Here is a 72089-nt window from a genome sequence, read left to right as displayed (position 1 = left end):
AGCCAAGTTGAAACAAAACCCTAAGTTTGTTCAGCCAATCGCTCTCATCTCATATAGTATAAAGTGTCTTACATGATGTCTGCACTCATGTTTTATGACATTTATGAATAATGAAACTCTTGTGCAAAAAGCATTATAAAAGATAAAGTAATTTTATTTAAAAATAAGATGTTCACTGGATTTATAAAAAAAAATACATTAAAGTGGCATCACAGAATTTGACATTTAAACAGATACCTACGGTGATAAAAATGGAAAGTGCAGTTTAATTTCGATTAACTATGAATTAAGCATGTTTTATTTTATTTACTTAAAACCTTTCCTTTCTTGGCATATTTTCATACATGTTAACAATTTGAAAATGACCTTTTTTCAATAAATACATTAATAAGGAGTGCTGACATTTCTCTGGACTTTGCTTAAACTGCTAGAGATTTTTGGCACTTTGCAAAATGTCTAATTGCAGTGCATGTGGATGCCAAGGAATGAACTTCTTAGCTTTAAAAGAAGTATCTGTGACTGCTAAAGTGACATGTAAAAATATGCTATTGCCTAGCTAGGAGGCCTGAGAAATATTTCCAAGGTCTCACAATATAGCCAATAGATTTTCTTCAGTATCGTGAGCTTTCTCAAGATCCCCTTTTCTCTTCTAATTAAATGAAGTACCACATGTAAAATGCCTACACACAATAGTCTTTCATATATATTAGTTCTCTTCCCCCTACATATGTCTGGAGGCAGGCAGAAGGACAGAGTGGAAGTTAAAAAGAGTGTTAGATAATCATGGGTCTTAATTTTTGGTAACCACATTCACATCCAAACTTGATTGACATTTGTTTGTGTCATACTATTTTTCTTTCCTGCCTATCAGTTTTCCCAGAACAAATTTTATAACTATTCATGAAAATAAACAACACAAATCATACACACACACATACTTATGTATATATAAGTTTTTAAGCATGGAATAAATATTCCATCAAAGAGACTTTTATGTTCAATAGCGACAGTTCTCAAATGACTTTCATGGTATCATGTTAAAAACCAGAACACAGTTCATTTTTACAGTAGATTTATTCAATCACAGTTACTAATCAGATTAGCACGGCTTTTATGGCCAACAAATTTTAAAAGTTGGGGGATCATTATAGAAGCTACATATTATGAGCCTGTAACTTGCATTGTGTTTTACTTCTTACCCTTTTTTTTAAATGGCCTTCAAAAAATAGTTTAAAGGAGTTCTTTTCCTTTTTTTTAATATATTTTATTGCTTTTTCATAGAGAGGAAGAGAAAGGGATAGAGAGTTAAAAACATTGATGAGAGAGAATCATCAATCAGCTGCCTCTTGCACACTCCCCACTGGGGATGTGCCCTCAACCAACGTACATGCCCTTGACCAGAATCGAACCCAGGACCTTTCAGTCCACAAGCCGATGCTCTATCCACTGAGCCAAACCAGTTTCGGCTCTTTTTCCTTTTAAACTACACTTAGAATAGGATGCAAATATATAACTACAAATTTATTCATTTTAATGTTATAATGTGAGCATTTTTATTTCAAAAGAAGTTAATCCTTTACCATATCAACAGCTAAGCTCCACTTCTACATACACAATATTTGAGACTAATACAGCAATGTTACCTGAAGAGTTTCTCAGATTAGCTCTAACAGAAAAAGATCTTCTATATATGGGCAGTAGAAAACCTGCAAAATCAACTAGGTAGAGCTATTATAATTCTTAAAGGAAGCAACATAAATCAATGTTGCTTTATGTGGGTAGAAGAAAGCAAGTTTTCATGCCTCAAAATTTCTTATAATCCTATACAATAAAAGCCTAATATGCTAAGTGTCCAACTGTTCCACTATTGGGCCAGTCGCTATGATGCACACTGACCACCAAGGAGTAGACACTCCAACTGGCAGGTTAGCTTGCTGCTGTGGTCCAGCCAATTAGGACTGGGCAAGAGGGGCCTGACATGCCCTAGAGCTGTCCCAAGATCCCTCTCTGGCCCTGATCGTGCACCAGTGCAGTCCCTCAGCCTGGCCTGAGCCCTCTCACAATTTAGGGCCCCCCAGGGGATGTTGGAGAGCTGGTTTTGGCCCTATCCCACAGGCCAGGCCAAGGGATCCCACCATTACATGAATAAATGCACCGGGCCTCTAGTTTAAATATAAGACCTATTTAATCCATTTTGTCTCACTTAAATTGGACTAAACTGATGACTTCTATTTTAAAAAGGCAAAATTTGCTGAGACCGGTTTGGCTCAATGGATAGAGCATCGGCTTGGGGACTGAAGGGTCCTGGGTTCGATTCCGGTCAAGGGCATGTACCTTGGTTGTGGGCAAATCCCCAGTAGGGGGTGTGCAAGAGGCAGCTGATTGATGACACTCTCTCATTGATGTTTCTAACTCTCTATCTCTCTCCCTTCCTCTCTGTACAAAATCAATAAAATATATTAAAAATAATAATAATAAAAATTTTAAAAAATAAAAAAATAAAAAGGCAAAATTTACATTATCTAATTATGTAATTGGGTGAAGGATATTCAACAATGAAAAAAAAATAGAAAAACCAAAAAACTTAGTATTTGATTTTGCTAGTAATAGAAGACAGTCTAATAGACTTTTTACTAACCTTCTGACACAATTCAAAACTGACTAGTTCAAATTTCATCTAATTTCTGAACTCCATACTTTGGATAATATACTGATGCCTACTCAAAAGTTGGCAAGTCAGAGTAAAAATTCAACATCTGAGAATTTACTATACAAATGCCTTGGCCCAACACACAGCTAATATAGTTTTTCCTTAGAAAACAAAGACTCAGAATAAACCATAATAGTACTTCACTTTTATCGGCATACATTTATCTATATTCTGAGGTCTCTGACTCTAATTTTTCCTAATGAATTATATATTTTGCTACATCCCTTAATTATACAATTTGGTTCAAAAGAACAAATTGAACCTTCTGAAGGAAATATAATTCATTTTTAAATCTCCTTGCAGCAAATTCTACTTTCCAGCTTGGTCATTGCAGGGATGGAGGAAAGAGGAAGGAAGTTGGATACTTAATAGAGCGTGTCCATAGGTCCCGCAAATGAATGATCAATTTTCAAAGGATCCTTAAGTTTCCAGGTGTCTAGTAGATTTCCCCATGGTTTATCTATTAAAATTCTAGATGACAACAATGACATCCACAGACATGGCTGTGCAATTTGGGAGACATAGAAGTGACTGGATCCTTGTCAAAAGCAGTTCTTTCAGGGTGGTCCCAGGAAAGAAATACAGGAACTTGGAGCTACTTAAGTAAATATTCAAGAAAATATCCTTCTTACTGAAACATGAAGATAATTTTTTTCAAGATAAGATAACTTAGGATACTGTAAGAGAACTAAGTTTAAAACATTCTATTATACCCAGAAAAACTTTGAGGGAAGACATAAAAGAGGAAACTAAACCATTCAGGCAATGGGATTCAGAAAAGAATTCAGGCTAACAAATTTTCAAGATATCTATGCAGACCACTCAACTGAGAACTCCAGTGGTAAAAGGAACTAGCCTGAGGATCTGATCCATAGGAGAGCGGGGCAGGGTGGGGGTAAGGATAACTACAGATTACAAGTTATCATTCATCAAATAACTTAAACAGAGAAAAGGACTTCTAGAAAAACTTCAAAGATCAGACTTCCATGTTCCAAGAGTCCACACAAAGAAGAAACCAGAGAATTATGATGAATGGGTACTTGATTCTGCTCAAAATAAAATACTCTTGCCACTAAACTACATTGAACACTTTTTTGTTGTTGTTAATCCTCACCTGAGGATATTTTTCATTGATTTTTAGAGAGAGTAGAAGGGAAGAGGAGAGACACAGAGAGAGAGAAACATTGATGTGAGAGAAACACATCAATTGGGTACTTCCTACACACCCCAGGGTGCAGGATCGAGCGTGTGCAACCAAGGTATGTGCCTTTGACCAGAATCAAACCCAGGACCATTCCATCTGAGGGCCAACACTCTATCTACTGAGCCAAACTGGCTTTGGCTATACAGAACATTCTAACAATCTTACTTTGAGGATTGAGAAAGCATCAAAATCTTGCAGAACTCTACAATATTATTATTATTATTAACATCTTTATTAATACTAATTAGTACTCATTGCCCTAATGAGTCCTTGTATCTGAGTTAGATCTCTCAGGAAGTGCTTCCATTCAAATTAAGCCTTTCAAAATCTAAAATCATATACCACAATTCGAGAAACTATAAAATAGTTCATTGATATTCACCACACGTTGTTTGTCCTTCATAATATTCTAAGGTATACATGTCTGTCCATGGTGCCTATATATAATTTCAGAGAGATAAAATATAACTTTTTATTCAATTATAGTTAACATTCAACATTATTTTATATTAGCTTCAGCTGTAGAGCATAGTATTTAGGCATTTATATCATTTATTACGTGATCCCCAAATAAGGCTAGTACCCACCTGGCACCATACACAGTTATTACAATATTATTAACTACATTCCCTATGCTGTACTTTATATCCCCATGGTTATGTTGTAACTACCAATTTATAGACTTGGTGCTTAATATCTTTTAGGTCCTTGGTATATAGTTGGCAAGAGGCTATGACCTCCTTAACAGATTTTCAAATCTACATAGTCCTTGCTTGATCTTTTATATAAAGTATAAACTGATGTATTTTAGGGGGGTCTACCTGAATTCCTGATGCAGTGAAAGGCACAAGGGAGTTATTATGAGCTGAATTGTGTCTTCTCAAAATTCATATGTTGAAATCCTACCTCCTAGTACCTCAGACTGTATTTGGAGATAAGGCCTTTAAAGAGATAGCTAAGGTAAAACGAGGTCATATGAGTGGGCCCTAATACAATATGACTAATATTGTCATAAGGGCAGATTAGGACACAGAGAACACACACAGAGAGACCAAAGGATAACCATATGAAGACACAGCAAGAAGGTGGCTGTCTGCAAGGCCAGGAAACAGGCCTCAGAAGAACCATACATGCTCACACCTTGACCATTGACTTCTAGCCTCCAGAACTGTCAGAAAATAAATGTCCATGCTTAAGCACCCAATCTGTGGTATTGTGTTATACCAGCCATAACAAACTAATACTGTGGTAATTTTAAAATCTAAGAGTAAATAAGGCTAGGAAGTATAGAGCTAAATAAGAAGGGTCAGTCATGAATTTAAAAACAGAGCTATAAAACCTAATGAATGAGTAGTGACTTTGAGCATGTTTTCATGTCTCTGGGCCTTCCTTATGTCCTCTTTCAAAAAGTATCTATTTATATCCATTGCCCATTTTTTTATTGGGTTGTTTATTTTCCTTTTGTTAAATTGTATGAGTTCCCTGTATATGTTAGAGATTAAACGCTTATCAGAGATAACATTGGCAAATATGTTCTCCCATGCAGTGGGCTTTCTTGTTGTTGTTTTGATGGTTTCTTTTGCTGTGCAGAGGCTTTTTATTTTGATGTAGTCCCATTTGTTTATTTTCTTCAGTTTCCATTGCCCTAGGAACTGTATCAGTACCATTGCTTCGACATATGTCACTAATCATCCAAGAGATGCAAATCAAAACAACAATGAGGTACCAATCTCACACCTGTCAGAATGACTATCAACAAATCAACAAATAACAAGTGCTGGCAAGGATGCAGAGAAAAAGGAACCCTCATGCACTGCTGGTGGGAATGCAGACTGGTGCATCCACTGTGGAAAACAGTATGGAGTTTCCTCAAAAACTAAAAATAGAACTCCCATTTGACCCAGTGATCCCACTTCTAGGAATATATCCCAAGACACTAGAAACACCAATCAGAAAGGATATATGCATCCCTATGTTCATAGAAGCACAATTTATAATAGCTAAGATTTGGAAACAGCCTAAGTGCCCATCAGCAGATGAATGGATTAAAAAACTGTGGTACATCTACACGATGGAATACTATGCTGCTATAAAAAGGAAGGAACTACTACCATTTGCAACAGCATGGACATACCTGGAGAGCATTATGCTAAGTAAAATAAATCAGTCATAGAAAGATAAATATCAGATGATCTCACTCATTTTTGGAATATAATGAACAACATAAAGTGATAAACAAAAACAGATTCAGAGACAAAGCATCAATCAGACCATCAAACCTCAGAGGGAAGGTAGGGGAGAGGAGGGCTAAGGGTGAATGATCAACCAAATGACTTGTATGCATGCATATAACCATAACCAATGGACACAGACACCAGAGGAGTGAGGGCATAAGCGGGGCAGGGCATGGCTGAAACTGAACTTTTTTTCCCTAAGTAAAATGGTCTGTTTTGTATTTTCTTATTCACCATCACAGAATCATAGTTATCTAGCTCATTTTTTTTCTAGTACTATTTGCACAGAATTATACCTATCCAGCCCTAAAAGTATTATGATCTATTTTTTTCATTAAAAATGCTCAAAAGAAGTTGGCAGATGTTGCTTAGTTGTTGAGCATCAACCGATACACCAGGAAATCACCAGGTCAATTCCTTGTCAGGGCACATGCCCGGGTTGTGAGCTCCACCCACAACCAGGGACATGCAGGAGGCAGCCGATCAGTGTTGATGTTTCTCATCAATGTTTCTATCTCTCTCTCCTCTCTTCCTCTCTCAAATCAATTTTTAAAATGCTAAAAAGACTATTAATTATTTTAAAATATATTTCATTGATTTTTTTACAGAGAGGAAAGGATTTTTTACAGATAGAGAGTTAGAAACATCGATGAGAGAGATACATCGATCAGCTGCCTGTTGCACACCCCTCCCTGGGGATGTGCTTACAACCAAGGTACATGCCCTTGACTAGAATCGAACCCAGGACCTTTCAGTCCATAGGCTGACACTCTAACCACTGAGCCAAATCGGTTTGGGCCACTACTAATTATTTTAATAATATATTTCAGTGATTCACAATTCCATAGCAAGAAATTGTTGCTACTAAAACTAGATTTCAATTTCTTTAAGAATGAAAACTATATTTCTACTTTAGGCAAAACAGAGCCCTTCTTTCAGCATCACTCCCAATTCCTTTGATTAAATCCCTGTCTACCTGATCAAGAATTCAGGAGTGCTTATTCTCCTTTATCCCCAAACCTCACCCTCACACCATCCACATTCAAGACCTTTCAGGGAGGGCAATCTCCTAAACCCACTTGATAGATATATGAAAATATTTTTAAATACAAAATAAAAATATCTTATTTTTTTCCCAACAGTATTTCTCTCCTACCAGAAATTTGTTTCCTATATACCTTTTTAACAACCATAGAATTTGAGTTCCTGAATACAGAAATTATGAGTCATTCCAATTAGAGATAAGTAGAAAAAAGAAGGGACTAGTGATGGGGAAAAGAAAAGAGAGTGGATGCCTGTGCAGCAATAGAAATTTTTGCATTGGCCCCTCTCCAGAAATAAAGGAAACTAAGGAAAAGTAACCTTGGGCCTTAGAATTACACTTCTACCTCTTGGAATTGCACTTCTACTTCTATAAGGAGGGAAGAAGTTGAGTTACACATAAGAACTGGTGGGATGTTTTTATGCAAATTGCAGTGATCAGAACTAAGGATATAGGATCTTGGGTTCAGGACATAATTTAGGAAATATCTATTTAGTTACATCAAATATATAAAATAAAGGCTACCCAAAGCTTGATAAATTTCAGGGTCTAGTTATGTTGTATTTCTGGGACCACAGTGAAACCTGGACATTATAGTCAACAATTCTTGATCATAAAGTCCAAATGTTATTCAGACAAGGTATATCAGACAAAAGGAATAGTGACTTCATATGTGTTTTATCTCCCATAAGGCGAACATTTTTTTTACATTATTAAAACTCTACAGAGATCCTGAAATTTTTCTAAGAAGCAAGCAGTTATTGATGAAAATTAATTATAAAGTAGCCATTATTATTAGTATAGGGGTTGAAATGTTACTGACTGTTCTCCTTATTTCATATCCTATATTCGTTATTTTATATACTTGACTTTATAGATTATTTATAAGAACTTTTATAGGATCCTAAAATCTTGAATTTCTCTAACTCTATTTTTCTGATAATGTTTTATAAATTTTAACTATGAATTTTCCTACCAAAGAGTTTTTCAGAAACTTGGCCCTCTCAAAGAGAGAGAGTATTGGTGTGGTAGAGGGTTTTTTTCCTGTTTGTATTTTCAGAGTGGGTAAAGTCTAAATATGGGGTGGAAAACAGGAATGGAAGGAAACAAATCACATTTTTTACTAAAGCACCTTACTACTCAAAACCAACTTTTGCTGAGCACTGTGTTCATTTCACCACCTTAGGCAATCATTAAGTTAACTTGATTATCTAAACTACTGCCAGAAGATTAACCTATTCCCCTTTTCTTAAATTATATTATTTATTATGAAATTAATTATTATAAAATATAATCAGTAAGTTATATTTATATGTTTTGAGGCAAATTCAAGTAGTATAATAGTTTAGGGGGAAATTATCTCATTGAAATATAAAGAAAAGAATCCTTCATGTCTACTGGTATAACTCATGACCACAAATATTCCTGTACTTCCCAAATGACCTGAAATAGTTTTGACAAGATCTTCTTCTATGACAAATGATAAATGAACAAAATCTGTAATTAAACCAATAATATCTGTCCTGATAAAATTTATAGAAGAAAAATAAGATTGCCTTTATTATTATTTTTTTTTTTAATCCTCACCTCAGGATATTTTTTCCATTGATTTTTTAGAGAGTGGAAGGGAGGCAGGGGGGGAAGAGAGAGAAACATCAATGTGAGAGAGGCACATCGATTTGCCTCCCTCATGATCTGAACCAGGCTGGAGAGCAAACCTGCAACTGAGTTACATGCCCTTCTCCTGGAATCAAATTTGTGACCCTTCAGTCTGCAGGCCAGCACTTTAACCACTAAGCAAAACTGGCCAGGACAATATTGTTTTTCATCAAAATACTATTGTTTAGGAGAAAACATTTTAAAATGTTATGCAAAACAAGGAATTAAAATGATTCTGATTTTCTTTACAATGTGTTAAGTCTTGCCCTAACTGATTTGGCTCAGTGGATAAAGTGTTGACCTGTGGACTGAGGGGTCCCAGGTTCGATTCCGGTCAAGGGCATGTACCTTGGTTGTGGGCACATCTCCAGGAGGGGTTTTGCAGGAGGCAGGTGATGGATGTTTCTCTCTCATCGATGTTCCTAACTCTATCCCTCACCCTTCCTCTCTGTAAAAAATCAATAAAATGTATTTTAAAAAAAAACAAAAAAACAATGTGCTAAGTTTTTAAATTAAGGCATGTATAGCCCCCTAAATACATACTAACAATATTTATCCAGGCATTCAAAAAAGGTATATCAGACAAAAGAAATAGTGACTTCGTATACGTTTTTTCTCCCATAAGGCCTTCGAATGTCTCCAGTGACATTTCCCTAGAGCAATTTAGTGAAAACCTAAGTCCCAGATGATCCAACTACATGCTATCAGAAGCTTGTACTTCCAAAGGAGCCTTGTTACAAAGAGATGTGACAAGGAATAGAGTTTTATATGAGCCAACCTGTCTTTGAAGGTTAGCAGGCTAGAAGGTCACTTAAAAGATGCTAGGGTTTCTTTTCCACTTTCCTCCAAATCTCATCACACAGCCTGACACCTGTTCTGTCCACAAAATAAAAACTGGGCCCTAGAGAAATGGTTAACTAATGATTGGAGAATGTCAACATTTTCTTTAAAGAAAAGTGGGGGGGGGGGGGGGGGGGCAGGCGGAAACTTGGCAAGAACAATAGTACTTTACATTTGCAAAGAGCTTCATGGTATACAAAACACCTTCACATCCAGTATTTTACTCGCTTCTTCAAACAGCCCTATAAGCTAGGTAGAACAGCTGTTATTTCTATTTTACATAAGGAAATTGAGGCTCAGAAATATTAAGTGACTTTCCTAAAGTCCTCAAGTTGTTAAGCAACAATCATAATTTGAACCCTTCTTTAAATTCCAGGAGCACTATGCATGCTCACCATTCAGGAAAGACTGAATACCATGACCAATGGACAACTTCCTGTAAATATAGTCCAGTGTCTCAAAAAGAAAAGAATGACAACTCTTTATATGTTAATGTCATACTGAAGTCTTCTAAGAGGTATAATTCTTTTTCTCAATTTTCTTAAGATTTCACTAAATATTTTCTTTCAAGAAAGCAATGGAAAAACAGGGTTAACTCAACTTTGAAAGTCAAAGTGGAAAACTCTGCGGCATCTATAGGCATCTTATCAATAAGTCAGACACAGAGAGAAAGCTGGAGGTGTAAGAGACAAACCAGGAAACATGTTTCCATGCAGAGCCGAACAAACAGTTCTAGGGAGTGAGGAACAGATCCAGGCTGCCGTTCCTGGGCAGCCAGCTCTCTTTCTTCACAGCTTCCTGGTGTACGTCTCTGCCTGTAAGCAGTGTTATGAAATAGTGTGATTTTAATCAGCTTTGACTGTACCTTGCTCTAAAGGTTTATTCAGTGCAGTCCTTAGAGGCACATTACCATTCGGCCCTATTCCAGGGAAGAAGTCTGTTCTTCATCAGCTGTAGAAAGACAGGAGTGCTTTTGTCTCACCATTCCAGAGCAAGAGAAGGACCTAGGACACAGGCCTTGCCAAACTACAACCACACTGTAAATAGGCCAGTGTGTAACCCAATTCTCTAGTAATGACTTAGCAAAAGTATGTCAAAATGACACAGTCTCTAAGACCACTCAATCCCCAGTGACATTTCCCTATAGCAATTTAGTGAAAACAAAAGTCTCAGACTATCAAATATATTCTGCACAACCCAACACAAATGTTATCTAATGCTAACAATTGGTTTAGCCACTTGCTCCCAGATGTTATTTATTTTTTTAAATATATTTTATTCATTTTCTTACAGAGAGGAAGAGAGAGGGATAGAGAGTTAGAAACATGATGAGAGAGAAACATCAATCAGCTGCCTCCCACACACCCCCTACTGGGGAAGTGCCCACAACCAAGGTACAGGCCCTTGACTGGAATTGAACCCGGGACCTTTCAGTCCGCAGGTTTACACTCTATCCACTGAGCCAAGCTGGTTTCATCTTACTTCCAGATTTTATAGATATCTCCAGAATATCTGAGGACCTTTAGATATATTCATTCACTCATTCAATAAATAGTGCTAGACACTATTATATGGTCAAAAACACTCATAGTTTGTTGGTTATATTATAATAAATGAAAGTCATATCTCTACACCCGTAAAGGTCATAGTCTAGGTAAGAGATAGTCAATAAACAATTAAGTTAGTAAATAAACAGATTGTAATTACAAAGTAAGAAAAGTGATATAAAAAATTTTAAATAAGTAAGACACTGTAATAGGAAGTAACAGTGCCTGGATGGAAAATGATTTTTAGAAAGGATGACTAAGGAAAGATGTTCTGAGAACTTACACTGAATTTTGAAGGATAAAAAAGAACTAATTACCTGGGGGAAATCACATTAAAAAGTACTCCAAGCAAATGACCTGAACAAAAATGCTAAAGCATAAAAGAACATGATATCTAAATACAGTATTTTTCGGACCATAAGACGCTCCGGACCATAAGACGCACCAGTTTTTAGAGAAGGGAAATGAAGAAAAAAAGATTCTGAAACAAATAGTGTCCTAAAATATTTTATGTGCATTAAAACCCAACATCACAGTCATAAACACATGTGATCAACCCTGTAAAGTAAACAGCAGCATTTAGAACCATTTTAGAGCCGGGCAAGCACACAGAGACCACACAGAGCCGGGAAAGTAAAAAAACTTTTTTTTTTAAGTATATGTGTAGGCTATATTTGGACCATAAGATGCAGGGACTTTTTCCCCCCACTTCTGGGGGAAAAAAGGTGCGTCTTATGGTCCGAAAAATATGGTACATGAGAGTAAATCATGGTGGATGAATTATAACAAGCAAAGACAAGAACATTGAGATTAGTAAGGCAAGTATCATAGTGTAAAATATGTAAAGCCTTATAGTCCATGACACAAAGTTTTAATTTTATTTATAAAGACAGTGGGAAATCTGTCAAGTATTTAAAGCTGAGAATTAACATAAACCTAACTATATTTTTAAAAGACCATTCACTCTCACCGATATTTGGAAATGGATTGGAAGAAGATAAGACTAGAAGAAAAATACCAGTTTGATGCCACTGTTGCAGTTTATGCAAAAAAAAAATTATGGCAGATTGATTAAGATAATGTCAGCAAAGATAGAGAAATGCAAACAAGTTCAAAATATATTTTAGAAATAAACTTTGAAAGTCTTATTGATGGACTAAAGGAATGGAGTGAAAGTTGAGGGAGAGGAAAAAAAAAACAGATGACTCCTAGGTTTCTGGCTTGAATGACGTAAATTACTTAGAATTACTTAGAAGAAGATTAAAGGTAGAACAAGTATTAGCAAGAATGATCAAATGGGGATGCAGATTAAAACTTATGTTTGGAGCATATTAACTTGGCAATACCTGTGAAACATTCAAGAAGAGATATCTATTAGGCAGCTATTTGTGTAAGAGAAGAAACTATGCTAAAGACATAAATCTCAGAATTATCAACATATAGCATAGATAAAGTTATGGGACTAGATGATATTACCCAGGAAGAAAATATCTAGACATAGAATTGGACCTATGACCAAAACCTGAGGAACCCAAACACTTAGAATCCTACCTAATAAAAGATTAATATGCAAATTAACCATCACTCCATTACACCCACCAGCCAATCAGAGCGAGGTAGGGGCAATCAGTCCAGCAGGGGGTAAAGGTAGGGATGATCAGGCCAGCAAGGAGGCAAGGTAAGGGTTATCAGGCTAGTAGGGGGTCAAGGTAGGGGCAATCAGGCTGGCAAGGGGCAGTTAGGGGTGACCAGGTAGGCAGGCAGGCATACAGAGGGGTTAAGAACGATCAAGTAGGCAGGCAGGCAGGCAGGCAGGAAGAGGAGTTAGGGGAGATCAGGCAGGCAGACAGAGGGCTAGGGGTGATCGGGCAGAGGGGTTAGGGGCAATTGGGCAGGCAGGCAGGTGAGTGATTAGGAGGCAGTGATCCTGAATTGTGAGGGATGTCCCACTGCTGTCACAGGGATCGGGTCTAAACCAGCAGTCAGACATCCTCTGAGGAGTCCCAGATTGGAGTGGGTACAGACTGGGCTGAGGGACCCCCCTCCTGTGCACTAATTTCATGCACTGGGCCTCTAGTCAGTAGATGATAAAGAAAAAAATAATTTTTTTCTTCAAAAATGAGTGCTAGATCTGAGTTTTTTAATTTGAATATTTTCATTTAGCATAAAAAGTTCAAACACCTATAAACTGAATATACACGTTATAAAATATATACTTATGAAAATTATATGTTATATGTAGAAGGGAAATATTAGTGAGATCTCTCAAGAGCCAGAGCAGCCAGCCATGAATTCTCAAATTCTATTTCAAGTGAGGCCTGTAGGGGGATTCTGATTTCATACCTAACTCTGTAGAGATGCTTGAAATACAAACTGACAAAATATCCATAGGTTATCTTACAGAACTTTAGCTGGATGATCCCTGCTCTACCTTGCAAAAAGCCTCAAAAGGTCCCATGATCAAGAGGACTAAGTAAGGAAGACCACTGCCTCTCAACCTTTTTCAAAATTAATTACCATTTTTCTGAAGTAATGGTGAACCTTGTTTACCCCTTCATTTATTATGCTTTCACTCAAATTCTAGGCAGAGAATATACAGTAAGAATCCCTCAGACCACTTCAGAGTAATTATCCCTCTCTAATCTATTTTTCATAGACCCCAGGCTGAGATTCTTTCTTATTCAGATCATGTAAATAGTAGAAATTAATATACAATTATAATCCCCTTTTAAATCTTAAATTACAAAATTATTCAAGGTCTGATCACAAAATTATTCAATCTTTATTAAAAATCTACCACATATACTTCATAATTTCAATAGTGATTTCTATAGGGTTTTTTTGTTGTTGTTGTTAAAGGCTAATAAAACTATAAAATAAAATAAAAACTTATTTCTGCTTCTTAACTCAAATAAGAAAAGCTCACCAAGTTTTACAGCAGACTTGAGTCTATCATGAGTGACTAAATTTTCCTAAGACTTGGAGACTATAAGGGTCCTTTAAAAAAAAAAAAGGTTTTTTTTTTTAATTTTTAATTTCAGAGAGGAAGGGAAAGGGGGAGAGAGATAGAAACATCAATGGTAAAAGAGTCATTCATCAATTGCCTCCTGCACACCTCCAACTAGGGATCCAGCAGGCAATACGGAAATGTACCCTTGACCGAAATCGAACCTGGGACCCTTCAGTCCGCACCAATGCTCTATCCACTGAACCAAACCAACTAGGACGAGAAGCCTTACCATTTTACAAACTAGTTTGAGGTCAGTATACATTTTGCTCTTAATTAGAAGTAAATGAAATAAGAATGGATGAAAAATATGTTGTCATGAGAATTTAAAAATAGCTTCAGAATGACAGCTGCTTGTTATGCTAGTTTCATAATTAAAATTGTTTAAAGTCACTAGAGTCATTCTGTAACAAGTACCTTAACAAGTTAATATTAAAATACGCATCATTTGAATGTAAAATATAAATGAATAAGGTGAAAACAAGCAAGTTAGAACACTGTGTACTCCAAAGAGTTAAAACAAGCTGTAGTCTTTGAGTGGTCACCCTCTAGAATCGTGTCTTCATAAATTTGATTCATTTATAGAGTGTTTTTGATGATAGGCAATTCTTTGTTGAAAGTTAAGTGCTCTTTTATATGAATAAATAAAAACGGCTTTGGTTTGAACTAATATATTATTTTGACAAATGTTTATTGGAAACCCAATTATGGGTTCATAAATCAGGGTTCTTTGTGGTACATCAGTTGAGCTCACCAGTGTCACCAGATGTCAGGGTGCATACCGATAGGGTAATTAAAACAACTCCGTGGAATGCTGTCCCTCTTTTATACAGTGACAGTAGACAAAAAGGAGGAAAAAATGGCTTATGTTTAACTCACTGAAAATGCTATTGTAAGGTGTGCTGACCATTCCCTCAAGAAAAAGATATTGTTTTCTATTTAGTTGAATTAGAATGGCAAGTTCAAGAATGATGCATGATATGTCAGACAGATGATCTTCATACATTCCTCACAATACAAAAAAGGGGGCTAAAAGAGGAAATGCATATTCATATATCCCATGATTGAATTATGTCTTAGAAGAATTATTCCTTTTTCTTTACCTCCTTCCTTCCATTACCTTTCTTCTCTTCCACTCTGCTTTTTAAATAGCTATTATTTCCTGAAGAAGCAAGTCCTATTATTTTTTAAAAATATATTTTATTGATTTTTTTTACAGAGAGGAAAAGAGAGGGATAGAAAGTTAGAAACATCGATGAGAGAGAATCCTTGATCAGCTGCCTCTTGCACACCCCCTACTGGGGATGTGCCCACAACCAAGGTACATGCCCTTGACCGGAATCGAACCTGGGACCTTTCAGTCTGCAGGCCGACGCTCTATTCATTGAGCCAAACCGGTTTCGGCCAAGTCCTATTATTAATGGCTAGTGTATCTGGGCCAGTACACATTCAGCTGAGTATTGCATGGACTAAGTTGTAAGAAAAATTACATCATAAAAGCTTACATTACAAAAAGAAAACAATTGGCAAGATATTTCTTAAACTTTACATTGGAAACACTTTTTATTCTTTGGATCTTTGGAAGTCCCTATTTAACCCAAATGTACTGACCCAAAAGGGAGGAGGATGAACACCCTGGCGATGGGCAAGAAGAGACACCTGATGGGTGGTATTGCTCTTATATCAATCAGGGGCAAAACAGATGTACAGTCCTTAGTTCATCCTAGCTTGATGCCTGTGTCAGTGGCCAGAGCTATTTCATGCCTGAGGCACATTTTAAAAAAATAAAAATAAAAGGAGGGGAATGAGGTATTAAATGAAGGCATATATTTGCATATTATAGCCAAAAGTGAAAATTTTCCTTGACATTTGATTGTCTGAACCACAGTGGAAGACGTAAAAAGAAAATCAGATCTGAGTGATTAGCATGATACATAAAATAAAACCTAAGAATTCTGTCTCATCAATATTGCCTAATTTGTTATAACTATTTTCAATCTTGTAAAATATCTCTTCCTTTATGGAGAGAATGATATGTATGACTTAAGATATTTAAGTATATTCTTTGGGCAATAAAAAATTTATGCTTTCTTGTACTACATAGCTAAAAGGGGCTTCTTACCCTCTTTGTTTATGCATCACTATTTAGCAGTGGAAACTGAAGGATCTCTGCCTGTCCCAGATTGCTAGACAGACTTCTGCATAATTCATCCCAAACAATTGCAAGTAACACGGGCCAGAACTTAAGAGATTTGCCTCCAGACCAGCCAGGCAGCTCCACGTGAAGTGCCAGTAGGGTAAGGCCACACATGCAGAGCTCTGCTATTGCTCTATAACTGCATTGCCCAAGCCTTCTGGCTTGGCTATTGGTGACAATGTAAACAAGAGGTGAATGACAGCTTAAAATGCTAGCTGTTGATCTACTTTAATCTTAACCCATGAAATCATGTCATCAAGACTGACTTAAAAAGGATAGTGTCTAAGTACAGCTGTTATTTGGGAAAGACAAAAAAAAAATGTTAGCATTGTATCAGAGAAAAGTGTTTAGAAAGAACTGAACTGGGAACTGAGTCTCCTAGAGCGTCTTTGATTTGGGACTATCTGGGCAGCCTCAGATAAAGAAGAGTTCTGTTTAAATGGGTACTTGAAGAACCCATTTCTATTTAATGAATCAAGAGACTCTCTTGCTGGGCTGAGTTGTATGAATCTGCATAATGTCAGCTTAGTGGACAGTTGTCAAGAACAACAGACTGCTATGAATATTGGCACAGCAGCAGGAAGAGTCCCACAGACTCACTCCCTCGTGAAACTGGTGAGAATTGTTAAAAAGCAAGCAATTAAAGCCTTTGGGGATGGTCCTAAGTATAAACAGCAAATGAAGAAACATCTAGTCAAGGAAACCTAAGAAATTTTCTATAACTTGAAAGTCTGTGGTATTTGAATCAAGACTACTCCCCTACCCCACACCCAGCACAGCGAGTCTGACACTGCACTGGAGACTGCTGCAGCCAGAAACACAGGGCTCCCTGTTCCCCAGTTCCTAGAGGGAGGGCTTTCTTCCTGGGAGTCAACGGGATTTCAGTGTTTCTCATCTAGCCCCTAGCTGCTTGTTTCTGGGAATATGTCTCAGGCAAGTGCAGTCAAGAAGTGGGGGCTCCCTTCTCTCTCCCAACTCTTACAGAGGCTCCCACTGTGGAGTGTCACCCAGAGAGAAGCTTGCCATTGTCCCTACCTCCAGCTCCTGAGATTTTTGCCTGGGGGAGGAGCAGTCATAAAACAGATAGGTCCTAACCTCTTCCAAAAAAAAAACTGGTTTTATTTGCAAAAGAGCTTGGAAAAGTTTAACCTAAGAGCACTCTCAAGTGGTTGGAGGTTGTGGTCAAAGGCAATTGAGAGGCGATTTGTGGACCTAATAAAGAAAAAGCCTAGCCTGTGGCTGGCTAGTTTACAGGAGAGAACTGGGAATAAGACAGCTGGGAGGAGCCTTCCTGGGGCCAAAACAAATATCAAACACTGATTTCAGAAAGTTTGGATTCATATGTAGAAGAATTTATGCCCCGGGGCTTTTTTATAAAAATAGAAAAATAAACCAATCGTCCAGCAATTAGGAAAATTTTAACAGCTGAGAGAGGTCAGAATGAAAGAGCCCTACCAAGTGTTGCTGTCATCTCAAAGTGACTGTGGGCACACCTAAAGCTGTGCCTCCCTGAAGAGCAACATCAGAAGCTTAACACTGGGGGAGTTGGGGGGAAGAGTGGATAAGGGGTTGGGAGAATAGAGACTTCACTAAAATAATTCAGACAATCACTAAACACATATGTAAAAAGGGGACCAGTGCCCAGAATAATTACAATATATTACCTAAAATGTTCAATTACAAAAAAAAAATTTTTATAAAGCATGCAAAGAAACAGGGAACCATGACCCATACTTCAGAAAACAAATAAAAGCAGGCAACAGAAATTTCCTGTGAGAGTAACCAGATGTCTAATTTAACAGGAGAAAGAAAAAAAAAATACTTCGAGAGAGGAACCAAGATGGTGGCATAGATAAATGTTGGTGCTCGCCACCTCCCAAAACCACAACTAAAATACAGAACAACCATCATTCAGAAAGCTGGCTGAATGAAAGTCCTATAGCTAAAGAAGTAAAGAAAAAAGCACACCAAGATTGACAGAAGGGACAGAGGTGGGCTGGTCTGACACACACGTGCAGCATGTTTTTAATCAGGAGAGATATGTAGGCTGCAGAGTCCTCCCATGATGAGCAAGGGGTCCCAGCCCCACACCAGACCCCTCAGCCCAGGGTTCCAGTGCTGGGAAGAAAAGTCTCCATAACTTCAGGCAGTAAAAACCAGTAAAGATTGTGGCTGAATATCACAGAGGCTGCTGGAGACCCAGGCAATCTCTCTTAAAGGGACAGAGTACAAACTTACTCACTCCCTCTGAGCTCCAGCAACATTGTTGGGGGATCCAGAAACATATGGGAAGGAACCAGATTGTCTGGCACTGAAGCAAGAACTCAGGGGCAGCTTTCTCTCAGACAGGGGTGTTCACAGGGGTAACTTTTCCTATGCCAAGACCTCCCCTGACACAGAGCTGACATGCAACCATATCTGAGTTTCCATAAGCCTGGCTCACACTGTTTATTCCACTCTAGTGATTCCCTGAGACCCCATCCCACCCAATTTGCAGCTCCACCCCAGCTTTTTGCAGCAGCTTTTCCATATAAATGGCCTTTACTGGCTCAGGCTTCAGAGATTTCCTAAAATCTCTCAAATAAGCAGCAGATGGCATCAGCATGCCCCATATCTATCAATAAGAGGCCCAAGACAGCCTGGCCTTACCTATGCATTTCCAAGCCCAACACAAGTAGCAGTCATCTGCAGATCGCTCTATAGCTCTCATCAGGTGGCCCCAGGCAATTGCTGACATTGCATCTCCCAGGAGGCTCCAGAGCCAGTGCACCCTATAAACAGCTTTAGACCATACCAGATTACAACTGTATACATCCATCATCAATACACTCAAGGGAAAGACTCAGTGAGCACCAAAGCCCCACTGAAGCAAGTCCTGCTCCACTGAAATGTCTCCTGCACAGCAGCTCTTCCACAGCCAATTTACCTGAAGGTCAACTCCTCTCGGTGACACCAACATCAATCAAGGCTCAACTACAACAAGACTGTGCACACAGCCCACACAGGAGCACAACTAGAGTGCCAAGCTCAGGTGACTGGGGAGGCTGAGTCCCTGGGCCCTACAGGACACCTATTACACAAGACCAGTCTACCAATTCCAGAAGATATAGCAACTCTACCTAATACATAGAAACAAACACAGGGCAGAAATTGGTTTGGCTCAATGGATAGAGCATCAGCCTGCGGACTAAAAGGTCCCAGGTTTGATTCCGGTCAAGGGCATGTACCTTGGTTGCAGGCACATCCCCAGTAGGGGTGTGCAAGAGGCAGCTGATCGATGATTCTCTCTCATTGATGTTTCTGACTCTCTAACCTTCCTCTCTGCAAAAAATCAATAAAATGTGTTTTTTTTTTAAAAAAGAAACAAACAAACAAACAAACACAGGGAAGTAGCCAAAATGCAGAGACAAAGAAACATGTCATAATGAAAGAACAGGAGAAATCTCCAGGAAAAGATCTAAATGAAATGGAAGCAAGCAAACAAATAGATACAGAGTTCCAAACAATGATTATACGGTTGCTCAATGATCTTAATGAGAGCTTCAAGAGACTTAGTGAGAATTTCAAGGATCTTAGTGAAAATTTCAAGAACCTTAATGAGAACATCAAAGACATTAAAAAGCATACACTAACTAAAATAAAGAATAATTTACAGGTACTCAAAAGTAAAGTAGAGGATTCTGAGGATCAAATCCACAATTTGGAATATATGAGGAAGCAAAAACACGCAAAAAGAAAAAGGAATCCAAAAATATGACGATAGTGTATGGAGCCTTTGGGACAACTTCAAGGGTACCAACATTCACATTATAGGGGTACCAAAGGAGAAGAGAGGGAGCAAGATATTGAAAACCTATTTGAATAAAAAAATGACAGAAAACTTCCACTTCCTGGTAAAAGAAGTAGATTTAAAAGTGCATGAAACACATAGAGTCCAAAGCAAGAGGAACCCAAAGGGGCCCACATCAGGATACATCATAATTAAAATGCGAAAGGTTAAAGACAAAGAAAGAATCTTAAAAGTAGCAAGAGAAAAGCAGTTAGTTACCTACAAGGGAGTGCCATAGTTACTCAATAGAAACTTTGCAGGCCAAAATAAAAAGACAAAGAAACTTTGCAGGGCAGAAGGGAGTAGCAAGAAATATTCCAAAAAAAAAATGAATAGCAAGGACCTACAACCAAGATTATTCTACCTAACAAAGCTATCAAGAAAAACCTAAAGGAGTTCATCACCACTAAAGCAATATTACATGAAATGTTGAATGGTATTATTTAAGAAGAAGAAGTAGAAAAAGAAGGAGGAGGAAGAGGAGAAATAGAAGAATATGAACAATAAAATGGCAATGAATAAATATCTACCAAGAATTGAATCTAAAAATCAAAATAAACGAACAAGGAATTTCATGAACAAAATAAACAAATAAATAAAATAGAACAGAGGTATGGAAACATGGAACAGACTGACAAATCTCAGAGGGAAGTGGGTAGGGAGGACGGGAAGAGATTAACCAAAGAAGTTAAATGCATTTATGCATTACCTATGTACACAAGCAATAGGGTGGTGAAGACATGAGGCAGGATAAGAACTGTGTGAACTGAGACATGGGCTGGGAGGGAGCGGGGGGTGGGGGGGTGATCATCTGTAATACTCTCAACAATAAAGATTTTTTTTTTAAAGCTCCATACAAGTCAGTAATAAAAGGACAAGTAAACTCAATTAAAAAATGAACAAAGGATCTGAATAGACATTTCCCCAAAGAAGATAATACAAATGGCCATTAGTGAGTATATAAACTGATGCCTAACATCATTAATCATCAGGTAAATACAAATCAACATTACAATAAGATACCATTTCTTACCCACTAGGGTGGATAGAATCAAAAAGTCAGATAATAAACAGTATTGGTGAAGATGTAGATCAATTGGAACCCTCATACACTACTGATAGGAATGTAAAATGATGCAGATGCTTTGGAAAACAGTCTGGCAGTTCTTCAAATGATTAAATGCAGAGTTACCATATGGCCCAGCAATTCTATTCCTGGCTATTTATTTACCCAAGTGAAATGAAAACGTAAGTCTATACAGAAACTTGCATCAAATGTTTATTTTATATCAGCATTATTCATATTAGCCAAATAGGGAAAACACTCAAATGGCTATTAACAGACAACTAGTGGCTTATTCATAAAATGGAATATCGTTCTACATAAATAGAAATGAGTACCAAAACATGCTACAGCATAAAGGGACTTTGAAAACATTATCTCAAGAAGCCAGTCACAAAAGATGACATCCTATATAACTCCATTAATATGAAAGTCCAAATAGGGAAATATATAAGCTTACGTCACATGTGTCAAACACAAGGCCCGCGGGCCAAATCCGTCCCGCCAGGCCTTGCAATGTGGCCCGCACCGCGCTGTCATCACTGCACTCCGCTGCGTTTCCATCACAATGACAGTTGTAAATGACTGTTCAGTAAACCATTCGGCCCGCGATTTAGGCTGGATTTTAGATTTTGGCCCCTTCTCTGATTGAGTTCGACACCCCTAGCTTACATAGTTAGAAAGAGTATTAGAGATTGCTTAGAGCTGAGAGTAGTGGAAGGGAAGATTGGGGGTTGTATTAGTGTTTTGCAGAGAATCAGAACCAATAAGATGTGTATATAGTTTCACACACACAAAAAAAAATAATAATAAAATAAAATAAAATAAAAAGACTTAAGGAATTGATACACAATTATGGAGGCTGGTAAGTAAAAAATTTACAGTATCGGCAGGCAGATTAAAGACCCATGATAACCTGATGTTTCTGATCAAGACCAAGGGCCAGAATCTCTGCTTGCTCAGGAGACATAAGTATTTTGTTCAAGTCTTTAACGGATTGGGTGAGGTCCACCCATGTTATGGAGGACAATCTGTTTTACTCAAAGTTCACCTATCTAAATGTTAATCTCATCTAAAAACACCTTCATAGAAACACTCAGATAGTGTTTGACCCCATATCTGCCAACTTGACACACAAGTTAACCAAAGTGATAAAAGTACAAGGGTTTCTTTCTCTTTGTCTTTTTTTTAATACTAGAAGCTCACTGCACAGAAATTCATGCACTTGGGAGGGTCCCTCAGCCTGGCCTGTACCCTCTCACAGTCCGGGAGCCCTCGGGGGATGTCTGACTGACAGCTTAGGCCTGCTTTTCATGTGCCTACACTGGCAATCAGATATCCTTAGCATTGCCATGGAGGTGGGAGAGGCTCCTGCCACTGCCGCTGCACTTGCCAGCTGTGGTTCCAGCTCAGGACTCCTGGCTGAGAGGCACTCCCCCTATGGGAGCACACTGACCACCAGGGGGCAGCTCCTATGTTGAGTGTCTGCCCCCTGGTGATCAGTGCGCATCATAGCAACCAGTCATTCTGCCGTTTGGTCAATTTGCATATTAGCCTTTTATTATATAGGATATTTTCATTGATGTCAGAGAGGAATGGAGAAGGAGAAAGAGATAGGGACATCAGTGATGAGAGAGAGTTATTGATCAGCTGACTCCTGCATGCCCCTCACTGGGGATCAAGCCCGCAAGCCCAGCATGCACCCAGACCAGGAATCAAATCATGATCTTCTGATTCATAGGTTGATGCTCAACCTCTGAGCCACCACGGCTGGCCAGGGTTTCTTATTAAGATGATAAAATGCTCAAATATTGACAGTGATAAAGGTTGAACATGCCTGTGAATACACTAAAAAAAAAAAAAAATTGAAATGTACACTTGAAATAGGGGAGTTGTATGCATATTGTATCTCAATAAATCTGTTTGTTTTTAAAGAACAGACTACCACAGTAATCTTCGTGAATTTTTTTAGAGCTCTTTCATCCACAGACCACCAGGAAAACACAAATTAGTCTCTGGAGTGGTGATCAATTAATTAAGCAATAGTTATTTACAAAGCCTTGTCATAGCACAGCAGTGAACACACAGATAGCCCTTAGAAGCACACATTGATGGATTAATTCGTTGCCCCAAAGATGAATCAGATGATTTTCTAAATGGTCTCTGGAATAAAATATTCTTTTCACTTTCCAGGGGCTCAGAAAAAAGAACAGTACTCAGCTGCTATAGGAAATCCCTGGAACTCTATGCAAAGTTCTCTGAGGAACACAGAAATATAATTCCTGGTCTATGTAAGCTTATAGTCTAGTTAGCAAGATATACTACTGGACACAAAATAAAAACAATAAAAAAAACTATTGTTTAATCTTAAAAGCAACCATAGCTAAGGGATTCTGTGGCCCAGGAAAAAAAAGATAAGAGAAATAATACTTACAAAGAAATAATTAATGAAATCCTACCATTCATAAATGTGCATGCACATTTATACACAGAGATCCATGCATACTTCCAATGGTCAGAAAATTATTTGCAATATAAGCCTTTATCCTGACCTCATTACTAACTAGTTGTATTTAGCAGAAAATATAATGATTATATTTCTACACATGAGGAACAATACATACCACACAAGAGTCTAATGAAAAACTAAGATGTTATATGCAAAAGGATTAAACTTCTTTGCCAAATAATTCTAAATTTTCATGTGTATTGCTATTTTATACATATGGAAACAATTTTACAAAAATAATGACATCAAGACCAAGTCAAAATATACACATACTGGAGAAAGAATGTAAAAAATAAAAAATTTCTTTTTTTTTTTTTTTTATTTTTTTTTTTTTTTGGAAATTAACCCTTTTTCTGATTAATCATTTGCAAATATGATCTCCGGTATGATGGGTTCCATTTTCATTTTGTTGATGGTTTATTTTGCTCTGCAGAAGCTTTTTTGTTTAACATGGTCCCATTTATTTTTTCCCTCAGAGATATGTTGGCAAAAATATTGGTACAAGAGATGTCTGAGATTTTACTGCCTATGGTTTCCTCCATGATAATTATAGTTTCCAACTTACATTTAAGTCTTTTATCCATTTCGAGTTTATTCTTCTGTATGATGTAAGTTGGTGATGTATTTCCATTTCTTTTGCATGTTTCTCTGCAATTTTTCCAACACTATTTATTGAAGAGATTATATATATTTTTTTTTTAATTTACAATTTTTTAAAAATATATTTTATTGATTTTATACAGAGAGGAAGAGAGAGAGATAGAGAGTTAGAAACATCGATGAGAGAGAGTCATCGATCAGCCGCCCCCCGCACACCCCCCACCGGGGACACGCCTGCAACCAAGGCACACGCCCCTGACCGGAACCGAACCCAGGACCCCCCAGTCCCCAAGCCGACGCTCCATCCACTGAGCCAAACCGGTCTCGGCAAGAGATTATATTTTATGTTCTTGCCCCTTGGTCAAATATTAATTGACTATAAAGGCATGGGCTGATTTCTGCGCCTTCTGTTCTATTCCATTGATTGATATGCCTGTTCTTGTGCCAATACCAAGCTCTTTTGATTACAATAGCTTTGTAATATAGTTTGATATCTGGTATTGTGATCCCACCAACTTTGTTCTTTTTTCTCAAGATAGCTGAGGCTATTTGGGGTCTTTTTAGGTTCTGTATAAGTTTTTGGAATATTTATTCTAAATCTGTAAAATATGCCATTTTATTTTAATAGAGATTGCATTGAATTTATAGATTGCTTTGGGTAGTATGGACATTTTAGTAAGTTAATTCTTCTAATCCATGAACACGGTATATTCTTCCACTTGTTCATATCATCCTCTATTTCTCTTTGCAGTGGCCTATAGTTTTCTAAGAATAGCTCTTTACCTCCTTGGTTAAGTTTATTCCTAGGTACCTTATTTTTGTGTTGCAATGGTAAGTGGGATTGTTTTCTTGGTTTCTCTTTCTGAGAGTTCATTATTGGTGTATAAAAAATGCCAACAATTTATGGATAATAATTGGTGTATAAAAAACGCCAACAATTTATGTATAATAATTTTGGCAATATGTTGCCAAGCTCATTGTTTTTAAATCTAGTAGTTTTTTTATGGATTTTTTAGGGATTTCTATGTACATTATTATGTCATCTGCAAATAATGACAGTTTTACTTCCTCCTTTCCAACCTGGATGAAAAAATAAAAAATTTCAAGAATAGTTATAATCTATAAAACTCTATCACATATAATGTCTTACTGATTTTTTACAACACCCCAGGAGATAGTTGTTACTATGTAATGCTCACTCTACATATAGAGAAACTGAGCTTTAGAGAGATTAAATGACTCATTTAGGTCTTCCAGGTAATAGTATCAGGCAATCAAACTCAGATCTTTGAATTTTCATATCAAAATTTCTACAATACAATATGTTAGGACACAAAACTAGTCTCAATAATATTAAGAATACTGAAAGCATATCAAGTATCTTATCTGACCATAAGGCTATGAAACTTGAAATCAATTACAAGAAGAAAATATGGAGGCTAAATAACATGTTACTAAATAACAAAATGAAAAGATAATCTACTGAATGGGAGAACATATTCACTGATACATCTGATAAGGGGTTAATATCCAAAATTTATATATAAAAAAAAAAACTTATAAAAATCAACCCTAAAAAAAAAAAATCCAATTTAAAAATGGGCAAAACACCCAAAAAGACACTTCTCCAAAGAGGACATACAGATGGCCGATAGACATATGAGAAGATGTTCAATGTCACAAATTATCAGAGAATTGCAAATTAAAACCACACCTGTCAGAATAGCTATCCTATATAATAAAAGCCTCGTATGTGAATTGTTTAACCAGGAGTTCAACCAAAAGTTCAACCGCTCACTATGACATGCACTGATCACCAGGGGGTAGCACGGAACATGGCGGGTGTCGGCAATGCGGCATTGGCAGCAGGTGGCATTGGAGGTACTGCCAGCCACAATGGGCCCAGACAAGAGCAGGACTGATGTGGAATGGTGGAGCAGGTGAGCAGGCAGCACCAGGCCAAGGCGGGTACAAGCAGGAGCCTGATAGCCCTGCTGATTGCCTCACACGCAGCAACCAGCAACCAGCAGCAGGGGGCGGGGCGGCCACCCAGCTCCCAGGCACTGAGGGAGCCAGGTGGGGGCCTGATCCTAATTGATCAACCTGCAGGTGGGATGGTAGCGCATATGAGGGGGCAGCGCCAGGCCATGGCAGGATGCCAGGGATGGCAGGGCTGCAAGGCTAGGGGCATGAGCTGGGACCCAATCCCCACAGGCAACCCCAAGAAACCCTATCCATGTATGAATTTGTGCACCAGGCCTCTAGTCATCAATAAATCAACAAACAACAAGTGTTGGAGAAGATGCAGAGAAAAGGGAACCCTTGTACACTATTGGTGAGAATACAGATTGGTGACCACCGTAGAAAGCAGTATGGAGTTACCTCAAAAGGTTAAAAATGGAACTGCCTTGTGGCCCAGTGATTCCACATCTGGGAATTTATACAAAGAAACCTGAAACACTAATTTGAAAGAATGTATGCACCCCTATTTCATTGCAGCATTATTTACAATAGCCAAGATTTGGAAATAGCCCAATTGCCCATCAGTAGATGAGTAGATAAAAAAGCTATGGTACATTTACATAATGGAATACCTCTCATCCATAAAAGGGAAGAAAATTTTACCCTTTGTGACAGCATGGGTGGACCTGGGGAACGTTATGCTAAGTGAAATAAGCCATTCAGAGAAAGACAAGTACCATATAATTCTACTCATATGTGAAATTTAATGAACAAACTGGACTAATAATAAGCAAAAGAGAGAGACTCAGATAAAGAGCAGGCAGGCAGCTCTAATGGGGGGATAAGAAGAAAAGAAAAAAGAAAGAACTCATAGACACAACAGTGATGATTGCAGGAATCTGGGGTGGGTGGAGGTGGAAAGGGTTAGGAGAGGACAAATGGTGATGAAAAATACTAAAATAAAATAAAGAGAAAAATAATTTTCTACAATACCATGAAAAGCAATTGGTGGTTCCAGCCAAGCACTAGAACTATTTAGAAAGGTGTATATGTCTATACACTAGATATCAAAAGAAAATTTTTAAAGAGCAATTACTATAGCAGTAAAGCTTTCAAGTTCCAGATTAGGCAAAATGGAAATATAATAACATCCCTAAAAACTATAAATTTTTATTTTTTCTGTAGTCATTTTCTACCATCAAAGCAATATTTCTAGGAGAAACTACAAATTCCCTATATTCTATGGATCTTTATGTTCTATGAATTAAGGTTTAATACATACTAAGTTTAATAATTGTTAAAAGTACTTTGGTCTTACTTTCACAAAATAAGACGTGCATGTCTTAAAACTAATAAATACAGCTTAAATGCAGAATTTTCTCCATAACAAGCTGAACCTACTATCATAATGTAGTCTCTTCCCACTTAGAAAAACCCAACTTTTAATATATTGTGATCATGAAATGGACATCGGCCAAAGTTAGAGTTCATTATACAGCTCTGATTCCACAACCATAAGGACAAGCTTTGATTTCTATTACAATTGAGAATGAGCCTGAAGATACTTCTACAGGAAATTAATATTTAGCTTTGGTATTTTCCTGGCTTATAGTAACGATAGCATAAACAGGGAACCTATTAAGCAGCACATCCAATTTGTCTGTGCCTTCATTGCCCTCTAGTGGCTATTTTGAAACTAGTTATTAAAAGTGGTATTAGCCTTCAAAAGTGGTATTTCCTCAAAGCAAATGGACAGACCAGCAGCATCAACAACATCCAGGAACTTCTTGGACAAATTTCACACTCCACCTAAGATCTACTAAAAAAAAAGATGTGGATGGAAATACAATAAATCCTCCAGATGACTTTCATGTACACTAATGTTTAAGAACCACTAGTGTAAGGGAAGCCTTCTATTCATATTTCAAGTAGTCATGAAAGTATATGGGTGTTTGGGAATGTGAATTTTATGTTAACTTGACTAGGCTAAGGGATGCTCAAATAGCTGGTAAAACATTATTTCTGTGTGTGTCTGTGAGGATGTTTTTTCCTCAAATTAGCATTTGAATTGGTGGAGTGAAGCAAATGCCGTCCCCAGTGTGGGTAGTATCATCAATCTGTTGAGGGTCTAAATAGAACTGAAAAAGCACAGGAAGAGCAAAGTCACTCTGTCTGCCTGAACTAAAATATCCATCTTCCCCTTCCCTCCAACATGGGTGCTCCTGGTTCTCTGGCTTTCGGACCCAGATCAGGACATACACCATTAGCCCCACAATTCCTAGGCCTTCAGACTGGGACTCAATTACACCACAGGTTTTCATGGTTCTCCAACTTGCCGACAGATATTGTGGCCTTCACAACCATCTGAGTTCCTATAATAACTATATACAATATATCCTTGAGAACCCTGAGAACCTCTGGAGTAGTACAATGCATATGACTGTTCTTTTATGAGAGTATTGCTTATAATTATTCCCATGCTTTTCCTACATTTCAAAATGCCTTTTATATGTGCAGAATAATCTAGAAAAGTGTATAATTAGTTGGGAAGATTTAAAAGTGCTATATATCCATGACTGAATGATATAGAAAAAAAATAGAATAAAATAAGTAAAAGTAAATCCATTAGATATTAAATATTCACTTTAAGAACTTGCTAACTAGCCAAAATATCTGACTAGGATCTACCCATTTATTTCTTGGCTATAAACTCAATGGGAAAATGTTCGTTGATGAAATGATCATTCAATCCATGTTTGTGTGGGGCATTTAATATTCAAGTTTATATATATATATGTAAATATAAAACAATATATATTATTTTATAACCACTTTTCCATTACATAAATTGCTATGTCCAATATTCATTATAACATTATTCATGATAGCCAAGAGGTAGAAGCAACCCAGTGATTGATAAGTAGAGAAAATGTGACATATACATAGAATATAATATTATTCAGCCTTAAAGAAGAAATTCCTGTCTAGAAGTGTGGCTCAGTGAACCTATGAACCAGGAGTCATGGTTCAATTCCTGGTCAGGGCGCATGCCCAGTTGCAGGCTCAATCCCCAGTAGGGGGTGTGCAAGAGGCAGCTGATCCATGACTCTCTCTCATCATTGATGCTTCTATTTCTCTCTCCCTCTCTCTTCCTCTCTGAAATCAATCCTATATAATAAAAGCCTAATGTGCTAAGTGTCCAGTCACCAGTCGGCCGTTCAACCAATCAAAGCATAATATGATAATGATATGCTAAGGCTATGATCTGCACTGACCACCAGGGGGCAGATGCACAATCAGGAGCTATCCCCTGGTGGTCAGTGCTCTCCCACAGTGGGAGCACTACTCAATCAGAAGTTCTGAACCTGGGCTCATGGATGGCGAGCACAGTGGCAGTGGTGGGAGCCACTCCTGCTTCCACTGCAGCGCTAAGGATGTTCAACTGCCAGCTTGGGGAGCAGGCCTAAGCCATCAGTCGGACATCCCCCAAGGGCTCCTGGACTATGAGACGGTGCAGGCCAGGCTGAGGGACCCACCACCACCACCACCAAGTGCACCAATTTTGTGCACCAGCCCCTAGTGTGTGTGTGTGTGTGTGTATGTATATATATATATATATATATATATATATATATATATATAAATAAAATGCTGTCACACATGCTACAATATATTAATAAATGAATAAATGAATCTCGGGACAATATGCTAAGTTAAATAAGCCAGTCACAAAAATACAAATACTGTATAATTCCACTTACATGTGGAATTATCTAAAGTAGTTAAATTTATTAAAACAAAGTAGATTGCAATTGCCAGGAGCTGGAAAAAGAGGAAAATGGGAAGTTGTTGTTCATTGGAACAGAGTCTATTTTGCAAGATGAAAAGTTACAGAGATGTAAATATAATTAACACTACTGAACTATACACTAAAAATGGTTAAGATGGTAAATTTTATGTCTTGTTTTCTTCCTCTTCCCTTCCTTTTCCTTTTTCTCAACTCAATCCGTCTCCAACTCAATATATGCATTGAAACAAAAAAATGCAGGTGAGAACAAGTGTTCTGCTCTCTTTTTCTCCACAGCAGGTGCATCAGTTTTAGTTCAGGGAAAATGAGGGAAAAGTTGGAGAGAAGCTCAATTCCAGCCTTCAAATTATTGAAGGAACCAGAATTATTATGGGAACCAGACCATTTCTTCCAATGTAGGCTCAAAATGGCTACTCTTCCTGACAACAGGCAAATATATCTAAGTTCTTAAGGTCTTCAAAACCAAGTGAGAAATTAATTTAATAATAAAAATATTAATATGCTCACTCTCACATTCATAAATAATGTACCAGAACTGATCTCAAATTAAAGAAAGCAAAACTAAGAAATAACACAGACATAGACACACAACATTTTCTTTACTAACCAATGAAACATAAAATAAGAAAATACATCTCATAAATGATAGCTTAGTCCATTAGGAAATACTTCATTCTACATTCTATTTGCACTGATTTCCCATCAATTTCATCAGGTTCTCTTTCTTTACTTCTGTTTGGGTGCAAAGTCCCATAATAAACAATAAGAAAAATAATTCCAAGGATAAGAGTAAGAGCTATAATAATACTAATAGGTACAAAATAGTCTGAATTAAAAATAGAAAGTGGGCAAACCCAGAACACAGTCAATATCCCCAATGTGGCCAGTACTCTTACAATATAATAACAAGACATTGGACATTTGGTATTCTGACCCTGAATATTAAAAAATGTAAAAATAAGAACAAATCCAACAACAATCCTGTATAAGAACTCCATACTTATGGAAGCACAAAACTTAGTTTGGTTTTTAAATGCCCACAATATACCTAAAATCCAAAGAAATGACAACAGACATAAAGCAATCTTCACATCTAAGAATAAAAGAAGTACAACACTCAGCATCCAAGATAATAATGTAAAAAACTTGTAAGAGAGATATGTGAATTTTCGACAGTGCCCAGTAAGGACTTTTTTATCAGGTAAGGATTTTCTTAAAGATATTTGATAATCAACAGTCGACCAAGAAATAGCACAGCAAGAGACCACGAGGACTGCATCTACAAAACAAAAAATTTAAAAAGGTATATTGTTACAGGAATAAAATTTGCAATATTAAATTACCATATGCCTTACATGCTTTATCTGTATTTACACATACCCAAAAACACATGTCAGGTACTTTAAATACTCATCTCATCTAATCCTTCAAGATAAATATTACTATTCCCATATTACATATGAAGGAGTAATGCTTACAGAATATATATTATTTAACCCAAGTCATACAGCTAGCAAGTTGCAGTTAAGATTTTACTCTAAAGCTACCCAATTCCAAAGATGGTGAACTTAACCACTGCATTAGACTGCTTTACAAGATTCTGAACTGTACAAATTTTGGACATGTTTTATTGAGTAACTGATATGGTGAAAACTGCATATAATACTCTGGAAATTCTATAAGACATTACTGTTATAAACCTAGCTATTCCAGGCTTTGGCTTTGACCCTGTGCATATATCTAATTCACTAAGACACAGCATCATGCAAGAGAGGGAAATGGAAAGGAAGTAAGAGAGGAAGGATGGGAGAAAAGGAGGGAGGGGAGAAAGAGGGAGGAAGGAAAATTTAACTTAAGTGTGAGTTGGGTGTCAGCAAGCTCAATTTCCCTTCCTATATAATAAAAGCCTAATATGCTAAGTGTCTGACTGTTCATCTGACCATTTGAGCAGTCACTATGATGCACACTGACCACCAGGGTCAGACACTCCAACCAGTAGGTTAGCTCACTTCTGGGGTCCGGCTGATTGGGACTGGGCGAGATAGCCAGACACACTCAGGAACCCTCCTGTGGTCCCTCCCTGGCCCCAATTGTGCACATGTGGGGTTCCTCAGCCTAGCCTGAGCCCTCTCACAATCCAGGACCCCTTGGGGATGTCAGAAAGCAAGTATTGGCCCGATCCCCACAGGCCAGGCTGAGGGATCCCACCAGTGCACTAATTCGTGCACTGGGCCTCTAGTCTATATATATTTTTATTCATTTCAGAGAGGAAGAGAGATAGAAACATCTATGGTGACAGAGAAACATTGATCAGCTGCCTCCCGCATGCCCCACACTGGGGATTGAGCCCACAACCTGAGCATGTACCCTGACCAGAAATTGAACTGTGACCTCCTGGTTCATTACACCAATGCTCAACCACTGAGCCACACCAGCCAGGCTATCCAGTAGCGTTAGATATTTTCAGAGGGAGAATAACTTCAAATAATTTAGTCTTTGATGGTAGAGCTGATTTACATAACCTACATAACCTTTTCATCTGCTTTCCATCTTCTAAACACGTTGATATTTCTAATCTGCTATTCTATTCTACATTCTATTTGTTCTTGTGGGTTTACATTATTTTTAATCCTTTACTCTCCTTATTAGTGTGGTTCAGGAAGAAGCAAAAATAAAAGAATAGGTTCAATCTTCTGAAATACTTCTATAAGTTACCTGATTTTTTTTTTTTTTAACATTCTGAGTTATTCTTCCTAATTCTCAAAACAATACCTAGTTATTTTAGAATATTTGGAAATTCAGAGAAAATTTTTAAAGAAGATTAAATAAATTAATTCATAATCTCACTACCCAGTAATCGCAGCTACAGTTAACATTTTTCATATTTTCTTCTAGACACTGTTCAATATAATCATTTCCTTGTAACCTTAAAAGTATGCTCATAGAAAATTTTATAAACTGTTTTTGTCTAAATTTTATTTTAGAATTACTTTCCTGTGTCATTAAAAGTTATCACTATTTTCTGTGGCTAACAGTTTTTATAGTAACACTAGTAGCCCTGCGCACGAATCCATGCACCAGTAGCTCCAGTAGCTCACCAATAGCTCGCTGCCACCCTCCAGTAGCTCTGCACCCACTGCACTGCCCTCCTGTAGCTCCCTCTGCCCTCCCCCATCCCCCTTTATAGCTTGCTGCCCTGTTCCCTCCTGAAGCTCTCCAACAACAGCTTGTAGCTCGCTGCCCTACACTCCTGCTGATCTGTGATCCTGTCGTTAATCGATCAGTCATTACGCTTCATGGTGTAACAACCATTTGCAAATTGCATCTTTATTATATAAGATTGTGCAGTAACTTATTTACCAATTCTATTGTTAGACAATTGGCATTTATTTATTTGTTTGTTTGTTTGTTTTGCTATTTTTAATTAATACCTCAACTTCTTACTTTAAGGAGAAACTAAAGAATGAGGATAAAACCTCATAATATGAAGATAGTCACTGGATCCCATTGTGATCCAGATGCTATTTACTACTTGGAATCATCAACAGATCTACCACCTGATAGGCTATAAACTCTAAATGTTGAACTTCTAGTTTCAGTAACTATATGGCACAGAACACGTAAGTCCCAACCCACAAATTATTTGCATCATAAGGAAAAAAAGGTCTTAATATGCAATAGGTTCATTTCAGTGTCTTACTAACAAGCAAGGTAAAAATAATAATATTAGAAAGGACTACAACATTGAAGTTTGTGGGAAATTGGGAACAGAAATACTTAGGGAAAGAAACTGATCTCACAGGTGAGTCCAGCATAGAGGGAACTCCAGGAAAGATGACAATCTGGTACTCTGAGATTAATCCAACTCTGCATGAAACCTTAGTCATTACTATTTTTTAACATCTCAAATTAAACAAGTTAAATGGTGTCTTTTTTAATGGAAATTTCAAACTGTCCTTTAAATTGAATATTTTACCCTAACAATGAAATATGCTGTAATAAAATAACATATTGGTAAACTTTCATGAGTTTCTGTAGCATTTGCACTTTCATCTAATGATTGCAATTCTGGAAATTTACCCTATGGATATACATTACACATGCATAATATTACTTACAGCAGCATTTTTTGCAACAGTAAAATATTAGGAACAACCTAACAACATAAACTGGAGCTTATTAAATAAATCATGGTATATCTATAATTTATAATACTATTCAGATAATAAAAATGAATGAGGGAGCTCTTTCTGTACTGATATGAATAAATCTCCAAGACATATTGTTAAATGCTGCAAAAAAAAAATAAAGACTGTTTTTATTTTAAGTTACTATTTCTATAAAAGAAAGAGAATGAATAGAAAAAGGGAGAGACACAGACAAATAATTAATATAGGTTTTTAAAATTATTTTCTAAAAGAGTCATAAAAAAAACTGACAAGTTTCCTTTCTGGCAGACAAAAAAGGAATGGGAAAAAGAGGGAAGGAGGTAACATATCTTTATATACTTTTAAATATTTAGACCATGTTCTTCTTTTTAAAACTTAAACAATTCTATAAAGAAAAATAATAAAAAATTCTAAAACCTGCCCAAAAGTTATATAATTAACATAAGATCTCAGAGGCATCTATCTAACAAAGGGTGTTAAGACTTACACTGACTGATATTTCCTTGACCCTGTTCCAGACAGATGTAGAGCTGAAGAACAAGTTGTGGGCAGCCTTCCAGGTAGGTCTCAAATAGCCTGAGCATGCTCAAATCAGTCACTCCATCTATAACTTCTTTATGTGGATCAATTTGTTTTTCTATGAAGTTATCAGTTTTGTTGCTATATTTGAAAACCACATGATAACCTTTTTTCAAAGCAAACCAATACCTGTAAAGTAAATAAGAACATTTGTCTTATGAATATATACTTTATAACATGTAGATTAATATATATATAATAATTTGAAAAAAGTAGCATATGTTTAAGTACAGATTTTTCCCACAAACTTTCTCTACTACAAATTTCTTATGGTGTCTTTATTGAGATTTGAACTCCATAACCTTTTATTTCATGTTTGCTGTGCCATTTTGTGCTAGCACTGTTAAATATACATGATGTCATGAGGGTGGCCATCTTGTGATGACATCGTGCATGATGCCACCCAGGCTTTTTTATATAGGATGTTTATCAGTTGTAACTTCTCTTTCATTTTATTTTTAAATTTTTAATTTTTTTAAATTAATCCTCACTGGAGGATATTTTTCTCATTGATTTTAGAGATAGTGGAAGGGAAAAAGGAGAGGGGGGGAGGGGGGAGGAAGGGAGGGAGGGAGGGAGGGAGGGAGGGAGGGAGGGAGGGAGGGAGGGAGAGAGAGAGAGAGAGAGAGAGAGAGAGAGAGAGAGAGAGAGAGAGAGAGATCTAGGCAAGAGAGCCACATTAATTGGTTGCCTCCCATACAAGCCCAAACTGGTAGGGAACTTGAAACCCAGAGAGGCCTGTATAGAACTTCCCTCTTAAAACTGCTTTTTCCGTATCCCATAGGTTTTAGAAAGTTGTATTTTCATTTTAATTTGTCTCCAAGTATTTTTTTATTTCCTGTTTGATCAATTAGTTGTTTAATAGCATGTTTCTGATTTTTCCAGTATTCTTCTTGTAGTTGATTTCTATTTTCATAATATCATTGAAAAAAAAATGCTTGATATGATTTCAGTCTTCTTTAATTTATTGAGACTTGTTTTATGGTCTAAATGTGATCAGTCTTAAAGAATGTTCTATGTGCACATGAAAAAAATGTATATCCAATAATCTATTGAGTCAGTTATGTGTAGTGTGACATTTAAGGTCTTTGTTTCCTTATTGATTTTTTTTGTCTCATTATATATCCATTAATGTAAGGTATTAAACTACCTTACTGTTGTTGCTCAGCAAACTCATTAGTCATAGAGCAAAATATCAACAGTATGATTGAAATTTCTTTTGAGAGCAAAATTTTTTAAACTTAAACTTTTTCTAATGCCACTTCTTCAAAATAAACTTGCCCAGGTTGTGGTATTTTGTGGAAGAGCCACACTCAAGGGACCAAAGAGCCACATGTGGCTCGCAAGCCACATTTTGCCAACCACAGGCCTAGAAGAAATGCACACATTTCTAGAAAGATACAACCTTTCAAGACTGAATCAATCTCACTGGTTGAGCATCAACCTATGAACCATAAGGTCACGGTTCGATTCCCAGATGGTGCATATGCCCAGGTTGCAGGCTCAGTTCCAACTGTGGGGCATGAAGGAGGCAGCTGATCAATGATTCTCTCTCATCATTGATATTTCTATCTCTCTCTCCTTCTCCCTTTCTCTCTAAAGTCAATAAAAAATATGTTTTGTTTTGTTTTTAAAAGACTGAATCAGGAAGCACTTCAAGACATGACTTTTAAGTGTAGACCACATCTTACAGACCCTATAGACATCTCCGAAGAATAAAATCAAAGTCTCTAGAGAGGACATGGTGAAGGCCTCACTATTTTTTCAGGGGCAATGACCAGAACATAATCATGGATACTAACCTAGGCATGCAAGAAACAAGGCAATATGAGTACCCAATAGAAGAAGAAGAGCCAGTAGTAACAAACTTGTAAAAGCTTCAGATATTGAAATTTTAAATAAAAAAGCTATGCTATGTTTAAAGATATAAATGCCAAGTCTGTAATATCTGCAGTGAAGAGGAAACTACAAAAAGTGACATAGCAGACTTTTGAAAAGAACCAAATATAGCTTCTGTTATAAGAGTTTGTTAAATATAGTGAGAATATATAACTTACATCTGTTTGCAGTCCCAGAAGGCAAAGAGACAAAAAATGTTAGAAAGTAATGACTAAGAATTGTGCAAAAGTGATGAAAGTTTCAAAGAATCATGAGAACTAGCAAATCTCAAGCAAGAGAAATAAATCTATACATAAATGTATCATAATTAAACTGTAGAAAACCAAAGGTAAAGGAAAAAAGACTCTGTCACCTAACACTTCAAGAGAAACAATAAAAACCAAAAGACAAGAGAATGTAATATGAAAAAATAAGATAACTACTCATCTCAAATTCTAAAATAGCTCTCAAGAAAGCAAATGAAATACTGACATTTCTAGACAACCAAAAACTGAAAAATGATGTCCCCAACAGACTCACAATAGATGCAATTCTGGACCTCAGCAGGCAGAAGAAAAGTGATCCATAGTGGAAAGTCTGAGATTCAAGAAGGAATAAAAAATAAAGAGAATAGTAAATATAAACAAAAGTTAACTATATAAAACAAATAACACAATAATATGGTCTAGTGAGATTAAACCCGGAATTAAAATGCCAGCAATATTAATGTACAGTATATGTGAGGAATATGGTAGATGGAATTCAAGTGTTTTGGGGTCTTTATATTATTTTTTAGAACAATAAAGGTTCTGTTCAACTTTAGACCTGGGATAATTTACAACAGCATATTACAGGATAACTCAAGATTGCACTTTACAGACTATGCTTCCATATAGGATGTATAATAGTATACTGGAGCAGACCAAAGCTCCTGCCAAAACAACTAAAGAAATTGGATATGAACTGATGTTTCTGCAGATACTTGTTGCCTGGAGGTACAAGGGCAAGATGTTGAAAATATGGATTTTTCTCAGGTAGAGGGTTATTGTTAGAACAGAAAAAAGAAAAAAGAAAAAAGAAAAAGCAGAAGCTTTAAGATCTTGTAGGTCTAAAGACAGGGACCTCAAAAGCTTAGTCAGTTTGCCCCCCAGGACATTTAACAAATTTTAAAACTATAAGATAAAGACTAAACCCTAAGCAGAAAGTCTTGAAAAAGCAAAGCAGAATTTTTCTGACAGTTTTGTGGTGCCAAGGAGATAAGGACCTAGTAGTATTCAGGACATGCGGAGGGAGCATGACTACACCAGGCTCTCAGTGCCCTAGAAGGCTGCACCCTAGGAGCAAACCAACAGTAGACTGAACCTCATTCTAAATGTCCAGAAGAGAAAAGGAAAATAGTATTATCTGGAGCCTCTATAATTTTTATATATAATGTCTAACATTTAATAAAAAATTACTAGGTATGTCAAAAGACAATAAAAATCAAGGCAATTTTGCCTTTCTTTTATAATACAATTTATAATATATAACACAATGTCCTGCAGTACCTTTAAGCCATTATTTGAAACACCGAGAAAAACAGTTCTGTATATATGAAAATTTTACATTTATAGAAGGGCAAATAAAGAATTTACCATATTTCTAAACTCTCAGCAAGGTAAATGTTATCCTTCTTTAAATATTATAACTACATAATTATCATTATTGCTCATGCAAAATATTCATTAAATCTTATTTATTACACATTAAAAAGTTATAAGCACTTTTACTCCATTCCTTTAAACATTTTCATCTTATTGAAAGCATACAGTTTCAAAACTAAACTCCAATATCTACACCTAAAGTACTTTCCAGCTTCCCTAAAACCTGTACTTTTTCTCATTATATATTTTGTTACTATTACATGTTATAACCTTACTAACTCTAGCTTTAAAAAGACAAAGTATGTGAAAATACTTTGAAGACTAAAAAAATCTCCACACAGATTTAATGACATTTATTATTATTACTATCAATTAACATATAAAAAGCCTGAAATTTTTTAATACTTTCAGCAGTCACCATGAATATGTTGCTTTTTAATAGGACAGAATCAGAAATTAATCTTTATGTAAGCTATTAAAATGGTCCAAATTCCAAAATTAAATGTAACCAAAGAGTATGTTATCCTCTTAATGTGCTTTTAATTTTTCTCTTTTAAGATATACAGATATCTCAGAGGAGAAACCAAGGTGGAGGCATAGGTAAATACCTAAACTGCTGCCACACGCACAACAATTTCAAAACTACAACTAAAAGACAAAACAGACATCATCCAGAACCATAGGAAGGCTGGCTGAGTGGAAATTCTACAACTAGAAGAAAAGAGAAAAGCACACTGAGACTCAGAGGAGCTGCAGGAGGCAGAGGTACTGAGACGCACATACGCAGAGAGGACTGGCAACTGAATGCGTGGCTTTCTCAAGTGGGAGGGAGACAAAAGCTCCAAACTGCACTGAACTCCAGTTCCGGGGGAGAGTCTGGGGACCCAGACTCATACAGGAGAAACTGGACTGTCAGGAAAAAGAAAAGCACACTGAGACTTAGAGGAACTGCAGAAGGCAGAGGTATTGAAGCGCGCGCATGCACGCGCGTGTGCAGAGAGGGTGGGCAACTGAATATATGGTGGGCTTTCTCATGGAGGAGGGAGACAAAAGTTCCCGACTGCACTGAACTTCAGTTCCGGGTGAGACTGGGAACTCAGACTCATTCGGGGAGAAACTGGAGAGGTTGGCAGCAAGTGGAACTTGAGGGTAGCTTTCTCTCAGAGGTGCTTGCAGCAATTACCATGGGACACTGAGACACAAGGGCCTATTAGGGCAGGGCTGATGGAAAACCAATGCTGTCTTCTCTACCCTGAGACTCCACCCCATCCAAGCTGAACACAGAGGCTTTTGCAAGTCTTATCTCATAAGGGTGTCTCCAGCACAGAAGTTCTCCCAGAATAGACACAGCTGATCCTCACAGCCAATTGACCTGGAGGTCAATTCCTCACAGTGATACCAAAAACAATCAAGGCTTAACTACAACAAGACTGTGTACACAGCCCACAAAGGGGTGCACCAACTGGGGAGACTGGGGAGACTGAGCCACTGGGCCCTATAGGACACCTATCAACAAAGCCACTCTATCAACTCAGTGAAGCAGTCAAAATGAGACACAGAAGCAGATCACAAGTAAAAGAAATGGAGGAAAGCAAACAACTGGATACAGAGTTCAAAACCACAGTTATAAGATTTTTCAAGAATTTTTTAGAAAAAGCAGATAAATTTAGCCAGATCCTCGAGGATATGAAAAAGGACCAACTAGAAATTAAGCATACACTGTCTGAAATAAAAAATATTATACAGAGATCTAACAGCAGAATAGAGGATTGTACGAAGCACGTCAAAGATTTGAAATACAAAAAAGCAAAACAAACAAACAAACAAACAAACAAAAAACCCAAAACACCCAACTGGAAAAGAAAAAAAGAATCCAAAAATATGAAGATAGTGTAAGGAGCCTCTGGGACAACTTCAAATGTACCAACATCAGAATTATGGGGCACCAGAAGAAGAGAGAGAACAAGATACTGAAAACCTATTTGAAGAAATAATGACTGTAAACTTCCCTGACCTGATGAAAGAAATAGACTTATAAGTCCAGGAAGCACACAGAACCCCAAACAAAAGGAATCCAAAGAGGACCATACCAAGACACATCATAATTAAAATGCCAAGAGCAAAAGACAAAGAGAGAATATTAAAAGTAGCAAGAAAAAAACAGTTACCTACAAGGGAGCACCCATACAACTGTCAGCTGATTTCTCAACAGAAACTATTCAGGCCAGACGGGAGTGGCAAGAAATTAAATACTAGAGGTATTCTTTAAGAGGAAGAAGAAGAAAAAGGCAAAGATAAAAATTATGAACAACAAATACATATATGTCAATAAGTGAATCTAAAAATCAAGTGAATAAAAAAATCTGATGGACAGAATAAACTGGTAAATATAATAGACTCAAGGGCATAGAAAGGGAGTGGACTGACAATTCTCGGTGGGAAAAGGGGTGTGGGAGATGTGGGAAGAGATTGGACAAAAATCATACATCTATGGATGAGGACAGTGGGTGGGGTAAGGGCAGAGGGTGTGGTGGAAAACAGGTGGAGGACAGCTATGGGGGAAAAAAGAGGAACAATTGTAATAATCTGAACAATAAAGATTTATTAAATTAAAAATATATATTAAATCCTGTGAGTCTTTTTAAAAAATGATATGCAGATATCTTAAAAGTAAAGAGAAAAATTACTTTTAACAGAATTAAATCCCTTAAGGTAATATTGAAAAGGTCATATAAAATTAGATATACAAAGAATCATGGAATTCTTAAGGCCTGTTTAGATATTGTTTCTTTAACTATTAAAGTTTTTTAGCTTGATTTTTAAGACTGTTTCTAGTTCTGTACATGATTCTGTACCAGCTTACCACCTGGCTACTACATTATTGCACTAAATTTTTCATTTGGTTAAATCAATGGTACAAGTAACTTAAAAATTAAGTGCTCTAGCAGTTGCAAGTGATAGACATATTTGCACAATTGGGCTATGAATATAAAACATAAGATCACAAGACATAGAAATTAGTCTTTTTCCTTCTCATAAAAAGTGAGCACATATCAGAAAAAGTAAATTAGGTAAACTAAAACATAATAAACCTGGAAAATTCTGACAGTACAGCAATGACTCACACAAACAGCAACAATAAGAAGCAAGTGACCTTTGTGCTACATGCAAATAGGGGATCTTTGTACATTTGACAACCTAGATACAGAAAGGCGTTTCTGTTCGAATAAAAGAAAAATTGTGTTAATGATCAAAAGCGTATGCTCACCTTGTAAAAATTCCTCCTTGCAAGCAGTGAAGTAGAAGAAAACGATGCTGACTTTCTTGGCCTGCTTTCTTTAAATCGGCCTTGTACCAAGAATAACTAAAACACTGGACCACAAGTGTTCCAACAAGCATAAAACTTACTGTTAAAATGCCAAAAACATATTGTCCTTCATGGAAAAACCTAACAGATACCCAGATGTCCACAATTAAATCAGTTATATAGATTATAATGCCAACAACTGACATAATAAAATTCGATTTAGTATATTTCATTATGAATCACTATAGCTCTTAGTTGTCTACTTTCTTCTCTGATACAAAAAGAAAGAAAAACAGCTTTTTATAGCACTGAATTTTATTTTCTACTCTCTAAATCTATTTAGAAGAATAAATATTATGAAATTGAAACACTTAAATCAAAATGACTAATTTTAACTTTCTTTTCTAAATCTCTAATCTAGGTTTAATGTTACAAGGCTTTATTCAATCTTCTGTTTCACAATGATCTTCATTACCGATAACAATACCTAAAATAAAACATATTTATAAATATAAGATTCTTAAACTCTTGAGCATAATATTAAAAACTCTAGGTCATGAGTTTATCAAAGCTATATTTAAATATATATATATATATATATATATATATATATATATATTTATTTATTTATTTATATATAATCACTAAATATACTAGTTCTTATAATAGCTTTGGTAAAGTCTCAACAAAACAATATACTAACGAATTGAAAACTTCCTTTCAAACTATTTACCCTTATCTTTTCCCAGACTATTTGCCTTTTTAAAAGGTTAACTTAGATCTCTCTACTCTTCACATGAGAAAATAGCCGTCTGCAAACCAGGAAGTGAGCCTTTACCAGACACTGGATCTGTTTTTCACCTTGATCTTGGACTTCCTGCTTCCAAACCTTTCTTCTCAGATATGCTTCTCCTAGAAAAGGCTTCTCTACCATAATTCTCTTCTACTTGCCAACCAGAGAACCTGAAACTCTCCACTAGAGATGGAATCCTCCAGGTTAAACGTTCTCCTCTATTAAAATAAACATTGCACATATAGTGGAAGAGTAGATAGCAATAAAAGTAGCTACCATTTCTGAGTGTTTCTTCATGTGAAGTGTTTTACATATATTATTTCATTTAATCCTTACAAATCCATATGAGTAGGATATAAGTGACCCCATTTTGCAGGTCAGAAAACTGAGTTTAGAGAAATATTGGGTGTTTAGGTGAATTATCTCTAAAGAGCAAACCGTGTTTTTTTTAATAGATGATTCCTTTAAAATTACAAACTATAATACCTAAGCACTCCATATGGGCATTTCTTAATCACTCACCCCACACAGATAGCTACCTTTACCTGGAATGGATATGGAAAACACTAGCAGTTTTGAATCAAGTTTTATGAAATGGGAAAAATAATTTCTAAGAAACTTATTAATTACATTATTGGTAGAATATCAGATTCAATAAACAAATCCAATATGACATCTTCTATATCTTCTATATCTCCTCTATTCCTAATTTAGTGAGGCAGGGACATACTGCCAACTGGAGAGAAACCTACATGGCAAGGTACTAAATATAGCAGTTCTCATAAAGAAATCCCCAACTCTTTCAGTAACCACGTATTTCTCTAACTTGCATGAAAGACAGTTCATCTCTATCCCTACAGTTGATCACTATTCCAATACCACCTTATGAGAAAAAATGTCACCTATAAAATTTAACTTCCTAGGAAACTCGTGACACTAACTTAATACAATAGTTCCAATCCAATTTTATTCAGAAGTCAACCCAGCTATGTAGCTTCCTGGCTGTCAGCCAAAAATATATAACCTTTGCCCACTATACATGATCTCTTTGTAATAAAGCAGATATTTAAAAAGTAAAAACTAGCAACCTTTCACTTGTCGACAAAATTTAACACACATAAAATATAGACTAGACTTACTTGTCAAATATAAAAAAGCCTTCTTTAACTCAGTCTCTTCCGGAAAATCTTCATTTCTTTTATTTCTTCTTTACTGAAAACAAGTATCATTAGAGGTTGTAAACCTTTAAGATCCAAGGCCAAAATGAAACTGAAATCACCTGGTAGTTATGTGGGATTTTTCTAATCTAGTGATAACAGAGTGATTCATTCTGGTCACGATATAACCTTTTATAGCCATCCCTCTGGGAATAGGAAAAACATGCCTCCTTTTATAAGTTGGCTAGGTTACAAGCTTTCATTGTATTTATCAATTAAGTTTTTAGAAAATACAGGTTTGCCTCACAGCCTATCCAAGTGAACAGATATGTTTGAAAAAGAAAAAAATAAATTCTTGAATTTGAAATACTCTGCGAATTTACAACAAATCGTTAAGTAAGCCCTATTTACTTTTTTAAAATATATACCTTCTCAAAACATATCATATGATTATTGGTTTCTGTTCCCAAAAACATCCACTAAATGTCTTCTATTTCCAAACTTATCTATAATGCCCTTCTACCTCCACCTACCTGATGAAATTCTATCAATCCTTTAAGAATCAGCTCAAAACCCATAACCTTTAAGCTTTCCTAGATCTTCCCAGTCAATTTGATGCTCCCCTTCCTCCTTGCAATCCCATCACTTTAGCTTCTCCTCTAGGATGTACCCAAGTATGTTAAAATAAGACCATGTATAACTGCTTTCTGGGTGTGTCTAGAAAGAGCCTACTATTTCATTTTTAGTACCCTCCACAATATGTCTACAAGACCCACTTTGCATGTTGTAGGCAGAGGATAAATGACTACAAATGTGACTAGATAGAATGGGAAAATCTTTGGTCTTATTTTTTAGAGAGGTCAACCTTCAAGTCACATTGCTAAACATATCAACAAACATATCCAAACTATCTCTAGGTATTATCAAGATACCCCACAATCACCTCAACTTCAACTTCTCTAAACCAAGTTTACTATCAACCCTCTGTTCCTGCTCTTCTGCCAGTGTCTCCTTGTATGACTACTTGTCATTTAACTTTTTTTTTAATCCTCACCTGAGAATATGCTTTCACTGATTTTTGAGAGAGAGAGAGAGAGAAACATTGACCAGTTGTCTGCCCTACATGCCTGATAAGGGATCAAACCTGAAACCTAAGCATGTGCCCTGACCGGGAATTGAACCTACAACCTTTTGCTTTAGAGGAAAACTTTCCAATGAAGTGAGCCACCTGGCCAGGGCAAGTCATTTAACTTTTAAATTATTTGTTGGGTCCATTTCTTCATCTGTCAAATGAAGAGCTTGGTAGTGAACAAGTGAAATCAAGATGGAAGGCACAAAGAAAATTCTAATATGTAAAAAAAAATAAAAATTTAAAAAATTTAAAAAGGCTAAGAGATAAGAACCTGGAGCTGCCCCTGAGTCTCAGGAAGAGCACTGTGGTGCAGAAATGACTGTCCCACCCTCTTCTCAAAGGTTCTGCTGACTTTCTAGCAGTTTTTATGATGTGGGAAGAAGGAGGTAACTTCCTGTCTGAACAGCCATTAATTCATGGCCACAAATACATAAATATTGATGAGTTGATATTCCTGACTTAGGAAATTTTGATAGTTATTACAGGCATTTTTAAAAGGCATATTGCTTGGCTCTGGCCAGTTTTCTCAGTGGTTAGAGCGTTGGCCCTTATAAGTTTGATTCCCAGTCAAGGGCATTAGCCTGGTTGCACAGTTGCCAGTTGCATGCTCAAACCCAGCCCAGCCCGCCCCCTGCAGAAGACAACCAATGGATGTGTCTGTCTCACATGGATGTTTCTCCCCTCCCCTCACCTCCAACCCCAGCTTCAATTTTATCTAAAAGCAATGGGAAAATATCTCAGGTGGGGATTATAAATAAATACTAAAAATAAAAGCCATATTGCCTGCCTTCCCTTTGCAAAGGGGACCGTTTTCATAATTATTTCAGTGAAGGTTTTTGAAACACTGCTATTAAAAGGGCATCTTTGCGGCACAAGGCAAAGAAATTGTGTCTTTATGGTGCGTCTTTCATGACATCTGGAATATTCCACTGCTGGTTTGTAAAATAAACACTTTGTAAATGAATAGGAAATTGTCTTTTTCTTCAGAAGTACCTGCACAAGCAACGTTAAAATCCTTTGTACTACACTTTAGAACTGCAAGCATCTCATGTGTCCGTTTTTTGGAGAAGAGTTGGGCTGGGGTGGTGGATGAAAAAGAGAGAAAGAGAGAGAGAGAGAGAGAGAGAGAGAGAGAGAGAGAGAGAGAGAATGAGAGAGAGAGAGAGGCTTCTTGCAATTGTCCAAACATAGGATCTGTGCCTTTTCTTTTTAGGAAACTGTGACTCCATTCTTTACAAAAGGAGCGGCAGTGACATTGGGGCCGCCCATCTGCCAAACCCAGTTCTCCTGCCAAGGCCCTGGGCCCAGGGAGGAGCGTTGCTGCGAGGGTTAAAGGAGACCATGTTTATAAAGAGCGCTTAGCAGGTGGAGAGCGCTTGGTACACATTACGTACAGCCGTTTATTATGAAAGATAAACAGGTTACCCCTCTCACACACACTCCAGGTCCCACAAACCTGACAGCCCTGCTCCCGGATTCAGAACACAGTCACTGCCCCTAACCTGCCTGCTGCCCTCTGCTCCAGCCCTAGATCCCCCAGGTTAAAACGTCTTGTCCCCTGGGATGAACTCGCCCACCCGAACATGAACTCCTAGGGAGGCGCCTGGTTCGGTGACAAGAAGTAGCTCTCCACACCAGCTTCGCCTCAGGCGCCTCACGCCTCCCTCGCGCCGCCATACTCGAGGATCAGGCAGCGTCATGTGGCCTCTGGCCCCGCCCCCAGCTCGGCGGCTGATCCTTCCCCGCTCCGCTCGCGCGGCGACACGTGACCTCTGGCCCCGCCCCCAGCTCCTAGGCTGATGCCTCCCCGCTCGGCTCGCCGGGAGTCACGTGACCTCTGGCCCCGCCCCCAGCTTAGAGGCGGATCCCTCTCCGCCCGGGTCAGGTGATTGACGGCTCCGGCCTATTTACAATTCCGGGCTCCGGTCGCCCCGTAAGCTGCGCGCCCACGGGCGGCTTAAGCGGAGATGGCAGCCACTCTGCAGCGCATCGAGCGGCTGTCCAGCCGGGTGGTGCGCGTCCTGGGCTGTAACCCGGGCCCCATGACCCTGCAGGGCACCAACACCTACCTGGTAGGGACCGGCCCCAGGTAACAAACGCCCCTCGCCTCCCTCCTGCCCTGTCCCCTCATGCCCGCCCGCCAGCCACCTAAACACTGGCACTTGTGGGCTGGATTGCAACAGTCCTTCCTACCCCGGCCAGGCGGGTCCTCCAGGACCGTGCTCAGTTACCCTGATCCTGGACCTCCCCTAAATCACGACCACCCGGGGTGGTAACCTCTCTTAAAAGTGGCTGGGAGAGAAATGTTCCTTTCAACTTCCTGTTTCTGAAACCCAGCTTACTTTGCTTGATGTTGAATGCCAGAGTGAGTGTGTGTAAGTGGTTGAGAGATTACTGTCGCCGGAGTTTTTAAGAATCCAGGGAAAATGCTGACTTGGTTCACCTTCTGACTTTCACTCAAAATGTTTTGCCCCAGTGTCACTTCCCCTCCCCAATCCGGTTAATTGTGCTGAGAGACCTTTATCCTAACTCAGCAGCAGGGGGCAGGGTTGTCTTGCTTCCAAATGGCTTGAGTCTGAAATCCAAAAAAGCGCGTCCCCTCCCCCCGCCAGCCCTGGGGAAGGAAGAGCCCACTACTTTTGTTTTTGTTTGCTGTTATTGTGTGAGCTTATTTAGGTTAATTTGTGGGTGGAATAACCTATCTATTTTTTTTTATTATTATCTTCTGCTCCATTCTGTTTTATGCAGATGTGGTTTATGACACCATACCTACATTGGACAACTTTTGTATACTTAGTATAACCTAGATAATTCAAAATAGAAATAAGATAAGATATACTTCTCCTTGCCCTCGCTGGTTTGACTCAGTGGTTAGAGCGTAGGCCTGAGACTGAAGGGTCCCAGATTTGGTTCAGTCAAGGGCATGTACCTTGGTTTCCAGCATATCCCAGTAGGGGGTGTGCAGGAGGCAGCTGATGGATGTTTCTCTCTCATCAATGTTTCTAACTCTCTATCCCTCTCCCTTCCTCTCTGTAAAAATAAATCAATAAAGTATATACTTTTTAAAAAGACGATATACTTCTTGAGCCTGGAATTTAATTGTATAGTCAAAACGTGTTACAATTACTACAATACACTTGAATACTAAATACAGTTTAATACGTATTACATATAGTGTATTGAAGTATTTGCCTTTTTCAGCACATCAGAATTTCAGAAGCAGCAGGATGGAGGAACTGAAGTATTGCAAGTGAAGCAGGCAAAAGGTGAAGTCCAGAGCACACAAGACAGGGTCGGTTAGTACAATGGCTTTAGGCTGCCTCCCAAATCTATAAGGATAGAGAATTAGGCAGGAAAAAATACCTGATATCTAGGGTAGAGTCTCTCTTGGCTGGTACTTACTCACCCCAGGAAGCCCATAGGCATTTTCATTTCTCATCGGTGTATCATTTTAAACTAGTTCTAAAGTCAATTCCTAACATGAAAATTGCTAATAGTCCAAATTACTCTAGAAAATCTCTATGTCGGAGATCAATATGCTATTTCTCAAGTTCATTGAGCCCTACTTTTCTCTCAACAATGAAACAGATGGCTGATTCCAGTAGAAAATCAGATAAAGAAGTTGGCTTAAATGTTTAGGGGTCATGTAGTATGAAAAATACATACTGTATTTTTTTTTTAAATATTTATTTCAGAGAGGAAAGGAGAGGGAGGGAGAGAGAGAGAGAAACATCAATGATGAGAGAGAATCATTGAATAGCTGTCTCCTGCACACCTTCTACTGTGGATCAAGCTCAAACTCACAACCCAGGCATGTGCCCTTGACCAGAATCGAATCCGAAACCCGATGGTCTGTCCACTATGCCAATCCGGCTAGGGCTACATACTGCATCTTTTAAAACAACAGAATCACATTCAGTGTAGCAAAGGGTCTGTGCTAAAAGAGACGTAAAGAACCTGAAGCTGAATGAGGAAAGACCAGATTCATAGTCTCCCTTCTTCACTGTTTACGCTATTACTCAGGTAAACTCATGGAGTGGAATGGCCAGTGGAATCACTCATATGTGAGAGAGATGATGATGAGTCCATATATTGAGCTAGGATAACTCAATGTACAGCTGATGCTACTCTGTAAAGTAGAAGTCAGGTGGCTCGAAGTGGTTATTGAGTCCAAGTAAGAGGTTCTGATATTGGTAGCCACCTGTTCCGCTGCACAAAACAGTTCTAAGGTCACAGGTGGCTTCTATATCACTAAACCCAATGGATTTTTCCATTCCCATCGTATTTGAATTTCAGTCTTTTTTGTTATTGTTGACCACTCCTTCTGGATCTACTAATGCCAATTTCTCCTGGCTTCCTCTTACCTCTCTAGCTGCTCTTTCACAGAATCCTTTATAGAGTCATCCTCTTTACCACATCTTTTAAGGGTTTGAGTCCCTTAAGGTGCAATCCTCATCTTATGTTGTTGTGCTGTATTCTCTACCTGATCTTGTCTACCTCCTTGGTTTGAACTGTTATCTGTTCATTAATAACTCCCAAATTTATTAGCACTCCAATTCATACAATATCCAAACTTGGTCTTCAAACCAAGGGAGCCAACTGCTTTCTTAAGTCCACTTGGATGACTCACAGCCACTTGAAACTCGTTTCCCAAACTGAACTTACAGACTTTCCCACTAAACTTGTCTTCCAGACACTTGTCCTTATCTTGATAAATAGAATCATCCTCACATTTGATCAAGGCCAAATACTTAAGTACACTCCTCGACATTTTTTCTTTGCTTCTTGCACACACAGCCAAGCCATTTAGGAAGATCCTCCCAATTTCCACTGCTATCACCCTGTCCAAGCCAGTACAACTCTTGCTTAGGCTTCTAAAATCGCCTCTTAACTGATTCCTCTCCATCTACTCTGGTTCTGCTTCAATCCATCCTTCATCCTCCTGCATGTAGCCAGACTAGAGAATGCATGGGGTTGAACTAGAAGCATTCATTGTTCAGCCCCACGCATCTCATCAACCTAATCTCAAACCTTTCCCATCACACCCAGGTGAGTTGTATCCATTCTGGCTCAGGACATTCGTCCATGCTTTCCTCTCTGTCTCCCATGTATTTACCCAGCTAACCTCACTCATCCTTTAGAATTCAGTTAAAATGTAATTTTTCTCAAGAAAGCCACCCTTCACCCCTTGTTAGTTTAATGTAATACACTGCCTTAGCACTCCATACTTTTCATGGCCCTTGATAATAATATGACTTTTGTATGTGTGTAAAATGAAGCTTAGCACACGACTACTCCCCACTACAATATAAGTTCAATGAAGGCTTATTCATTACCGTATCCCCACCACTAGCACAGAGCCTTGTACACAGTAGAAGTATTATAGGAAATATTTGCTGAGTGAGTGTTCTCTACATTTTTTCTTCATTTTCTCTGTTATGATTTCAAAACTGGTGGATAACTGCAATTTTAGCTAGTCTTCCAGCGTCATTCTGTACAGCCCATGGATGCCAAATGAATTTCCCTAAAGCACTCACTACTAGTCCTACTGTGATGCCTAATACATAGGTCTCAATAAACACTTGAGTGGACAAATAATAACCAAACTTTCCATAGAGTATGTCCACATTCCTTCTCTGCCTAAGAACCTCTTGAAAACTGCAACTTTAACCTTTACTATCAAAATTGTAAATACCTTGAGAGCAAATATACTATTTCCTATTCATAGGAAAAGGCAGTCTAGTGAAGTAGAGTTAAGACTCTGGACTCTGATTACCTAGATCCCAGTCCTGGCTTAAGATTTTGGAGAAGGCAGTTGATTCTGTAAGCTTCAGATTCCTTATCTATACAACGAGGTTTGTATAGTATCTGTCTCATAGGATGTTATGAGGGTTCAGTGAAATTTAAATGGAAAATCATATCAAAAGCACCTTAACAAATTCTAGCATGTGGGAAGCTTACAATGTTAGCTATTATTTTTATCACTTCTGCTTTCCTCATAGCATCCAGAAAATTCTAGGTTCATAGTAGCTGCTCAGAAAATTCCTAATGATTTTGTAAGAGTGACAGCAAATTGACAGACGGACCATTTAATAGCTATCTTAAAATTAATATAAAATATCTAAAAGAGGAAGGTGATTTTACTAACTTGCATCAGTTATTTTTTCTGTATTCACATAGCAGATTGTTACTGTATGCAAGCACTGTACTCTAGTGAATAAATGGTAACAAACCTGTACAGATTCTCCTGCACTCTTATTCCCTTTATTAGTAAACTTGTATTTGTAAAATGACCTCCTACGATAGAGTATTTATTGCTTGTGGCCATGAAGAACTAAGTCAACCAGCCCACATAGAGATAACTCTATCTAATCCTCTGCAATATTCACAGACATCATTGAAAGAATTGCTATTTGAGAACATTTTTTTCTAATTTACAGCTGAAGTTTCATTTATGTCACATGAAGAATGATTCTAGGTGCTTGCTAAGTAGTACCCTCCCACTGGAGAGTATGTCTTTTTTATTTATTTGTTTGTTTACTTTTTAACACTAAATTAAAAGACATTCGTGCACTGGTAGGGTCTCTCAGCCTGAGCTCTTGCAATCCAGGTCCCCTTGGGGGATATCAGGCCTGGTGCACAGATTCGGCCTGATTCCTGCAGACCAAGAAGCCCCACCGATGCATGAATCCATGTACTGGGCATGCTTTAGTATGCATGTAAGATCTTTAGTTAATCTTTTCCCACCCTCCACCCTCCACCCTTCTCTCTGAGATTCTTCAGTTCGTTACATCTTTCTATCCCCGTGCATTTAGCACTGCCCTGTGTGTGTGTATACACACACACACATATACTAGAGGCCCAGTGCATGAAATTCGTGCATGGGGGTGTGGGGGTGTCCCTCAGTCCAGCCTGCACCCTCTCCAATCTGGGACCCTTCAAGGGATGTCTGACTGCCCGTTTAGGCCCGATCCTACCATGGGCAGTTGGACATCCCTCTCACAATCCGGGACTGCTGGCCCCCAACTTCTCACCTGCCTGCCTTCCTGATTGCCCCTAACTGCTTCTGCCTGCCAGCCTGATCACCCCCTAACCACTCCCTTACCAACCTGATTGATGCCTAACTGCTCCCCTGCCAGCCTGTTTGCCCCTAACTGCCCTCCCCTGCAGGCCTGGTCACCCCTAACTGCCCTTACCTGCAGGCCTGGTTCCCCCAACTGCTCTCCCCTGCAGGCCTGGTCACCCCCAACGGCTCTCTCTTGCATGCTTGGTCCCTTCCAATTACCCTCCCCTGCTGGCCATTTGTGGTGGCCATCTTGTGTCCACATGGAGGCAGCCATCTTGTGTGTTGGAGTGATGGTCAATTTGCATATTATTCTTCTATAAGATAGGATAGAGGCCTGGTGCACGGGTGGGGGCTGGCTGGTTTGCCCCGAAGGATGTCTGGATCAGGGTGGGGGACCCCAAGTGGAGGCCCTGGTATCTGGGATTTATTTATCTTCTATAACTTTGTAGCCTGGAGTGGAGCCAAGCTTCCTGCTCACTGGTGGCTGCAGCCATTTTTGTTGGGATTTATTTAACTTCTATAATTGAAACTTTGTAGCCTAAAGTGGAGGCCAAGGCAGGCCAGGGCAGGTGGAAAGCTTGTCTTCCCCTATTGCCAGGGAAACCCAAGCCTGCTCTCTCTCTATGGCCGCAGCCATCTTGGTTCAGTTAATTTGCATACTCACTCCTGATTGGCTGGTGGGCATGGCTTGTGGGTATATCAGAGGTATGGTCAATTTGCATGTTACTCTTTTATTAGATAGGATATATAGACTTTTTTTTTTAAATAAATCTTATTGTTCAGATTATTACAAATGTGATCCTCTTCCCCCCCTCAATTGCTCCCCTCCACCAGGTTCCCACCCCACCCTCTGTCCTTTTCCCATTCCCCATTGTCCTCCTCCATAGGTGCACAGTTTATGTTCAGTCTCTTCCCGTACCCTCACTCCCCTTTTCCCCGAGAATCGTCAGTCCACTCCCCTTCCAGACCTCTGATTCTATTATATTCACCAGTTAATATTGTTCATCAGATTTTTTTTAATTCCCTTGGTTTTTAGATTCACTTGTTGATAGTTACGTATTTGTTGATCATAATTTTTATCTTTATCTTCTTCACTTTCCTAAATAACCCCCTTCAGCAATTCATATAATTCTGGTTCAGCAGTGATGAACTCTTTTAGCTTTTTTTTATTTGTGAAGCTCTTTAACTGTCCTTTCATTCTGAGTGATAGCTTTGCTGGGTAGATTATTTTTGGCTGTAGGTTCTTGCTATTCATCACCTTGAATATTTCTTGCCATTCCTGTCTGGCCTGCATGGTTTCTGTTGAGAAATCAGCTGACAATCGTATGGGTGTTCCTTTATAGGTAACTACCTGCTTTTCTCTTGCTGTTTTTAATATTCTCTCTTTGTCTTTTGCTCTTGGAATTTTAATTATGATGTGTCTTGGTGTGTTCCTCCTTGGATTCCTTTTGTTTGGGGTTCTGCGGGCTTCCTGGACTTGTAAGTCTATTTCTTTCCCCAGGTGGGGGAAGTTTTCTGTCACTATTTCTTTCAATATTCTTTCTGTATCTTGCTCTCTCTCTTCTTCTGGAATCCCCATAATTCTGATGTTGTTTCACTTGAAATTGTCCCAGAGGTTTCTTACACTATCTTCAACTTTCAGGATTCTCTTATCTTCTCCCTTGTGCAGAGGAGTGTCCTCTGGCTCTTTGTGTTCTAAATCTTTGTCTTGATTCTTGTGATCTTCCAGTCTGTTTTTAGGACTTTGTATAATATTTTTTATTTCAGACAATGTTTTCTTCATTTCTTGTTGATCCCTTATTATTTCTAGATGCTCCCTTTTCATATCCTCATAGGTCTCATTTATTTTATCGGCCTTTTTTAGGATATTGTTGAATAACCTTATAACTGTAGTTTTGAACTCAATGTCCAATCTTTTCTTTTCCTCCATCTCCTTCCTTTGTCTCCTACCTCTTGTCTGCATTTTAGTTGTTTCCCTGATTTGATGGAATAGCTTTGTGTTCTAGGTGTTCTGGTAGAGCCCAGTAGCACAGCCTTCCCAGTTACCTGCGGTGGACAGTCTTGGTGTAGCCCTTTGTGGGCTGTGTGTGCAGTCTTGTTGTTAAGCCTTGCTTATTGTTGGTATCACTGGGAAGCTTTGATCTCCAAACCAATTGGCTGTGAGGATCAGCAGAGTCTCAGCTAGGAGGGCTTCTGTACTCTGCTTGGATAGGGCGGGGTCTCGGGGTGGCGCAGACAAGCTTTGGTTCCCTGTCAGTCTCGCCTTAGAAAAGACCTGTTCTCGGAGAGTTTCGGAAGATTGGTTGCAGGCGCGCGAGCACCTCTTTGGTAAAGGCGCAGACAAGCTTTGGGTTCCTGCCAGTCCCTCCTTAGAGAAAGCCAGCCTCTGGGAGAGCTTCTGTGCTCAGCCAGAGATTGGGCGGAGTCTCAGGTTGGTGCAGACAAACTGTTTTCCCTTGGGCTCCTCCCCAAGTCCCGCAATAATGGCCTCTGGCTTCACACACCTCTGAGAGATCTCTGCCCACTGCCTGACAGTCTGGCCTCTCCCTGTCTGGGGCCATCTATCAGAGCAATAGGGTGATTCTGTTTTCCTCTCGAACAAGAAAGCCAGTTGCGCGTTAGCTGTCTGCCCTCTCCACGCACCGGGAGTAAGCCAGTAGCGAACTCAGCCCGGCCTGCCCTCTCCGAGCTCCAGGAGTCCACCAGCAGCAATCTCTGTCTGGCCCTTTCTCTCCGCACCGGGAGTAAGCCAGCGCCTTTTCGCGCACACAGTTCTCCGTACCTTCACAGTTCCTGAGGTTCAGTGTGCCTTCTCTCTCCTTCCCAGATGGCAGAGCCTCCTCTCAGCTAGCCATCCGGTGCTTCAGGGCAATGCCTCCCCTGTTTTTCAGTTCTAAATTCAAATTTGTTGTGGTAGGCTGCATTCGGGTGTCTACCCTATGCCGCCATCTTGGTGTCTCTCCTAGACTTTTCCTTATTCACTCTTACATTTCGCCATAAGAACTTTCTTCTTTTTTTTTTTAATTTTTTTTAATTAAATTATTATCTGTGTACATATTTTAACATTGCCCCCGCTCACATACATACCTTCCCTCCCCAGAGTTTTGTGTCCATTGGTTGTACTTATATGCATGTATACAAGTCCTTCCGTTTATCTCTTATCTCCCCCACATAAGAACTTTCTTAAAGTGAGATTTCTATAGTTAAGCTGAAGTAACATATAGCTGGTTTTTAAAGTAAAGCAATTTATGCAGTTTCTTAAATGTAAATTCCCTGTGTGAGAAATATGCTAATATTAAGTGTTCCAGTGGTGTGATCATCTTCTATTTAACTTACAGGCGAATCCTCATTGACACTGGAGAACCAGCAATTCCAGAATATATCATCTGTTTAAAGCAGGCTCTGAATGAATTTAACACAGGAATCCAGGAAATCATCGTGACTCACTGGCATCGTGATCATACTGGAGGCATAGGAGATATTTGTAAAAGCATTGATAATGGTAAGCAGAATATACTCATTCAGCTCATGAGGAAACCTGTGTTTTCAGAATAATTTGTTTCCATTACATAGCTAAGTTAGCTAATGAACAATTGACTGAATGCCTTATATTTAAAAGGTACTTTCATACATTAATATAACTTGAATACTTAAAGGAAAAAAGGTAGAAATCCTATTAATCTATTTCAAATCTCTTCTTCCTCTTATTTTCCCCCTTTGCCCAGTGATCATCAGTTTTCATTTAGTCTGTGTGACAGTTACTACTTCAGATTTCATAGTAACTGACCGTTGTTGAGTATTTACTGTGTGCCAGGCGCTGTTGAAGTAGTTGCTGTTAATTGTCCATATTTTAAATATGATCTCAGGTCTTCCATAACTTTCAGACAGTTGCTCTGTATATACTGTATCTCCCACAACTGCCCTCCCTTTTCCCAGTACTAACACTTTGCTGTCTCTCTCCTTATTCTTTCATCCCACCATCACAAACATAGATTCATTCATTCATGCATTCCTTTAACAAATATTCAAGTTGCTGCTATGTCCCAGCACTGTTCTTGGCACAAAAGATGTAGCAACTGCTCTCCTCTTCAGGCCTGGGTTCCCCCCAACTGCCCTTCTCTGCAGGGCCTGTCGCCCCCAACTTCCCTCCTCTGCCAGCCTGGTCACCCCTAACTGCCCTCCCCTGCAGGCTTTATCACCCCAGCTGCCCTCCCTTGCAGGCCTGGGCCATCCCAACTGCCCTCCCCTGCAGGCTTGATCACCTCAACTGCCCTCCCTTGCAGACCTGGTCCCTCCCCTACTGGCCATCTTGTGGCAGCCATCTGTCCACATGGGGGCAGTCATCTTGTGTGTTGAAGTGACAGTCAATTTGCATATTACTCTCTTATTAGATAGGATTATTAGATAGGATACTTTTTAAAGCTGTCACAAAATTATTTTATAGTATGGCATGTGTTTTGTAATTCTAAGATAATTGTGAGTTTTTTTGGACATATTGTCTGTCAAAGGTCTCATAACTAGAAATATGCTTCCACTTCTTTACTATAAGACAAAATTATACAGATTAAAAATAAAAACAAACTAAAAAAACCTCACCATATTGCTCCATAATAGAGACAGTTCCCAGAATAGCATATTATTTCTTACTTCAGCATCAAAAATACAAAATAATGGAATTTGAGGGTGGAGAGAGAAAATCCAATTGCTGTTGGTTTATTTTATTTTTATTATATTGCAGTATTTCTTTCTTTTTTTATCCTCCATACTTAGCCAGATTTCTATGCATTGTTAGTCTTTCTCGGAATGTCTTTTTCTCCCTCGGCATTTCCATTGCTAACACCTTTGCCCTAATATTCATTACCTTCCAGCAGGGTTATTACAATCATCCCCTCCTGGTCTTTCAGTCTCTCCCCCTCCAAGCTCCCCACCTGCAGCTGCCGTATTGATCACAACAGCTGCCATATTGACCACTACAGCTGCCATATTGATCGACCTGTTGACGCTAAAGTGCATACATGGACCACATACAGCAAAGTGTAAATTCCTCTATTCTGAAAGGCAATTTAGGGCCCTCCAGGATCTGAGCTCACCCACTTATCTCTACTCTTTGCAGCCAGTATTTTGTGTTAAACAAATTGGTAGTGTTCTGCTGTTGCCCATATGCCATGTTCATTCTCATTTCTATGGCTTTACTAATGCTGTTCCTTTTACCTGTCTGAACCTTTTTCTCATCCTGCTCATCCTGTAAGCCACACCTCAAGTTTTATCATATTTATGAATTCTCTCCTAATTGTTTCTCCTTTCTCCAACCTCATTTTGCTTACGCTGAATTGTCCATTTAGTATTCATTAAATGGTACTGTATATAGTTGTTTAATTCTTTCCTGTTTGTAAGTTTTAGTTCCCCAACTATGACAGTTTTTAAGCATTTTGATGTCATCGTGCTTACATTCACTATACTGGTTAAATAACTGGCAATCAGCTATTGATTGGTTAATTAATTGATTGATTTTCTTTGCGTTGATGACAGGTAGTATGGGTTAAATTTATTTTAATGTTTTAATATCTTAGCCCTGGGTTTGGGGCTTCCTCTCAGCATTTCTAGAAAGAGCTTTATATTATAATTATTTTATTATTAACTAATGCATGATGCCAGGACTTCTTTTACTATATATTAGGCACCTAGACAGAGAAAAGTTCCTACATTTTGTATTACCCCCTCTTCAACACACATCTTGATATCAAAGCTAGCTGAGATTATGAAGAATTTTGTATAAAATAGGAGTGGCTACAAAAACACAAAGACTTTATGTAGAGCTAGGAGGGCATTAGAGAGTAAAAAGCTCTTTTGTTGAGTTAAAAGAAACAGTTACCATCCCAGAGATAAGCGGCTATAATTCCCCTCATTTTCTGTTGTCTCTAATGTTAATATTTTTTGCAGCTACTCACAGGTATTCTAAGAAAATTGGCCTCTTAAAAAGCTGAATTGTCATTTAAAGTGTGACTTAAATATTTTTCATGTTTTGTCACTAGACACTCCATATTGCATTAAAAAACTCCCACGGAATCCTCATACAGAAGAAACTATAGGAGATGGAGAGCAAAAATATGTTTATCTAAAAGATGGAGATTTGATTAAGACTGAGGGTGCCACTCTCAGGTATGTAAATGACAGTTGTCCAGGGAAGGAGTGGGGGCAGGGGTAGTTTATGTATGTCTGTAATAATAAAAGCGTAATATGCCAGTTAGAACAGACGGCCTTCTGGACGAAGCTGCCCAGGGCTGGGAGGGAAGCCCGGGTCCCAGGTGCCAAAGGAAAGCCGGTGCTGGCAGCTGGGGAAGAAAGGCCTGCTCTTGCACGAATTTCGTGCTTCGGGGCTCTAGTGTGTTGCAAAAGTGGGGGAAAGGAAGATTTCCACATATTTGCTTGTATTGCTGAAGACTATCTCAGGAAGAAGAATATAAGAGATCTGATAACATTGGTTATTCTGGGAAGAGAAAATGGGTTGCTTGAGAAACATAGAAAAAGCAACACTTCTCCCTCTACCCTTTTATAATTATTTGTTTGAATTATATGATTACCACTTCTTTTTTTTATATATATATGTTTTATTGAGTTTTTTACAAAGAGGAAGGGAGAGGTATAGTTAGAAACATCTATGAGAGAGACACATTGATCAGCTGCCTCCTGCACACGCCCCACTGGAGATGTGCCTACAACCAAGGTACATGCTCTTGACTGAAATCGAACCTGGGACCTTTTGCAAGCCACAGGCCGACGCTCTATCCACTGAGCCCAACCAATTAGGGCATGATTACCACTTCTTAATGAATAAAATTTAAATAACAAAATAGATTAGAATTTCCTGCCAGAAAATTCAAGGCTTTCTCCTGTTCTCACTTCCAAAAATGACCCATACCTAAAGTAAATACATTTTAGGCCAGACCCATAATCCCCATGACCTGTTTAAGGGATTTAAAAAGGTGTTTCCAACTCGGTAATTTTCAAACTCAAATAATTATGCTTCTCTTCTCTCTCTACCATCTGTCTCGACTTCCTGATTTCACAACTCCTAATTCTCTCAGTACTTAAGATTTTTTTCTTCTATGATACAAGCTAACTCCTCTTCACCTTTATCCTCTCCCCTTGCCCAAAACATCTAATCACATTAGTTTATTGATTTTTTTAGAAGGAGAGAGAGAGAGAAGCATCAGTGTGAGAGCAAAACATCAATCAGCTGCCTCCTGCTTGCCCCCTCCCAGGGATCAAGCCCACAACCCAGGCATGTGCCCCGACCAGAAATCAAATTGGCAACCTTTCAGTGCACAGGATGACACCCAACCAACTGAACCACACTGGCCAGGGCTAATCACATTAGTTCTTACCTCAAAAATATTTGTCCCACCAAAACTGGTTTGGCTCAGCGGTAGAGCGTTGGTCTGCGGACTGAAAGGTCCCGGGTTCGATTCCGGTCAAGGGCATGTACATTGGTTGCGGGCACATCCCCGGTAGGGGGTGTGCAGGAGGCAGCTGGTCGATGTTTCTCTCTCATCGACGTTTCTAGCTCTCTATCTCTCTCCTCTCCTCTCTGTAAGAAAAATCAATAAAATATATTAAAAATATATATATATATATTTGTCCCTGCTGTCCCTTTTTATTTGTGTTCACTACCACTACTTCTAAGCCAGGAATCTCCAGGCTCTCCCTTTCCAGTTTACCCTTAGTATGCTCTGTCACTTGAAACCTTGAATAACTGCATACAAGATCATGTTTATTCTCCTTACCACAGCCTGGCCCCAAACTACTTTTCTAGACTTAGCTCCAACCACTCTCCTCACAAACACAATTAGCCAAATCCAAATACTCGTGAACACATCCTGTCTGTTCATGCCTTTGCTCATACCCTCCCTTTTACTAGGCCTCAGCCCTTCCTCTCCACCTTGTCCCCCTGATAAATTACCCATTTAGTCTTCAAACCTCAGGTTACATGTTACTTCAAGAACCCCTCTTGGCCCTAGCCAGTTTGGCTCAGTGGATAGAGCATTGGCTGTGGACTGAAGGGTCTCAGGTTGGATTCCGGTCAAGGGCATGTACCTTGGCTGTGGGCACATCCCAAGTAGGGGGTGTGCAGGAGGCAGCTGATCAATATTTCTCTCTCATCAATGTTTCTAACTATTACTCTCCCTTCCTCTCTATAAAAATAATAAAATATTTTTTTTAAAAAAAGGACCTCTCCTGGAAAGAATTAAACTGCTTTCTCCTCCAACTTTTATGTAATTTTTATTATTTTATCATAGCACTTATTAAATTACAATTTTTGGGTGTGTAAGTAGGTATCTCCTTAAAAAGTAATCAGTTCCTTAGGTTCACAATCCTTTATAATAAAAGCCTAGTATGCAAATTGTCCCCTCTACCCAAGTTCTTCCAGGAGTTCAATCAGGGGGTGGGCCGGCCAGGGGGAGGGAGACCCGGCCAGCAGTACCAGGTGGGTGGGGTAAAGAAGGGAGAACTCAGCGCTGGCAGTTGGCCAGGAGAAGGGAGGGAGGCCCTAACAGCAGCTGCTAGGGACCCTACTATTGCACAAATTTCGTGCACTGGGCCTCTAGTATTAGTTAATGTCAGTTGCTATAGCAAACCAACCCAGAAATATATAATAGCTCAAATATAAAATAAGTTTAATTTTCAGACAGGTAAAGTTCAAAAAACGGTTCCTGATTAGCAAGTGGCCCTCCTGCATTAATGTTCCAGGGTTCTTACAGATTCCTCCATCCTCAATACTTGTCCTTCAAGATTGCAGTGCTCATCACAGTCAGTCCAGTGCGTGGAGGAGAGTGGAAGAGATGTTGCATGGGAGGTTTACATGGACCAGGCCTTCTGTTGCATTGCCTGTCAATCCAGTCATGTGTCACTCCTGACTGTGGGGAGGCTGTGAAATATAGTATCATATATTGATGATACCACAGAAAATAAAACAGTGCATTACTACTTCAAAAAGTATTCTTGACAATGTTGAATGTCCCGCCTCAAACACCAGCCCTAGCCCAAGTTAAAGAAGAAAGTAGAAACAGGAAAGAGCTCATCAAATCTTCTTTCTCAGGTGTGGGAACCACAGTACTGGTTTATCAGTTATCACAAAGCATGGATATTAGATCTGTACCTAAAATGCAGATTAAGACCATTGAACTCTTGGAAGTTAACTACCTACCACCCATCTGCTGTGAACAGACCATGTACATTAAGCTTTTAAAAGTATACAAACAGAAAGTGTGTATATCATCAGTGTGCAAGGTGGAATAAACCATATGAGCAGTTTGCAGATGAATGGAATGTTAAAAATGGAATAAACCATATGAGCAGTTTGCAGATGAGAAATGAAATCAGTGCGCTAGAGCCACCCACGAACTTGCTTCCTGTCACTACCCAACCCCCTCAGTTGAATACTATCTTGATTTGTGGATGAACTAATGTACAGGATCTCAATATTATGTGAATTCCATTTAATTTTTATTGTACTGCATTCTGATTAAGTTAAGTATGGGTATCTATTTTAAGATTTGAGGGGAAAACTAACACAAAGAATTTTTTAAAAGCAGACACTTTTTATGATCTAGTAAAATGTAAATTCCAATTATGCTAAAATCCGAATTAAACATTTAATAAACTGTTGATGTGGTTTTCAGTTTCCATGTTCATAGTCAGTAAAATTCAGTAGTTTTAAATATTAACACACAGGCTCGTTCTTACGCAAAAGTTCCATAAACAGAAGGTTAAAATTTACTTAAGTCCCAAATATTTGACATCCAGGTTATCTTGTCTACCTGCCAATTTTGAAAGGAAAAAAAAAAAAACAAAAAAAAACAGTAGAGAGATAGTACCCACCAAGAACCCATTAGTGAAAAAGTAGAAAGTTACCAAGGTTTTCAGTAAGGATTCTAGATGTAACGCTCAGGAATTTTCTAGTGAACTAAGTTCAAGTTCTCAAAGTTAATCTGACAGTTTTTGTTGACTGTTCTAAATTTTTTAAGAGGGCCATTCTAATAAAGTCTACTGTGTCACAGAACTAGATAAATGCTCTACCTGATGAATGGGAGGCACAGCTGCAGTTCCTCTGATCTTTAGCAAAGCACCTCTGATGTCATTTCCTTTTCTCCTCCGCCTACGTGAAGTAAATTTTAACACAGTCTTTATGCAAATGAAAGCATTAGCCACCTAGGTGACTGGAGGGTTGGAAGTTCTGATCCCCTAATTTAAGAAATATTATTGCCTTCAGTCTGGAAATTATCAAAGAAAACCATTACTGAGTTCTGGCGTGGGGAGTAGGAGGGGAATAATTAAGGAGGCATTACAAGCACATTGACGGATAAGGCAGTTTGCAGACCCTGAAAGAATGGTTCTCCAAGAGAGGATATGTAGATTTAAAAAAAAAGTTGAGTTTCCATTTGTAAACACATTTATGCGTGACTATTCATAAGATAAGACAGATACCCACACCACATAATTTTATAGTTGCTGGAAATGTATCTCCTGCAATTATTTTCACATAACAGAATACTTTCATTAACTGGTTGCAGCAGGTTTAATCAGACAAAAAAATGATTTTAACATCTCTTTAATACCTCACCATTACTAAATATAGTAATCATTTGACATATGTAAAGCACATACTTGGAAACCATAAAAGCATAATAGTTCCTAAAATCAGTTCTTAATGTCTCTCAAAAATAATTGCTCCCATTTCACGAGTATCTCATGTTCTTATACCTTATATCTCTTACATTGTTAGCAGACTCTTTTAAAAAGCTTTACAGTTGCAATATTTAACATTAAGGATTTGATTGGATTTTCTGGCAAACAAAATACTCTTCTAAGTTATAGTCGCTTCAGTTTTCTTAAGAGTTGAATTTTTGTCAAATGTCTTTGCAGTGTCTAGGAGATGACCTTGTTTTCTCCATAGCTTTATTATGATCTGCAAGGATCTCCTAAAATTGAAACATCCTGACATCATTTTAATAAATTGTACTTGATCATGATATTATTTTTAAATATGTTCTTGGATTCTATTTGTTAATATTTTAGTTAAGATTTTCCTAAGTGTTCATCAGTGAGATCAGGCAATAGTTTTCTTTTTGTGCAACCTTTGTCAGGTTTGGGATTCAGAACTTTTCCTTCTTTTTCTATGCTCTGGGATAGGTTAAGTAGAAGCGCAGTTATCCGACTTTAAGTGTTTGGCAGAGTTATCCACTGAAAATACTGAGCCTTTAGTTGCTAATGAGGAAGAAGGAGAGCAGCATTGATGTGAGAGAGACACATAGATTGGTTGTCTCCTACACGTGCCCCAATGAGGCTAGGGAGCAAACCTGCAACCCAAGTATGTGGCTCTGACTGGGAATTGAACCGGCAGATCTTCACTGTGCGGGCCAACATCCTAACCTCTGAGAAGCAACGGCCAAGGCAAAAAATATATATGTTCATAAAAAATAAAAGCACTATCTCTATGTAGTAGAAAGATTAGTGATTTTTATCTACTCTAAGTACTTTCCTTCTCCCCCCGCCCAAGCTTGTTGTAAGCTGTATTCATTACTTATAAAATAAGAAAAAAATGTAGGTAAAGTATTAAATTTGCACTTCAGAGTGAGAAATTTGATTTTATTAAAGGGAGAAAATGTCTGGTGATAATTTTCAGTGAGCAACAAGAGAAAAAGTAGCTTTTTAACTTACTGACATTATTAGTGTCTTGTTCAGAGGTAAGGATAGACAATAATTTGCTTCTCAAAATTCCTTCTAAGCTTAAGAGTTCATAATTGTTTCTATTTCTTCTCCCAACCAGAATTATATACACACCTGGCCACACTGATGATCATATGGCTCTACTTTTAGAAGAGGAAAATGCTCTCTTTTCTGGAGATTGCATCTTAGGGGAAGGAACAACTATATTTGAAGACCTCTATGATTATATGAACTCCCTAAAACAGTTATTGAAAATCAAAGCTGATATTATATATCCAGGTGGGTAATTTTTAAATCTGGTAAACCATTGTGTCAGATGATGAGAAAGGTTCATTTTGGTGTGGGGGTGGGGGAGGCGGTCTTTGTGTTTTTGGCCTTGAAGTCAGACATGTAAACTGCTTCTTTAAATTATTAACCCTAGCTCCTGTCTAGCCATGCAATTTTTTTAAAGGCCACAATTTATATTAATAACTTTTTATAAATATATGAGGGCTATTTTTTAACATCTAAACAGCTATTGTATTAATGGAACTATTAAACAAGGAAATAACTTACAGTATAACAAGAAAATTTTTTCATTTCATAAGTGATCTTCAATTTTGTTAACCTGATTTCTGTCATGGACCACATTTTAGCCATGTAACCATGGGTAACATTTGACCTCTGAGCTTTTAGTTGTTTTAACTCACACTATTGCAATAACATATTCCATATGAACTATAAAATCATATATTTATCTTGATTATCCAGATAAAGAAACCTGTCATTAGTATCTCAGATGTCACTGCACTGCTCTGCAATATGAATTTCCACTCCATCCTGAAAGCTAAAAAACACACAGGACCCAACAGTAGGGCCCAGAAGGGGAAAAAAAGACTAGATTACTTAATTTTTTTTAAGCCCTTCTAACTTGCTCCTAACCAAAGAGCCATAGAAAGATCTGAAAATACGGTATCTTTACTACCCTCCTATTCTCTCATGAGTTTTTACTGCTGAAGAGATAGAAAACCTACCCTGGAGATTTGGATTAATCTCTAATAATAAAAGTGTAATATGCAAATCGACCAAGTGGCCAAACAGCAAAACAACCTTCCTGCCGACCACGCTATGACACACATAGGCGCCAGGCCAGCCAAGGCGGGTACAGTGCGATCGGTCAGGGGAAGTGGGGGCACACCATCACCTCACAATTGCCCACAAAAGGGAGGCCCAGGTCACTGGCCAGTGGGGTTATCAGTGGTGGGGGAGGGGACTCCACAATCAATCACCCCAAAAAGGGAGGCCCAGTTCCTGGACTGTGAGAGGGCACAGGCCAGGCTGAGGGGACCCACCACCACCACCACCACCACTACCACCACCCCACAGTGCACAAGTTTTGTGCACTGGGCCTCTAGTATTATGACGTAAAAGGAATGGAAGCTGACCGCTATTTTTAAAGCAAAGAGAATTGGTGCACTCACAAAATTAATGAGAGGCAAAGCTAACGAGAGGCTGCCCAGGAAAGGCCCTTAGAGTGTTAGTTTTGGTGAATCCAGCGAACTGGCTTATTAGCTCAGCAGGAGCTTTTATGTAAATTATGTTCCGTAGCCATAGCTACCATATATTAAAGCCTGCTCCCCATCCGGTACCTGCAGGGACCTTTCCAGCTAGCTGTGGTCCTCACAAAAACCCAGGGCAGTAGGTAGTGGTGTCCTAATTGCACAGCTAAAGAAACAGTTCAGAGACTTTTGCAGCCAGACAGCTAGTTAAAGGGTGGTCAGTCTTCTAACAGTACCGTGGTGCTCGTGCTTGTTACATGATAATAGGTTAGCCTGCTTCTGCATTTTTTTTCCTCGCATATTTTAAACATCCCTCTGGCAGACTTGTGTAATATATTAATTTGCACTGTGTTAAAAGAGCATGTAAATTTCAATATAACTTTATCCGGGTTGTCAACATTTCTGAATTACAATCCTATATAAAAGATTCTTACATTTCTACTGTGATTCCTGTGAGTTTTTAATAGCATCACTTCCATGGACCTACTTTTACATTCCCCTTGTCAACTTCTATAGGTAAGTGTAGCGCAGCGGTCAGAAACTGGAGTGGATGAAAGCTCCTGGGTCAGAATCCCAGCTCCACTCCTTAGCTGTGTGACTGTGGGCAGGTTAGGTACCCTCCTTATGCCTCAGTTTCTGCTACCAACAAGGGATAATAATAGGACCTAGCTCTTGGGATTCTTGTAAAAAATAATATGTAGCATTTAGAGCCGGACTGGCAAAGAAGAAGAACTCTGTAGGTGGGTGGGAAGAGATCAACCAATATGCAAAACCTATGAACACAGACAATGGGGTGGTGAGGGCCTGGAGAGGAAATGGGGGACAGGAGAGGGTGGAAAGAGGTTAATGGGGGAAAAGGAGGAACTGTGTAATACTTTCAACAGTAAAGATTAAAAGGAAAAAAAGTAAGTACTCTGTGAATATTATATATCATTACTATTGCTCCTGTTATTATTGCTTTATTTTTATTTTATACTTTTTAATGTACACAGTAGCATTTTATATGGTTTTGATATAATTGTCTAATGTTTTGTGGCATTGTAGGTAATTTTTAAGTCTTGTATCTATATAGTTTTCCAAATAATTCTTATTTGTTATGTATTTAGTATGCTGTTTCAATACATCATATGAATTCTTTTTAAATAAAATTAATGAATTCCAGTTATACTTAATATTTTTATCTGGTGGAAATAATTTTTATAATTATTCTAATTCAGGACATGGTCCCGTAATCCATAATGCTGAAGCTAAAATCCAAGAATACATTTCTCACAGAAATATTCGAGAACAGCAGATTCTTCAAATATTTCATGAAAATTTTGACAAATCATTTACAGTAAAGGAGCTTGTAAAAATTATTTACAAGGTAATTTTTAATCTTATTTGTACATAGTCACAATTTTATTAGAGTAATCGAATAAACTATAGGTATAAAAATCTTACCACATCCCAGAACAGAATAAGTCTGTTAATCTTGTAAGTAATGCTACTTGTATAGCTTTGAAACCTCAACTATCTATGATAGAGAAGTTAAACAAAACTTGGAGAACAAAAACAACCATTCTGAGCTACCATTAAACCATACACTTCATTCTGTAGGACAGTGTTTCCCAAAGTGTGGTACGTGTACCCCCAGGGGTACAGGAAGAGTTTGGTGGGGGTACGCGTTGCACTGGAGTTTGGTGGGGATATGCACTGCACTGTGCTTAACTGCACCCAATTCTACGTTCTCATGAGTACAAGGGGTACTCAGCATTACGAAAATTATAGAAGGGGTACACATATGTCAAAAGTTTGGGAAACACTGCTGTAGAAGATCATTCCCAACAGCATGATGATGAAGTTTTGGAATAAATTGTGTGTTGGTCTAGCCATCTTGAGAAGAGGCAATCTGCTGGAGACAGATACTAGGATACTAGCAGTGTAGACTAGCAGCGATGCCTGACAATGGAGAAAGTACATCTAAGGAACATGAGTAGAGAAGTTTAGTGCATGGAGAGAACCCCTCACTGCGGCCTCTGAGCATATCACTATATGGCAGCCCTACTAGTATGTGGCAGTCAATTAGTGTAATTCAGTTTTTCAGAGAATATTTATTAGATACCACTGTATAGTTAGTATAGCTTAGAGCTTAAGAATGTAGACTTTGGTGTTATATTACCTGGGTTTAAAAACTCCCACCACCACAATCTACAGCCAGAAGATACATGAGATTGTACCTGAAGATGAGCTGGGGACAATTACATTTAGGCTGGGGCCATAATATCCTAAAGGCCCAAATTATCAAAAAAAGATCATCACTCAGTGTGCTTTGTTTTAAAAAGGGAGGGATGAAAAAGAAGAAGAAAAGAAAGAAAAGGGACAGATTAAGGGTGAGACTGGCTAAGGATAAAAGACTGCCGTTGGCAAAAGGGTAATGTAAATATTTAAATTCTGTGAAAGAGTGCATTCCCTTATCATGCTAGACTAGAGTCACTTGAGACTATTCATTGGTACATTGGGGGTTTTTATACATATATTATTGATTTCAAATAGGAAAGGAGAGAGAGAAACATCAATGATGAGAATCATTGATCAGCTGCCTCCTGCATGCCCCCTATTGGGGATAGAGCCTAAAACCCAGACATGTACCCTTGACCAGAATCGAACCTTAGACCCTTCAGTCTGCAAGCCGATGCTCTATTTACTGAGCTAAACCAGCTAGGGCTATTGCGGGTATTTTCTATTGTAAGTTCAGACAGAACTCTCTGATAACTCTCACAGTTGAGTCATTATCAGTACCTGTCCATACCTAAATACTGGTTTAGCATTCAGAATTGTATTCAGTTGTGTATTCACAGTGTTTATGTGTGAAATACCTGTTTCAAATAGAATGGCATTAAGTATTTCGAAGGATTTATTCATTCAACGAACATTTATTGTCCACCTTCCATGTGCCATACACTGACTAAAACAGAGATATAAAGATGGCTACAGATCCCTGCCCTCAAAGGACTGAGTTCATGGTCAACCCAAAGTTGTATTGATGGAAAGGAAAAGTACACTCATTAAAAATAAAAAATAAAAAATAAAAAAAAACAGCCGGCTTTGGCTCAGTGGTTAAGCGTTGACTATGAACCAAGAGGTCATAGTGTGATTCTCAGTCAGGGCACATGCCCAGGTTGTGGGCTAGATCCCCAAAGTGGGGCTTGCAGGAGGCAGCTGGTCAGTGATTCTCTTTTATCATTGATGGTTCTCTCTTCCACTCCCTTCCTCTCTGAAATCAATAAAATATATTTAAAACAACACATGCTTGTAATACTATCATAATAGCTCCCATTTTTTAGCACATTTTTGTGTGCTAGATGCTCTATTTAAATGCTTTACCTTTACAAATGTGATTTGAGGCACTTAATTCAAATATCTCAAATTTTTACTGCATAAAGATACAACTATTCCAATTTAATAGATTAAAAAACCAACACAGGTCTGACCAGTGTCACTTAGTGGTTGAGAGTTGACCTATGAACCAGGAGGAGGTCACTGTTCAATTCCCGGTCAGGGCACATGCCATGGTTTCGAGCTCTATCCCCACTGGAGGGCATGCAAGAGGCAGCCAATCAATGCTTTTCTCTCATCATTGATGTTTCTCTCTCTCTTCCTCTTCCTCCCAAGTCAATAAAAATATTTTTTAAACTGACTCAGAAAGTGTAAGCTAAGTAGCTTTTTCAAGGGCACAAAACTAGCAGATGTCACATATTCAAATGTCTGATATCAGAAACTCAAATCTTGTTTCTATCACACCAGGCTTCCTCCAAGGCCTACGTACAGTATGTCAGGGCCTAAGGGATGAGATAAATTCTTCTGATGAAGATGTAAGATAATGAGACTTCTTTGGAAAAGCTTCAGAAACTTAAATCATTTAATTGGGTCTAAACAGAAGGAAAGATGTGTTTAAACACTGGGAGTAATAAAAGAGCATTGTGTGTGTTTCAAATCCCACAAAGAAACCACATATGAATGCATAATAGATGGTCAGAAAGGGGGTAAGCCCAGGAAATGAGTTGGGAAAGACAAGCATGATCAGGTCATGAGAAGCCTTGATTGCCATGCTAACAAATTTGAACTTTAGCCAGAAACCTGGGAATGACACTCAAAGATCTTAGGCAAGGGACTCACATAATGCTTTCTAGATCACACTGGTGGTGATATGCTATGGTACTGGAGCTTAAAGGGGAATTTAGGGTTGGAGGCTTATATTTGGGAATCAATAATGCGTGATAGTGCTATGGCAAGTTGGGTTAGTAAAAAAGAGAAGAGCCCTGGCCCCTGTGGCTCCATGGTTAGAGCATCAGCCCCTCCACTGAAGGGTCCTGGGTTTGATTCCTGGTCACAGGCATGGAACTGGTTGCAGGTTCAATCCCCAGCCCTGGTTGGGTCGCATGCAGGAGGCAACCAATTAATGTGTCTCTTTCACATTGATGTTTCTCTCTCTACCCCTCCCTCCCTCCTTCCCACTCTCTCTAAAATCAATGGGGAAAATATCCTCAGGTGAGTACAAAAAGAGAGAGAAGAGAGTCAATGGTACAACACACTGTGACCATCAGTGTTTAAGAGAAGACCAAAGAAAAGTATCCAGATGAAAACTAAATGTGAAAAATTATCATATAATCTAATAAACAAACCATAGGGCCAATGTTTGTAGCAACACCAAAGCTATCTAGAATAACTTTTATATATATATTCATCCATTCATAAAATATTTAGTTCCTACTGTGTGCCATTATGCTAAGCTCTGGTATTCAGTATTGAGCAAACCATACTGTTACTATCTTTATGGAACTTATAATCTATTTTATCTATAGGAATATAAATAAGAATACGGTGCCTGAAGCAAGACATGGACAAGCTGAAATAGTTTTGGCTATTACTATATAAAAATGAATTTAACGGGAGACGTTTATAATAGTGTCAATATTAAAATTTAAAAAAATTAATGAAACTAAGTTAAAATTTTCTTTTTGTTGCATTTTTTCAGTTTCAAAAGGATTAACTCTGCCCTTTTTAAAAAAAAAAAAATGTTTTCTTTCTCTTTTTTAAGAATACTCCTGAGAATTTACATGTCGTGGCTGAACGTAATCTCTTGCTTCATTTGAAAAAATTAGAAAAAGATGGAATGATATGTAAGTGTACTTCTGAATTTTAATTCTTTTACTGCCAGCATTTAAATTTTTTTTTTTACAAATGAACTTGTTCCTTTTAGGAAAAATAACACCCAGTAGAGTCCTCCCTTGAATGACACTATGAGTTAAAGAGACAGGCACTAGAAAGGGTCAATAATGAAAGGCCAGTAGACCACACATGGGAAACAAACACTCGCACAGGAATTAGAATCTTGCTTAGAGGTCCCAGACCTCTCCCACCAGAATGAGTCAAAGACATGTAGTGGAAAATAGCTTCTCTTCTCCTAGACCAGTGGTCAGCAAACTGTGACTCTGTTGACTAATGAGTTTGCTGACCACTGCCTTATGGGAAAAACACTTAAAAACATTTTAATAATGTACTGATGTCTTTAACCTGAAGTCAAAACTTCTGGATAAGGGTAATGCTTTACTCGGTGGTCGGCAAACTCAGTAGTCAACAGACCACTGTCCTAGACCACAAGATCTACGAAGAATTTTACATGTAGAAGATTTGGGAACAGCTAAAGGTTTTAGCAGTCCCAAAGGTAGTTAACTCAAGGATACTAAAGCAGTCATTATACAATTGTTTACTAGTGTTAGGTTAATTTGCCAAATTAAGATGTTTATAAAAGTTTAATCCTTAAGATCAACTGGTTCAAAGATTGAATCTTCTGTAGAAGCTTCATCATTGTTCTTAAATATTCAAAAAAATACCAACTTTATATTGAGCAACAAAATTATTTTAGGAATGAATGCTTCTTTTTAGCCAGAAAATAATTTAAAATCCAGTGAATTTACTTATCCACTGTTAAAAAATTTACTCTATTTTTCTTTCTACAGTTAGCAACACGGATCCTGAAAAGAAATGGAAAGCTCATCTTTAGTTTCGTGTTAGTGAAAGTTCTGTTGTTCTGTTTTAGATAATGGTATGTTTTCTTAACTATCAATTATGTATAGAGATTATAGAGTACATAACATTAAAAATAACCATGGATATACTTTAAAATAATATCATTTTTCAAATATATAATCATACTTTACATCTATAATATGGAATATTTATCTAACCTAGGTCATGTAACATTTTACCAATAGTTTATCCACTTTCAATCAATTAAGTAAAATGTTTACTTTAAAAATAATAAAACTTACATACTTTAAACTGGGTATTATTCTTGGAGATTGGTTACATATTACCAGCGGACAGTAGCACTGTGTTCTCTAGCTGCTTCAGTAATTTCTCTGTAATCCTTCCTTTTCTGCACCCCTTGTCTATATCTTCAGATGACAGGTTTGTTTTCATGTTTCTATCGATTATGTCATGATTATGTATTCTATAGCCCTTTATCATGTTTACTTTCTTATAATGGTTCTAGAAGCCCGATGCATGAAAGTCGTGCAAGGGGCTCGGCTTCAGGTCATCCCGGCTTTCCGGTCTAATTAGCATATTATGCTTTTATTATTATAGATACCACAAGTGATTTATGTATATCAACTCTGGGTAATTAAAAAATATTATATTCCCATTTAAAACCATTATATAATAATTATTTTTGTTATCCATGAATATAAACAACCTACTTTCCAAGTGTAGGTTTAGTATATTATAGAAATAGTCATAAACATATACAATATATGAATTATATACCAATTCTTTTTTTTCTTTATTGATTAAGGTATTACATGTGTATCCTTTTACCCCCTTGCCCTCCTTCTCCCCCCCCCCC

At 38.1% G+C, this 72089-nt stretch overlaps 2 protein-coding genes and 1 pseudogene across 4 annotated transcripts; 2 read left to right on the top strand and 1 right to left on the bottom strand.

The window, feature by feature from the left end:
* The first annotated feature begins 15874 nt into the window (after window positions 1-15874).
* Window positions 15875-16020, top strand: LOC118718690 (annotated as a pseudogene).
* A 14773-nt stretch (window positions 16021-30793) lies between these two features.
* XKR9 (XK related 9) lies at window positions 30794-43871 on the bottom strand. Of its 3 annotated transcripts, none has more exons than XM_036437121.2 (4): window positions 43720-43871; window positions 41749-42274; window positions 34868-35088; window positions 30794-31490 (listed from the first exon to the last, which is right to left on the bottom strand). In XM_036437121.2, the coding sequence occupies exons 2-4, from the start codon at window positions 42018-42020 to the stop codon at window positions 30862-30864; spliced, it is 1122 nt and encodes a 373-aa protein (XP_036293014.1). In that variant the 5' UTR covers window positions 42021-42274; window positions 43720-43871; the 3' UTR covers window positions 30794-30861. The 3 variants fall into 3 exon arrangements, with proteins under 3 accessions (XP_036293014.1, XP_036293015.1, XP_036293016.1); XM_036437122.2 differs by lacking the exon at window positions 43720-43871 and adding an exon at window positions 43333-43522; XM_036437123.2 differs by lacking the exon at window positions 43720-43871 and adding an exon at window positions 37378-37434 and having other exon boundaries at window positions 41749-41884.
* A 2862-nt stretch (window positions 43872-46733) lies between these two features.
* Window positions 46734-71528, top strand: LACTB2 (lactamase beta 2). Its single transcript, XM_036437124.2, has 7 exons — window positions 46734-46958; window positions 55274-55437; window positions 57968-58094; window positions 63763-63941; window positions 66418-66566; window positions 70281-70362; window positions 71203-71528. Exons 1-7 carry the CDS (start codon window positions 46837-46839, stop codon window positions 71244-71246), a joined length of 867 nt encoding a protein of 288 aa, XP_036293017.1. The 5' UTR covers window positions 46734-46836; the 3' UTR covers window positions 71247-71528.
* Window positions 71529-72089: the final 561 nt, after the last annotated feature.

This window comes from Pipistrellus kuhlii, unplaced genomic scaffold (assembly GCF_014108245.1).
Source record: "Pipistrellus kuhlii isolate mPipKuh1 unplaced genomic scaffold, mPipKuh1.p scaffold_m20_p_14, whole genome shotgun sequence".
Classification (NCBI taxonomy): domain Eukaryota; kingdom Metazoa; phylum Chordata; class Mammalia; order Chiroptera; family Vespertilionidae; genus Pipistrellus; species Pipistrellus kuhlii.
Note: the sequence above shows the minus strand (reverse complement) of the source record. Positions and strands in the feature narration are given on the sequence as shown.

Coding starts and splice junctions, on each gene's coding strand:
- XKR9 (XM_036437121.2), bottom strand. CDS start 42,020: ATGAAATATACTAAATCGAATTTTATTATGTCAGTTGTTGGCATTATA. Junction 35,089..41,748: donor CAAGGAGGAATTTTTACAAG/GTGAGCATACGC, acceptor TTTACTTTACAG/GTATTGGTTTGCTTTGAAAA. Junction 31,491..34,867: donor TCAAGGAAATATCAGTCAGT/GTAAGTCTTAAC, acceptor TTTGTTTTGTAG/ATGCAGTCCTCGTGGTCTCT.
- LACTB2 (XM_036437124.2), top strand. CDS start 46,837: ATGGCAGCCACTCTGCAGCGCATCGAGCGGCTGTCCAGCCGGGTGGTG. Junction 58,095..63,762: donor ACTGAGGGTGCCACTCTCAG/GTATGTAAATGA, acceptor TCTCCCAACCAG/AATTATATACACACCTGGCC. Junction 70,363..71,202: donor AGAAAAAGATGGAATGATAT/GTAAGTGTACTT, acceptor TTCTTTCTACAG/TTAGCAACACGGATCCTGAA.